At 38.9% G+C, this 70,756-nt stretch overlaps 1 protein-coding gene across 6 annotated transcripts; it reads left to right on the top strand.

Moving 5' to 3' along the window:
• The first annotated feature begins 10,440 nt into the window (after positions 1–10,440).
• On the top strand, positions 10,441–40,709 carry LOC124233487 (inositol polyphosphate 1-phosphatase). 6 transcript variants are annotated; one of them, XM_046650615.1, is made up of 7 exons: positions 10,441–10,626; positions 28,490–28,560; positions 30,642–30,909; positions 33,194–33,254; positions 35,622–35,822; positions 38,212–38,386; positions 39,964–40,709. In XM_046650615.1, exons 3-7 carry the CDS (start codon positions 30,706–30,708, stop codon positions 40,523–40,525), a joined length of 1,203 nt encoding a protein of 400 aa, XP_046506571.1. In that variant the 5' UTR covers positions 10,441–10,626; positions 28,490–28,560; positions 30,642–30,705; the 3' UTR covers positions 40,526–40,709. The 6 variants fall into 6 exon arrangements, with proteins under 6 accessions (XP_046506571.1, XP_046506573.1, XP_046506569.1 ...); XM_046650613.1 differs by lacking the exon at positions 10,441–10,626 and adding an exon at positions 16,452–17,479; XM_046650617.1 differs by lacking the exon at positions 28,490–28,560.
• The last annotated feature ends 30,047 nt before the right edge of the window (positions 40,710–70,756 follow it).

Raw genomic sequence — 70,756 nt, 5'->3', positions numbered from 1 at the left:
GGGCGGGGCGGGGCCGGGGCGGGGGCGGGGCGGGGCCGGGGCGGGGGCGGGGCGGGGCCGGGGCCGGGGCGGGGCCGGGGCTGGACAGAAGGCTCCAGCAGAGAGCAGAGTCGGGCCGGCTGGGCCTAAAGACTTGGCTCTCTAGTGGGGCCGCTGGGGAAAAGACGTAGTGGTCTAGGCTTGGCCTGCTTAATTTGACTAGCAGGGATTGACCCGAAAGACTTCTAAGGAATTTTAATTAAAAATGTAAACCTAGTATTCTTCTCTTTGGGAATCAAACAGGTGAAATATACTTGATAACGGGAGGACATCGATGTGCTTTATTCCTAACCCAACACAGCAGAACTCCTTTCACATTAAGACTGAGCTATTTCCAGTTTTTTGGAAAAGTCGTAACTTCTCCATTCTTCCTCAGTGATGGACAAGAATTGTCTCATTAAGAGGTGCTATTACGTTTCACCAACTAAACTAAAAACTACTGTTATCAGTGAAAGCATAATTACATTCAGAAAGTAGCTAATGCTTAAACAAATCAAGATTTAACCTATCCGCTAGGATACACTGTTGATTCAGAAGAATGTTCCTCTGCATCCAGATACACCCAGATGTCCAGCAGCAAACATTTCTTCACCACTAAAGTATTGACATGCTTATCTGAAAGAAGGAATTCAGTGAGGAATTTTGAAAAGAAAGAAGTTGAAGGGGTTAGTCTTAGTTCCTTGACATTTAAGAAGATATTGTCAAGTTTTTGATCAAAAGTTACTCTTCTAATCTAGGTCACATATAATCACCAAATACCCACTGAACAGGTGACAAACGAAGCGTCACAGAAGGAACTCCTGATCTGTAATGCAGTTTTGCTTTTTGGTTTTTGGATTTTTTTGTAATTTATGCTAGGAACAGTAAGGGGCTAGAAATATCAGAAGAAACAAAGAGTAAATGATTCTGCCTTTGTGAATTTTATATTCCACAATAAGATACTATCTTTATCTCTAACAAGTGACTGGGAATGCCTCCTTGGATAAGATGGCCAGGAAAGGCCTTTCTGGGCCAGTAATATACAAGTGATAACCTGAATAAAGTAAATAAGATGATTGAGCCAGTCCTAGCCTGTGGTCTGGTGGATAAGACAGCCGTGCATAACGATAAATTATTCTCTCTAGGTAATTACTGTGACAGAATGTTAAATTGAAAGTTTTCACTGAAGTGTCAAGATATGATAAATATCAGATATCAAATGAGTTGTGAGATGGATCAAAATGCAATTTTCATTTTTTTTTTTTAAAGATTGGCACCTAGGCTAACAACTGTTGCCAATCTTTTTTTCTTTTTTTTTCTGCTTTATTTCCCAACCCCCCCACCCCTTACATAGTACATAGTTATATATCTTAGTTGCAGGTCCTTCTAGTTGGGAGATGCGGGATGCCGCCTCAACGTGGCCTGACGAGCGGTGCCGTGTCCGCGCCCAGGATCTGAACCCTGGGCGCCGCAGTGGAGCGCGCGAACTTAACTACTCGGCCATGGAGCCGGCCCCCAAAATGCAATTTTCAAGGAAAATACATATTAAGTTTCCTAAGTCCTTAAACCTCTGACTCATTTCAAGGATGGGAAAATTTTGAAATGTTATAAAAATGATTTTAGGAAAAGCAGTTTCATACAATATTGTGCAGATTCTAGCTAAGAACTTTGGAGAAAGTATCACAAATTGGGCTTTGAAGGATATGTAGGTTTTTTGCAAATTCAGTTTTTAAATGGCTATGGGACATCGCTATTTGACATCACCATCTGACATTGCCAGCATGTCTCATTCAGTGTGCACAATAAATGAACAAATCATCTGACCCAGCATGTGTTATTGGAAAGAGCTTGGCCCAAGACTCAAATCTTCTCTGTCCCTCTAGCTTCATGTGCTTACAACATGTGTCACACAAGGTCTCATGCTTAGAAGTGCCCTGCATTTGCTTTAATGCTCTGCTCTTAATTTTTGAATAAGAGGCCCTGTGTTTTCATTTTGTACTAGGCCCTGCAAATTGTATAGCTGGTCCTGTCCTGCCCCTAGCACACTACTAGTTTCATGAGCTTGGGCAAATTATGTAACACAAGACCTTTTTCAAATGTGTTTATATCATTTTGGACTAAGAATTCTAGTTGCAGACAATCCAAAGAATGGGAAAAATTTTTGCAGATGATATTTTTGATAAGGGGCTTGTATCTGGAATACATAAAGAACTATTAAAACTCAATAATAAAAAAAGATGAATAGCCCAGTTAAAAAATTGGCAACTGGGGCCGGCCTGGTGGCAGTGGTTTAGTGTGCATGTTCTGCTTTGGCGGCCTGGGGTTCGCCAGTTCGGATTCCGGGTGTGGACATGGCACCACTTGGCAAACCATGCTGTGGCAGGCGTCCCACATATAAAGTGGAGGAAGATGGGCACGGATGTTAGCTCAGGGCCAGTCTTCCTCAGCAAAAAGAAGAGGATTGGCAGCAGATGTTAGCTCAGGGCTAATCTTCCTCAAAAAAAAAAAAAATTGGCAACTGATCTGAATACACAGTTCTCCAAAGATATACGAATGATGAATAATCATATGAAAAGTTGCTCAACATGATTAGCCATCAGGGAAGTGTAAATCAAATATGTAATGAGATATGACTTTACACCCACTGGGATGGCTGTAATCAGAAAGATAGATAATAACAAGTGTTGGTGAAGATATGGAGAAATTGGAATCCTCATACACTACGGGTGGGAATGTAAAATGGGTGGCCATTTCAGAAAAAAGTCTGGCAGTCCCTCAAATGGTTAAACACAGAGTTACCATAAGACCTAGCAGTTTCACTCCTAGATAGATAGCCAAGAGAAATGAAAACATATTCCACACAAATGTCTACAGCAGTATTATTCATAATAGCCAAAAAGTGGAAATAACACAAGTGTCTGTCAGCTGATGGATTTTTTTTTAAAGTGACACATCCATACAATGAAATATTATTTGGCAATAAAAAGAAATGAACTACTGATACATAATAGAACATGGGTAAACTCTGAAAACTCTACGCTAAGTGAAAGAAGGCAGTCACAAAAGACCACATATTGTATGATTCTATTAATATGAGTGTCTAGAATAAGCAAATGTGTAGAGATAGAAAGTAGACTAGGGGTGACCTATGGTTCCAGAGAGGTGGTGGGACAATTGGAGGGTGACAGCTAAAGTGTATGGGGTTTTTTTCTGGAGTAATAAAAATATTCTAAAATGTATGGTGGTGTTGGTTGTACTATACTAAAAGCCATTGAGTTGCATACTTTAAATGGGTGAATTATATCTTAATTCAAAAAATAGGAATTCTGGTTGCTCCACATCCTCATTACCGTTTTGCATTGTCAGTCTTTAACTTTAGCCTGCTGTTGTGTATGCAGTGTTATCTCATTGTGGTTTTAATTCGCATTTCCCTGGTGTCTAATGATATTGAACACTTTTTCATATACTTATTATCTTCTTTTCTAAAGTGACTGTTCAATTCTCTTGCCCATTTTTAAATTGGTTTATCTTTTTTTTTAATTGGTTGATGTAGTCATTATCTTTTGCTGTTACAAGTTACCCCAAAATGTAGCAACTTAAAACAACAAACATTTATCACTTCTCACAGATTCTGAGCCTCAGGAATCAGGGGGAGATTTAGCTGAGTAGTCCTGGTTAACAGTCTCTCCTGAGGTTGCGGTCAAGGGCTGGCTGGTACTGCAGTCATCTGAATGCAGGAGGACCCACTTCCAAACTCACTCACAGGTTGTTGGCAGGCTTCAGTTCCTCACCACTTGGGCCTCTCCCTGGGGCTGCTCACAATGTAGCAGCTGGCCTTCTCCAGACCCAGTGTTCCAAGAGGGAGAACCACCAAGAGAGAAGCCATAGTATTTTTTGTAACCCAATCTTGGAAGTGACATACCATCACTACTGCCTTATTCTACTGGTCACACAGACCACTCCTGGTACAGTGTGGGAGCAGACTACACTAGGGTGTGAGTACTAGGAGGCAAGGATCATTGAGGGCTGTTTGGAGACTGTCTACCACTCTTGAATTTTTTTTCTTCTCTCTTTGCTAATCAGTTATCAAAACATACCAAGTATTTCTTTGAAACATCTCTCAGATTTGCCCTCTGCTCTTAACACCCCACTGCTACCATTCTAGTATCCACATGTAAGCCATTCCAGATCTAACTTCTCTCTTCTCCCACAACCATCACACTCTCCATTTCACTCTGCATTTTACTGACAACAAATCTTCCTAAAATACCACTTTTGACTTATTATTCAGCTGCTAAATAATCTCACAATTGTCCATAGCTGTGTTGTCCAATATTAGACACATGTGGTTATTGAGGCCTTGAAATGCGGCTAGTGCAACTGAGGAACTGATTTTTTTTTTATTTAAATTTAACAACTGAAGCAATGTAAAATAATTTATATATTGAGCATGTGTTAAAATGATAATATTTTGGATATATTGGGTTAGGGAAAATATATTATTGCAATTAACTTCGTCTGTTTCTTTTTTTTTTTCAATGTGACTATAGAAAATTTTAAATTACATAGGTGGCATTATTATTGAACAGTAGTGGTCTATAACACTGAGTTCATCTGAGTGACTTTTGAGCCAAAAGAAACAGGATACCACCTTAGCTGCCCAACCGTATTTCTCATTATCTGCTCTCATTACTGTCACACATCTCACCTAGATGTCCCTGAGCACATAATGTTGATTTTCTGCCTCTGTGCCTTGGCTCACTGGATTCCTCATACCGGAAAAGCCGTTCTTTCACCCTCTTCTAAAATTTCTCCTTCCCGAAGGCCTACCTTAGGTCTTCTCTTCCTGCAATAGTCTCTTACTCTAACCTGTACTTGGCTCTCCTTTCCTGAATTTAAATAATACTTCTAATCAGTATCATAGTTCATCACTCACTTTTTGCTTAATTGTTTGTTGAATTCTAGTTTTCTCTCTCAAACAAGCTGTACATTCCTTGAGGCTAGGAACTGCGTCATATATGTTGTCCGAATCTTTCAGAAACCTAGGGCTGGGAACACGATAAGCCGGCATACAAATTTGATATACTAGTTAATTAATTAAGAAAGAGATTTTGCATACAAATAACCCTGTGTATTTTAATCAGTGTGAACTTGGCATTAGTATGGAAAAATAAGATTGCAAAATTTATTTCTCAAAATACAGATGCTCCCTGGATTATGCATACACAACGTGTGAAAGATTATCCAGAGGTCCACAAAGGGCTGAATGGCAGGGAAGTGACCCCCTCCTACTTTCCCTTCTTGGAAATCAATGATTTGTAATCAATGAAGGGCTCCGGAGAGTCTGCCAAAATGTCACCACTGTCAGGTTGAGGCCCCTCATTGCACCCAACTTCCCCACCCCCTTTTCCCCAGGTTCCGCGACGAATCAGGGATCTCTGCCAATGCTAGGAACAAGATGCTTACTCCGACTGTCCCAGTAGCCCACTTTTGGAAGAACTTCTGGAGTTGTGCCTTTTCTTAACTTTAACTGGCCTGGGGCTGTGCTACCTGGTCAGCTCTACCCTGCTTCCTTGCTCATGGGTTGAGTTGGAAGTCTTAAGTCTCAACCCTCCTCTCCTTTCTTTCACACATCTTGGTAGGGTGCTGAAACTGGCTCATTTCACCTTCTGTTCACACCTGAGTTGACTACAATTTTGTGAAGTGGGAAGAGCATTCTGACGTCAATGTTCTTCTTTGCCAAAGCCCCACTGCAAGATCCTGGCCTACAATGATCTCATTGGTCTCCACCTCAAGGCTGTGAATGTGGTGGTCTCAGTGTATCCCTCTGGCCAGAGCTAAATGCAGGACGCACAGAACTTAGACCACCTACACAAAGTTCCAGGCGTCTTCCCAAACAAAAGAAACTGGGTCATACAACTGGAGGCCAAGACAAAAGGCATCATTTGACTATTACTAACAAGAAGTGCAGAAAAAAGACCTTGATCCAATGACTCCAGAAGATAATGTTAATCTCAACTTATGGATTCCAAAAGGGTATCAACACCCTTTCTTATATGGAACAAGGTGGGCAGTATCAGATACTATGGGGCCTATGACTCAACAGCACTTCTCTTAAGGCATTTACCATTTTTGCCCTTGTATTATAGGCACAGACAAGTGGCCTTATGGACCCCAAGGTTTTGGAGATGCCCCAGATTGAGTAATGAAATCTGAATCCTTTCCCTTCCCTCATGCTCAATACACAAAGCAAGTTAAATAAGCCTTCCACAAGTGAGTCGCCACAGTATGGCTGTATGATTGTTAAGATATTGAAAACTCAATTAGTAAATACCCACTGTGCACTGTCAGCCAACCCAGTCACCCTTGCCCCAAGGAGCCCCAGGTGGGCGCTCTTGGGGAAATCAACCCAGTGCCTGCCAGCCAGCTGGCCACAGCTGTCTACACTAGACCTTATCCCCATGTGTTCACAGTGGGCCATGTCCTTTTTAGGAAAATAGTACCTCTGGCAATAGAGATTGCATACGAGAAGGCATCTGCCTGGTGGCTATCAGGCTGCTCCTCCCTTGGCTGGGACTGCCTGCTGCAGGCTGGCATGCCTAGAGTTGCCCTCACAGCACTGTGGTGTACCACAGCTGTTCAATATTTTGAGTTTTACCCTTACCCTTTTGTATGCTTCTGCTAATCATTGTGTGCAACTCAGCGAACAGGACTGGACCTTCTTCGTTATAGCAGAGTTACTGAAAGGATCACATAGACCAAAGTTGGATCTGAAAAATCTTAGAGGTTGAGCCACATCTGAGTGCCCTTTCTTTGCTATCTCCCTCTCTCTTTGGCTACATGGAATCTCATGCAGACTTGCGGGATGTCTGCTTTTCTCTTGGTGCTTTGTCAAGTCATTGAGGGCCTATTATGATCCAGGTGCTGTGTTAGGTGTTGGGCCCTGCAGCCTTGGAGGTTACATGATGCTACAGAAGCAAATATTAGGACCACCTGTCATAGTCTAGGAACCAGAGAAGTCTTCTCAGAGGAAGCGACTGTTTTAGATATAGAAAAACTCTGCACAGATGGAACAAAACATGGGACTCCAGCATTCTGATAGTAGCACTGGAAACATAGGGTGGAATCAGGAAACAAAGGGCCTGTGAAGCCACCTTTAAGGGTATTTAAGCAGAAATATGACATAATCAGATTTTTAAAATTCTATCAGTATCACTCTGAAGCATGGCCAGTGGATCAGAGAAAACACATCTGGCTTCCCATACCCTTTCCTGTATCTTTTTTGTGCCTTCATACTAACTTCACTTTTAAGAGATTTTGACTTGCCTTGGCTTGTCTGATCCCAAGTCTACCTCATGATATCATCTCACAATATGACTTTTAAATAGTTATTTATTTACTTATTCATTTTGCTTTTATAACACTTGCCAACAAGCCAATCTGTTTCTTATTTTCTGAACTCAGCACAGCAATCTGATTAACCTAATTTAACTTTTTCGATCTATGAATGCGTCACCTTGAATCAAGAGGCCATGGGGTTTAATCATCTGTTTGGATACTGGAGACGTTTATGGGTTCCAGGATTATGTGGGTTTGGCAGGCAATGATGGCTTATTTCTCAGATCATCAACCAGTATCCATGCCCAGGGTATTGATTCAAATAGCAGCTGATATAGATAGTAGCATTAATAAAATAGGAAATTTTAAAAATAAAGATGGTTTCTGATAGAAAAAAAAGTTTGTATATATGCACAGAAACATTCTAGAAGAATACCTACTGAAAATATTAATCGTGGTTATCCTTGGATGGTGGTGGAAATAAGGGTGATTTGCTACTTCTCTATAATTATTTATATTTTCTATTGCTTATCTTGAGAACAGATAGTTGTCTTCTAACAAAAATAAAAGTGATTTTTAAGGAAATACAAAACATTAAACAAAACCAACTGTTTTGCACAAGTTTTTTCTTTAGTACATTGAGTTGTCACCAGGTGGTGCATATATTGCATCAAAGAAGATTGAAAGGCTTATGTTTTTCCCTAAGGTAGTCTCTCCAAACCAGATTTCTTAGAAAAAAGCTTTAATACATTGCTTAATTTTGATATTGCATGCCAAATTGTATCCCTAATAATTAAAAATACATACATAACACAGACACAACATAAGAAATAACACTGATATTATAAAAACTTTGCACTCTATTTTCAAAGAACATAAACCTTGGTACATAGTAATAGTGCAATATCTATTTGTGTATTTCTAACAATTGGAATATTTCTGATATGCAATGTCAAATTATCTTCATTATTTTAAAATATGCATATTATGTAAATACAGTCTTGAGGATCTCAGTTTAGCAATAAGTATTTAAAATTGCCACTAAAACATCCCCAAATGAGTAGATTGACCTGTCCTACCAAATTTGGTGAGTTGAATTACAAATTCTGTGATGTTAGCAAGTCCCACAGGGAACTGTAATCAGGAAGATCTTTTGTAATAATTATGGCCGTTAAACTCTTCTGGGTTTCCCTACAATTGTTCTTATGTATGCACACATAGCAATGATAATATGTAATTAGATTAAAATTTGTTTTAAAGTATGCATATACTTTCCCCTGATGAACATTAGATTCCCTAGTATTTGATATTTCTTTTGGAGAAAAGAAATAAAATCAAATGAGTGTCAAGATAGTATGTGTTTTCACTCTTATGGGAAAACTTTGAGTTCTTTCCAGAGTCACTTTTATATTGTTCTGGTGTGTGGTTGGTGAGACCTTCTACTATTCATGTCATATTCACTGTCCCAATGGAAGATAAAGAAAGAACTAAGGAAAGAGAAAATTTTCATGTCATATTATTAGAGGTAAAATCAATTGAAACTTGTATAATTTCTGCCTATTTTTAGGAGCACCAGAGTCACTTAGAGCAAAAAGATAGAGGAAGGCAATGTTTGGTATATCTTTTTAAAATTCAAAGTGGATGAGGTAGGAAATAAATTGCAGCTGATGAGAGATTTATGGTAAATGGTATGTCAAAGATTTCTTTTTTTCAAGTTTTAAGTTTTGACTTCAACAGCAACAACAACAACAAATTAGAGATAGCTGCTTCTTTACACTGATCTCCTCCTAGACTCTGGAGTATGTTAAGGTCAAAACCTCCATACTCACCCAGAAAACAAGATTATCTAAAGGGATGGAGAACGGGAGACCAAAAATGGCACTGGAGAAGTGAATGGTGACTGGGAATTTCCTTTCTTTTCCTCATCTTGACATCAAGCTGTGGTCTGCACCTTTCATTTAACTCCTTGGTCCTCACAGAAGCATCTGCTGAACCGCATTTGCTGCTATTTCCAAGATAAAATTTAACTGTATACGTCAGGTAATATATTTAATTTTTCTTGTGGAAAAAGAGGGGAAAAAATGATCTGAAGAAAGAAACTATGTGAAGTAAGTACAAAAAAAAACCCAAACAAACCAGGAGACACGTGTATGTTCTAATTTTCCATTGTTTTCTTTCCATTTATAACATTTCATTTGGGGAAACTTGAGACTAATCACAATAAGCAAACATTTCAGTGTCAGAATATCCTATTAAAAAACATGTGAAAAGCATTTAGGATCAAAGATTCATTATGTGTAAAGGCATTTTGAAAGCTAAAATTATTTTTTTGTTGTAAGGTATTAGGAGTAATAGTACAGTCCCATATGCTTAAATACATTTAATATGTCTCCAAATATTACCTAAATGATGAGGCACTTTATATATCACAAAGGAAATTACTTAACAAATTAAAAACACAGTATAATCAGCACAAGCGAAATCTACTTTTTGTCTCCTCTTGCCTTCCCAGTCTCTTGTTGGCTTAAGTTTTTGCCAGAATGATTTGGTAATATGAGGTGTGGAGGCAATACAATGGGTGTGGTTTAGGAAAAGAATTTGATTCCGTGTATTGGACATTTCAAAGAAGCCTTGTAAAGTTCTATTTTTGAATGCGTAAGAAATTAAAAGATTTTTAATACACTATACCCTACGAAATTAATTTCATGTTCATATTTGCCAAATAAGATCCCAAAAGTAGAATATAGAAATTGTTAACAGTTCTAAAAATAAAACTAGGCAAACTTATTCTAAAGCCAAATACACAAAAAGAATAAACAATCATGACGTAAATATTCAAGAAAACAAAGTATACCATAAAATGTTCTTACAAACTAGAGTATCAGGGAGGATTCAACAATTAGTTGAATTTAGGGTCTTCCATGGATAGCCAAAGTAAACAAGAAAATATTCAGGAAAGTTTAAGAATTGAAGGAAATGAGTCATTGATAATATGTGTGCTCCAGAGGATAACCTTTGTACTGCACAGCAAAGAACTCGACACCTAATCAGCAGAGGCTGGGCTGGGCCGTTTACTAAGGAATGTTCAGATGAAGTGCAGGGAAAAGCAATCCAGCGTCCCCCCTCTGAACTTTTTGCTCTCCAATTTCCAGCCTTTAATTCCCTTCAGACAGAGGGGAACTCAGATCCTAAGAATCCATACACTTCAAGCCTTTGGCATTTACTATATTTTACATCTGGGAATTCAGTAAGCAACACTTCTGTGGAAAGGTAAGTGAGAAAAAGATAATTCCCATTTTATGAAGTTTAACGTATATACACTGCGTGTGTGTGTGTGTGTGTGTAGTGTGATAGAATAAAGATAAATACTCAGACCCAGTGAAACCTTCTTAGAGAAAAGCCTATATTCCCGTACATCGAGAAGTGACTATAAATATACCTGCATGACTTGTTCTAGAAACGTACCCTTTGCTTTTGATATCTCAGCTACTTGTAGTCCTCACTACTACATTCAACTCCCCTTAGTTTATATAGTTTAGTAAACTTGTACTGGTAACTTAAGAAAAACTCAGAGTTTTAAATATTTTATCATAAATGTTAAGAATTCCTTCCTCAAATCCTTTTAAGAAATCAGAGCTATGCTTAGTTTTCATGAGAGCTATTCAGTCTTTTCTAAGGCAAGTATAAATGATTTATATTAAGTTAATGATTTAAAGGAACACAAATATAAGATTGGGCAATGTGGTGCTGGGAATAAGTTATAACTAAATCAATTCAAATGTAGTCCTTGTTTGGGTAACCCACATTTTTCTGTATTTGTTAACTGTCTAATAGCCTACAGTCAAATCATTTATTATATATCCCTAACAGAAGAGATGTAGGTGGCAAATGCTGCAAAACTCATTGTAACCCAGTGAACTACAGTTAAAACCAATTTTAAGTTTCTAGCAGCTGATTTCAAGTTATGAGTTACGGCAGCAGCAGCTGTGAAATGTTGATCTATGTAACAACAATTGGTGACATCAGTGCTGGTTTTGATGCGACCGAGTAAAGGAAATGACTCAGTCTAGAAAGACTGTGAGAGCTGCCTGCTGACACTGCTACTATTGATCCTTACTCTAGAGGCCTTAGCTAATGTGTCATTAAAAATAATATTTCAAAGGAATATTTAATAGCATGGTAAAATACTCATATATGATGATTAAACGACAGTTTACAAAACAATATGTTTAGTAATATTTGTAAAAATAACACACACTTTCACACAGAGAAGATGGAAGTTATACTCCAAAACGTTAACAGTTATAGTATTGGGGTGGGTTTTGCTTCCTTCTTTATATTTTTCCCATCTTTTCAAAGTTTCCACAAACTTTTCTTCATAGAGCATTACTTTTATAACCAGGAAAAAGTCCATTAAACATAGTCAATAAATTTTATCTGAAAGCATAAATATTAAGAACATTTTGAAAAAGTGAATTTTGATGGAGAGTTACCCTATTGCTATTAAAAAGCTATGACATTGGCACAGTAATCCAAAGGAGGATAAATGAAAGAAAATAGAGGACCCAGAAATATGGCCTTAGTGCATAAACGAACTTAACGCATGATACATGGGTCATCACAGATTAGTGGGAAAAGGATGTTTGTTCAGTAATGATGTCAGAAAAATTGGCTAGATATTTGGGGAGGAAATCAAGTTAGAGCTTCTCAAAATAACTTCCAGATTATTGAAGACTTAAACCTTAAGAATCAGATAGTAAAAATATTAGGAGATATATAAGTGAATATTGATCTGACCTTTGCTTTAAAAAGAATTTTCTAGACATAGAAACAAAGATCCATAGATTTAACAACATAAAAATTTTTAAATTTTGTAGATAATAAAAACCCTTCAATAAAATTAAAAGATAAACTAAGAAAATTACCCATAATAAATGTGACAAAGTGTCGCCATACTTACTATATTGTTAATTGAATTAAATAAGATAAATAATAAGACTACAATATTGCTAGTCTGTGAGCTCCGTGAGGGCAGAGGCATAACTGTATTGTTTACCTTTTATATCCGTTAGCATAATGCCCAGATGCAATACAGGGAATTAATAGGTATTGAATGAATAGAGAAATGGTCAAACGTGAAAAGGAGGCTAAAAAGGGGGGAAGGAAGAGGGGAAAAGGAAATATAAATGACGAATAGACATGGAAAAAAATTCTCCCGTTAATAATAAAAATGCAGCTAAAACTTTGATGAGAAATTAGGAGAGGTTTTTTATTTGTGTGTATTTGATAATAGATGTGGTAATAAGATAGGCAACGTCATTCACAGTGAAGAGTGTTTTGGCAAAGTTACATTATTGACCGTGTAATTCTAGCAATCTAACCTAAAGAAATACAATAGACCCCTGATATTTATGAAGGATATATCTTCTTGACTCTTGGACTCTCCTAATCTGTGTTTTCAAACTGTGTTCCAAGGAGCCTTGGAATTCTGCAGGGTGTCCCAAAGTCTGCCTCAAAGATGAGGAAGAAGTTTCCCCTAACTCTGCATGTGATGTTTACCTCATTTATATGTCGACTTGATATAAGAATATTTTCTTAAAGATTCCACTGAAAACATCAATATTTGAACACTACCATACTGTAGTGTATGATTTCTTCAATAAAATGCAATGGAGTGTTACTTCTCAAAAACTACTGGAGAACAGTAATGAGTATTACATTCCCAAAAACTAGCCTCACAGTTATTAATTCAAATTCCCACTTCAGGAAACTTGTAAATCATTCTATAATTATCTTGCGAATAGTCAAAAGCTCCGATGTAAAATCTGAGAATACCCAGGGCCTGTTGCATAAGAAATAAAAGACTCGTGTTCTATGATGTTCACCAGCATTCTTTAATATATCAGTGTGTCCTAGCAGGAACTAACTTCCACAGATGTTTCAACAAAAGAGATTTTATTGAAGGGACTATTTACAGAAGTTTGGGGTTAGGTTTTGCATCGGGTGACGGGAAACAACATGACATGGAGATGACAAGAGACATGGAGGTACCCAGTCTCTTGCAAAAGTACGAAGTTGTTACCACCGCTAGGACTGAAAGGATACAGGGAGGAGATGAAGTTAGCAGAGCAGTGGGGGGGGGGGGGGGGAAGCTGCCTTGCAGGAGCCAAAATCAGGAGGTCTAAATCAGGAAAAGAGGTGGGAAGAAATACCCCAACCTTTTTCTTTTCCACTGTCCAACCTATTGTTGGTGTCACCCATTGGTCAATCCTACCTGGAAGCCAGATGGCAAGAGAGCCCAGAGGGAATAGTCTAGGAAAGTTTTGCCTTCTGAAACACAGAGTTTACTAGGGAAGGGTGGAAAATGGATCTGGCAGAGAGCAAGTAGAAAATAACCAGCATACTTATAATAGTGAAATACTGGGAACCCAGATGTCCAATAATAGAAAAATCCTTAACTAAATGATGGTATCAACCATTCTCCAATTAAGTAAATAATGGTACTCAAAAGACCATTATGTATTCAGGGAGCACAGAAGAGAGAGCCACCAACTCCATCAGGGGAGTGGATTCCCGGAAGATTTTCTCACATTGACAACTAAGGTGCTTTGTTGTTGCGCAGGAAGTTTCTTGTATTTTTGCTTATTACAGAAACAATACATATTCACTATCGGAAACACACACACACAACAAAAAACCAAGTATCTACAATCACACCCCCACCCCAAGATCACTATCAACATCTTAGAGTGTTATATCTTTCCAGATCTTTTTCTAAGCAGATATACACATGATTACGTTGTATTGGGGATAACATAGACATCTTTTTGTAAACTGTATTTTTCCACTTAATAAATCATGAATACTGTCTCATGCAATAAATATTCTGCAACTTTTAAAAATTTTTTACAAACTTGTTTCCTCATATTTGGTTGTAATTAATTTCTATCCTCAGACATTTAGTTTGCTTTCTCTTTTAGCTATTACCAAATGCACTGTGATGAACTTTCTCGTAGTCTACTCTTTACCCACATTACTGCCCTCAGGCCAATTTCAGGCCACAACCTGTTTTTCAACAGCCCTCAAGTTAATAGCTTTCATATTTTTTAAGGGTTAAAAAATCACACATACAAAGAAGAAAAGCAACAGAGACATGAGGCCTGCAAAGCCTAAAGTATTTACCATCTGGGCTTTTATAGAAAACATTTGTCAATCCCTGTATTATGAATTCCCAGAAATGTAACTTTTGAGTCAACGGGTGTGAACATTTTTGAGGCTTTTACTGCATTCTGCCAAACTGCCCTCCAGAAACATTGAAGCAATTTATGCCCTTCTTGGTACTGAGTCTGGTCATTCGCCATGCATCCTGTCTCAAGGGTGGCTGGCCCAAATCACTACCTCTGAGTATTCTTTTATTCTCAGTCAACTTGATGGTGCATTATTGTTTTAAGTTTTCACTTCCCTTAAAAATATGTTTGGCCATTTACATTTTTCTTTCATGACTTAGCTAATTTACATTCTTGCCCATTTTTTTTAACAGGATATTTATATTTTCTTTGTACGACCTCTTTATTAAATAAGGATTTTACTCTCATCTTTCGTATATACTGCCAACTTTTAAATAATTTTTATGTGTCTTTTAATTTTATTCTGTGGGTCTTTTTGATAAAAGAAGTTAAAAATTCTGTAGTCAACTCTGTCACTTTTTCTTTGTAATTTTGCCCTTTGTTCCAAGCTTACTTTGAGATTAAAAGCAATTCACTTATATTTTCTCCTTGCACTTTGAAGACTTAAAAAATTTAAATCTTTTAATCCTGCTCCAATTTAGTGTCTGAGAAAGGTTTTTAAAGCATGAATAGGTAATATAATACGAGTCATATTGCTGGATTCAGATTTGGCCTCACCACATAGTACATATTTGAGTAAATTACTTAACCTCTCTAAGTCACAGTTTTATTCTTTATTAAATGGAGATAACAGTAATACCTACCATAGGGCTGATGTAAGAATGAACAGCCATAAAACCCAAAAAGCACTTAGCATAGAGCCACTAGCTATTATTATAGCAGCAAGAGAGCACTCCAGGCAAAAGAAATGACCTGTATAAAGGTACAAAGGTATGAAACAAGTTTGTGCATTTAGGAAACTAGACGTGGTGTGGTAAAATGGGGTGTCAAGTGTGAAGGGCATGGTTGACAGATGGGAGGGGAGACCGGCCTTAAACGCCATGCCCAGGAGCTTGCTCTTGATCTTATCAGAGATTGGCAGCCAATGAAGGCATTTAAACAAGCAAGAAATCTACTGAGATGTGTGCTGGAGGACTACTTCTGTGGTAGCAAAGCGGGAAATGGACCAGGTTCATATCATAGTACAAACTTCACAAAAACGGCAGTCCCCTGCTCCAGACCTCCCCTCCCCAGATTCCTGCTCCCTAGAGGCAAATTCTTCCACCTTCTAACTATTTCTTCTGGTATTTGCCTCTTTACTTCTAAATATCATGTTTAAACTATTTCTTGATTTAGCCATTATAGATACAATTATGAGACTAATTAATCAACAGTAGCAATGGCATGGACCTAAGAAGCCCTAAGGGGATGGACCTAGAAATGAATCTGGGAGAGAAGCTAGCGTCAAGCAGACTTGCTAGTGAGTGAAAGCAAGGGCATGGGATGAGGTCTGGGCTAGAGCTGTCTCAAGTTAGAAACCACAGAAGCAGGCTGGGAGCAGAAAGATGAGTTCAGTTTGGGAGCTGTAAAGTTTTAAGCACCGTTTCCTAGAGTGTGACAGGTCGAGTATAGCCCCAGGCTTCTGTCTTGGCGGTTCCTCACCCTCTGAGGACTGAAGTGTTGACTACTTAGGAGGCAGGCTTGGGTGGTTTGGGAAAATGTAGATAAGAAAGCCTGCCAGCTGGAACTTTAAACAGAGCTTCCCAATTTCCTACGGTGGAATGAGTTACAGGTGTGTAGCTATTAGTCTCCTCCGCCCTCCAGGTGGAAGGGCACAGTGGAAGGGCATGAGCAGCCTCTTCTGTTTTCCCCATTTGGGGCCTTGCAGACATTATCATTTCCTAGGCGTGCCATGAAGTGAGAGGGGACTGAAGTGCTGCTTTAGAAGGCCCGATGCACTTGCAAACAACATTCAGCCTGCAGGGCCAGCTGCCAGGCCTCTCCACGCAAAACTTCATATTGCCCTTTTTTAATTTCAACCCCTCTCCTATCATCACCCATTCCTATCCCCACCCACCTTTCAAAACCACACCGAGTAGCACAGCTTAAAGGGTTGAAGAGAGGAGCTCTCTACCGGTGATGTGCTTCCTGCCAAGGCGGCCCAAACCTTGTAAGGCAAGCGCCCGGGAGACACCGCTACGGTCTGAAGAACAACCAGCCCACTTGACATTTCTATTAGAATAATGGAACCCGATTGCCACCAGCAGGAAGTCCATCTTCACAGGTGCCAACGCGTCTGTCAAACCCGTAATCCCCAAAAAAGAGTACGGAAGATCGGAGGAGGAAGGTTCTAAAATCGAATTTGTGGGCGGATACCAGAAAAGAACAAAAACAGTGGATTAGGTGACCCTGGAGCCCTTTTCTTCCTGGCAGTCCCCTCTGAATCATCACGCTCCAATTGTGACGTCGCAGACGCCCGGCTCCGGCAGGCGTGGGATGCCCTCACCCAACCCGGGAGCCTCGAGGCGTCACCGCGCGTCCGCACGCGGCCGTCCCCGGGGAAAAGAGGGGGCGGCGGCCTGGCGGATGCTGAGGTCTCGATCCAGGGCGGAGCGAGGCAGCGCGCCACCCGGCTTCGCCTTCCCCTCCGCTGACCTCCGCCGCGCTCCCCGCCCTCGCCCTCGGCTGAGCCCGCGGCCAGACGCCTGGCGCCCCTCTGCTAGCCGCCCTCGCCCCGCCACCTCCTCCTCCGCGCTTTCCTCCTCCTCCTCCCCCGCCTCTTCCGTTTCTGGAGGGAAAGGCTGCACCCTCTTTCTTGGCTCCGCATCCCTGGCTTAGGTAATACGTTTTCCTCCTTAACGCCCCTCTCGCCCCGGCGCCACTGCCCCCCTCCTCCTCGGATCTGGGTCCCCGGGCTGGGCGAACAGCCTGCACCCCATCGCCTCTGCTGACCGTAGGTGAGTAAATCTGGGCCGGAAGGGCTCGTTGCCTCTCCGCCCGGCCTGTGATGACCTCTGTCCGCTGCAGCGAGGCTGCCACCCGGCCCGGCCCGCCCCGCATCGCTGCTGCAACCAGCCAGGCGGAGGAGCTCGCGGCTCCGGCGGCTCTGGCAGCTCCCTCGGCTCTGCAGAAGTGACCCGAAAGAAATAGAGTAGGAAGAAAGATTAGCAAACAACTTTTAAAAAAAAATTCGATCATTAGCCTTTCTAGGTCGTAGAAGCTGGGATCTGACAGTTGTCGGGAGCAATGGCCCAGGTTCAACAGGTAGATGACGTAGCTGTCAAACGCCTCTTGATTTTGCTTTGAGAGATGCTTCTAAGTGTCCATAGCTGCCTGTTGCCGCTAGTGACCTACTGGATGAGCGTGAAATAAACATGACGGGACTATATTTAGAAAAGTCTAGCTCCTTACTTGTAGTTCTCTGCATTTTGAAAGGCGGTCTGGTGAGATCTGCATAGTTAGTTGGTGTGGCCAGAGTAGTAGATGGGAAAAATATTTCACCTGGATTTGGCCGAATCTTGTCTGCTGTTAGACGTAAAGAGCATGAAAGAAAATCCCTAGATTATTTAGTCCATCCATAGAGAATACATAAACGATTAAGGTGTGTATTTTGGAGTTTTCCAGTTTTAAAGCTAATTTTAAGGCGTTGGAGAAGCAGAAGTTTGCCCACTGTGTGAATGGTGTTCACTTTGAGAGAACAAGGGTTAAGGCTGTGTGGACAGACCACTCAAGTGCACCTCACGTGTTGAATAAAACATTTTTTTGGCCTTTTCCCTGTGATTCCTGGCTTTGAAACCAAAGAAATTGATAAGGACCAGCCTTGCTCAGCCTGATAATAGTCTAATGATGAAAATAATCCACTGAAACTGCTATCGACTGATGAACTAGCTAAGGACCTTATTTTTACCTTTTAAAACAGGGAATATAAGGGAAAAAATGAAGGCAATGGAAGAGTTCAGTTTTTCAACACGGATATTTGTTTGCATTCTTATTTAGAACCTACTTTATTTTTAAGCTTTTATGGATTTTTATACTACTCTTGAAGTTAGTTCTTAGTCATGAAGAGAATTATGTAAGATGCATAAAGTTACAGTTCACTTTTTGCATAGAATAAGCTACCATTTCTTTTCAAGCTTTTGGACTAAACCACCGCTTGCTTCGAAATTGCAGCTTAGACTCATGCCATTTAATGTGAAATATCTTATTACAGATTTAAGTTATAGCTATACTTGTGGTCCTGAAAAAAGTGAAAGTATGTCTTATTTGACATATAAGGCTTGTGAAACAAAAGTTATAGTTATTCAATATATATATATACTTCCCCTTTTATTTCTGTCTCTGACAACAATTTGAAAATGTCTTATTCTGTTTCATCTTGTAGATAAATTGCCTAAAAGATAATTATGTTATATAAAGTGATTAATGAAAACAAGTGTCTTCTTCATTTATTAAAGATGAGGATGGTGTATATGAGAACTTTTTCTGGATGTGTGTCCTTAATAAATGTCCTTGTTAAAATATTTTGAATCATGTAATGAAGCTAATAAAATCCTCTATGTTGATGTTTTTGTCTGGTTTGGAGTTTAGAAATAAAAGCAGAATTGACAGCACTTTGCTTCTCATCTCTCCTGATTGATGTAGAATAGTGTTTCCCAAACTGGTCTAATTTTAAAAATCACCTAGAGTGGTGGCCAAGTGTGTAGGGGGTAATAGTTATTTAAAAAGATTTCCAGGTTGCAACTTGGGACTTCATGAATCAGAATTTCTAAGGGAAAGAAGATATTTAAAATAGGTCTAAATGATAAAATTTTAAAAGGGCAAACCAAAACAAACAAAAAAGCAAGATTGGGAAACACAGGTGAGAACTGTTGCTGGAATGAATAGCTGACGTAACCCATTAGTAGTCCTGTACATAAAATGTTCTTAAATGGAAGTGATGGTTTTACTAATATGATGACGTCACCCATTTAGGAAACCATTTATTCCTTTTGTAGTCAAACCTTCTGGTGATTGAACATTTTTTCATGTTTCATCTCTTTTATGTGGTATGCAATGTTAATTCAAATCCTTTAATGTTACAAGAGCATTGTATTAATGAAGTTTTGATGCAGATTACTGTGACTAGTAATCCACAGCAAAATATTGTACCTGACTTGTTACCTCTTTTGTGTTCCTAATTAGGGAAGACAAGCATGCAAATTTTAATAACTTATTTACAGCTTTTATTAAAATGACCCAACCCATTCCTAAAAAGAAAAAAAAAACTTTACTTGGGCATAAAACATGTGAATTATGTATAAAAGCAAATTAACAAAAGAGTATTAAACATCAATGAAATAATTCATTAGGATGAATTGCTACATGGAAAGTGACAGTTTCCTTTCCTTTCCTTCTCTCTTCATTCCTTTTCCTTTTTTTTGAGGGGTGGACGGGGGTTGCTTGGTTGCTTGTTTCTATTTTTAATCAACTAAATATTTAAAATCTCCTAAATTAATGTAAATATTTGCCGACTTTATCAATAGATACTTTTTTTTTTTTTTTTGAGGAAGATTAGCCCTGAGCTAACATCTGCTGCCAATCCTCCTCTTTTTGCTGAGGAAGACTGGCCCTGAGCTAACATCCATGCCCATCTTCCTCTACTTTATATGTGGGACGCCTGCCACAGCATGGCTTGCCCAGCCGTGCATAGGTCTGCACCCAGGATCCTAACCAGCAAACCCCCGGCGGCTGAAGCAGAATGTGCAAACTTAACCGCTACACTGCTGGCCAGCCCCTCAGTGGACACTTAAATTTCTTCTTTTCTTTCCTGAGTGATCATGGTAGGTTTCCCTCAGTGCTAATGAGAGTTAGGATTAGTAGCAAAGGAGTTAAATTCAAGTGACCAAAGGAAACTGTTGTTTTAATATTGCTAAGGAAACTCTAATTGAGTTAAATCGACGCCATAATTTTTCGTTAGCAGTAGCTTTTTATCCAGGATCTGATCTTCCAAGTTCCAGAAAACCCCCCTAGTTAATTCTTGGGAATTTGCGAGAATCATGTATAATCGCAGTTTGATCTGGGAATAATGAAAGGTCTGTTTTAAAAATATGGTTGATTGTAAACTTCATGAATAGCAAAGAATGGGGGAAATAGAAATAAATAATCAGATCAAGAAGACAAGTATTAACCAGCTTAGACATTTTTCTATGGTTGCAAGATCAGTAAGAATGCAAGAGCATTTGGTATATTTACATACTGGTGTGGCTTTAAGGGCCATTTATATCTTTTTAGCACTTTGACCTTTTCAAGTAGAAGGTCCTATAAATATTCTTTTATCAGTTTGTGTTCCTTTAAAGGCAAGTGTTACTTTCAGTATTCTGTATTGCTGTATTCAACATTTGTAAATATCAGTCAAAAATAAACATTTGCCTCTACAAAGTGGAAGTAGAGTGATAAGAGATATGCTGCTAAACCCAGTCTGCCAAAATGATACATAATATGATCTATGACCTTTGCTTTCTTATTATAATATTCAGAGAATATATTTTAGATCATGTAATTTGTTATTGCAGAAATAACCACCTTCTGAAAACCTCTGTAAAGAACACATTTTCTGTTATAATCCTAAAATTTGCATAATGAATAATCCCTGACAGATTAATTTTGTTACAAGAAAATCCTTTTAAACATGTTTATCTCTAATGGAATGAAAATCAGTAAGTGAACTTACAGAACTCCCACTGTGTGTCATGAGGAGATGGAAAAAAGGTCTATCCTGCTCTCAAGGAACTTACAGCTTATTAGAGAGAGAATTGCCGTGCCCTAAGAGCTGGCTTGGGTTGGGGGTTTAGGCCCTCCTTCTAATGTTCATTAACCCCTCCCCCCACACCCAAATCTCTGTATATAAACATACAATCTGCGTATTAAAAACCAGTGGGATTTCTGTGCAGACTCACCTTTTATGAAGCTAGGGTGAGGTAGACTGATCAGCTTAGAAATGGCATGTATGTCAACACTATTTGAAGGTTAGGAAGGAGGAGGGAGAAACGTTAAGGTTAAATAGATGGATTTACATATCCCACATTTAATGTCTTTTCTTATAAAACCAAATTAAACTTACTATTTTTGGTTATTTAATCAACTAGGTTAATCTTGTCAAGATAATTCACCTCTAGATGACAGAGTATAATTTCAGATTCTGAACATTTCCCTGGTGGTCTAGTAGCTAGGATTCAGATTCTGATTTGGTGCTCAAAAGATGTAGTTCAGGTGCTGGCCCAGTGGTGCAGTGGTTAAGTTTGCATGTTCTGCTTCAGCGGCCCAGGGTTCGCCGGTTCGGATCCCGGGTGTGGACATGGCACTGCTCAGAAAGCCATGCTGTGGCAGGTGTCCCACATATAAAACAGAGGAAGATGGGCGCGGATGTTATCTCAGGGCCAGTCTTCCTCAGCAAAAAGAGGTTTGGCGACAGATGTTAGTTCAGGGCTGATCTTCCTCAAAAAAAAATGTAGTTCAGTGCTAGCCATCCAGATACCGCTCTGGTTTGTTTTTGTAAATGAATACACAGTATATGTAGATTTTTTTATGTAAATAAATATGGGCCTATGTGCCTAACGGCACCTGGGTAATGCTCATAATATCCAAGTACAATAAACAATCTGACAAGGATGAATTCTGTATTTACAAAACTAAAAGGAAATTCATCAGCCAACATTATTGAACACCTCTGAAGTATGCATACAAGTCATAAGAAACCACACACGTTTAAATCTCCTGCCAGACAGAGCATAGATAAACCAACCAATGGACAATGTGTTGGAGAGCTGGGATGGAGATTTGGCCTGCTCTGTTCTCCCACGGCCTGGGGAGGAGCCAACTGTTGAACTGACTCTCTTCTACAAAGACACACAGACACACACATACCTTTTAAAAAACTTTTTTTTTTAATTAGAAATACATACAGAAAAGTATGCAAGTCCTAAGTGTATAGCTTGATGAATTTACACAAAGTCAACCTGCCCATGTAACTACCACTCAGATGCAGAACACTGCCAGTGCCTGAAAGCCCCCTGCATACCCACCCCCCATCAAGAACCACCATTGTGACTTCTAACGCCATAAGTTAGTTTTGCCTGTTTTTTAACCTCAAATAAATTAAATTGCACAGCATTTAATTTTTGTGTCTGACTTCTTTCACTCAACAGTATGTTTTTGTGAGATGCATCCACGTTGGTGCCTACAGCAGTAATTCATTCATTCTCACTGCTGTATAGTATTTTCTTATGTGACTATGTCACAGTTTGTTCCCTTTTATTATTGATGGTCATTTGGGTTATTTCTAGTGTTAGGTTATTGCAAATTATGCTGCTCCTGAATATTCTTGTACATGTCTTTTAATGTATACATGCTTGAGTTTCTGTTGGGTATGTGTCTACAAGGAAAATTGCTGGATCATAAGTTGTGCTCATATTCAACAAATTACAAATAGTTTTCCAACATGGTTGTACCAATTTCATTCACACCAGCAGTGTATTAGTCTCATTGCTCCATATCCTCACCACACTTGAAATGTTCACTCTTTGATTTTAGCTATTCCAGTGGGTATGCAGTGGTATCCTGTTGTGATTTTTAGTTGCATTTTCCTGGTTACTAATGAGGTAGAGTCTCTTTCCATATATTTATTGGCCATTTGAAAAATCCCTTTCGTGAAGTATCTGTTCAAGTTTCTTGCCGTGGAACTAATTCTGAGAAAGTGAGTAGACACATTAGGCATGGAAAGCAGGAGGAAGGGCATGTCAACCAGATGGAACAGCATGTGCAAATTAATGGTCTACCCAGAGCACGGGAGTAAATGGACAGATAGTGGGAAATCAGCTAGTAAAATGTTAAACTTCATCAGAGCCTATGAAGTGATGACAGCAATATCACACAGATCAAAGTAAAATAACCCAAAAACGTACAGGCGGTCCCATACTGCACTACTTAATGGATTCTGAGAAATTTTTGACAGTCAAATATCTGAAAGTTGAACAAGGCTTATACACTGGAAGGACATTTTCATTTCCTGTGAGCTAAAAGATAGTATTTGTAAATCCCTGGTAATGCTTGTGGTGGTTTCCCTCCGGCTTAGGTAGCCAAGTGGGCAGGTGGGCATCTCAGACGGATATCAGGGGAGGCTACTGTTAGCAAGCTGCACCTCAGCCATCCCTGGCTGCTCCAGAAGTTGAGCAAATTGAACCCCCCGACATACTTTCTGTGGGCTCACTTAGGTTCCTCTGGCCCTTCTGCCCGGGCAGCCTCCGCTCTTTAAACTACTCCTTAAAGCACCCCTAAGTTGGGAGCAAAAAAGAAGGGGAAGGAGGTCTGAGTTTCCCCTACGAGAGCAGTGTGAGCTAAATAGAGCCTTGGCCAGCCCCTCAGCATGTGCCCACCTAGAGGGACTCCTGAACAGCTCCACTCCCTTGAGAAGTCACCACAAACACCTTCCTGTAAAACACCCAGGTATTTCATAGAAGTCTGACCTTGACCCACAACAGCAATAGCTGTGAGGCAGGGCCGCCACACAATAACAATAGCTTCAAACTGCCAATCCTTAGAGGATGAGTGAAAGATTGAATTCAGGAAATGAATGGAGGGAGTGGGGTGGAGTCATTGTGTAACGGGCAAAAATGTGCGCTCTGTGGAAGTAGTGGACTATCTGCAGGAAGGAAGGGAACCTCAACGGAAGTGCTTTGACCCAGTTGCCTATTCATTAAAGAGCAGTTCTGTTTTGCTGAAGGCCCTTATCTGTGTCGTCACACTTCTGTCACTATGAACAACAAAAGGGCATGGCCAGCTTCTGGTACAACCAGGCTCTTCACACAAGAATGGACACCCTGGGCAGTAGAATGTCCACAAAATATCCTGACAAAATACCCTCCTTGGCAGAATAGTGACCCTCCCAAGCCCATCTATAAATGGTCTACCACGAAGCCAGAGTAGTCTTCCAGCCTCCAGGAGCCAAAATTTCCACCCAGATGCCCAGAAACTGAAGCAGTCAGAACTGGCCTGCATAAAGGAACTTTATTCGGGGTCATTCAGAGAATTACAAGTAGTTCCCAGCCTCTTGGATTTAATGGACTGGTAAATTTTCAAAAAAGACTTCAGTGACCCATATAAAGTTGCCACCCTCATTTTCTCAAGTAAGAACATGTGACTGTGGTTTCTGTGAAGCTGTATTTAATGGTCATAGCTGTCATTTGTTATCTGCTATATGCAAGGCTCCATACCGGGTACTTTTCCAGAAATATCTCATTTGATCGTCACAGTGTTCCTGCAAGGTAAGTATTATCTTCATATTACACATGAGAGGGGAGGCTCAGAGAGGGTAAGTAAATTACCTGATGCCACACAGCTAGTTAATGGCAGAGCCTGGTTTTGAACTCAGGTCTATCTGATTCCAAAACCTGTGTCTTTCCCACTACACTGTTCATTACATCTGAAATACGTGTGAATTATTTGGATATGATTTTGAGACTTCTGGTGTTCATTCTGATGAGATAATAGAATGGTCAGAAATTAAAATTGACCTCTGTCTTTGTAGAGAGATTTAGGCTTCCAGGGAAAGTCTTAAGAGCGTTTTTTTTTTTTTCTGACCTACCTCAATTTATTCAGTCTTTCTTTAGCTGGATATGAATATCCCCCAAAGCTAATGAGACTATTTCTATCTGACATTGTGGTACAATCTCATGTTAAAATACAGTATCCATTTGGTCTGAGATGGTGAGCACTGTAACTTCTTCAAACCTGTTCTGCTCAAATGTAACTCGAAATAGATTGTCACAAAGCAAGGCTTATGAGAGGTTACTTCAGTGCTCACTGCATCATCAATGGTTTGGCTGTTAAAGGGACCACAGAAATGAGGAAGAGAACCCTACCCCCTTTTTGCTATTTGGTGAGAAAACAAAAGACTAAGAAATAGGTCGTGTTGGCATTTGCTAAGATTATCAAGGTCTCTCTTGCCGGAGAAGCATTGTGAGCTGAATTGTATCCCCCCAAAATTTGTACATGGAAGCCCTAACCCCCAGCCCCTCATAATGTGACTGTATTTGGAAATAGGACCTTTAAAGAAGTAATTAAGGATAACTGAGGTCACATGGGCTGGGCGGACCCAATCCAACCTGAGTGGTGTCTTAAAAAGAGGAGGGAGAGACTGGGGATGCGCAGGCAGAGGAGAGGCCGTGTGAGGACACGAGAGAAGGCAGGCGTCTGTGAGCCAAGGAGAGGGGCTTCAGGAGAAACCAAGCCTGCCGATGCCTTGGTCTTGGACTTCCAACTTCCAGAACTGTGAGAAAATAAACTTCTTTTATTCAAGCCACGCAGTCTGTGGTTTTTGTTATGGCAGCCCTAGCACACTAATAGAAGAGGAATTAGATACTTGGCATGAGCTAAGCCCCCTGCACCAGTGCTGTGAGAGCCAGTTAAGAGAGACGTCAGCAGAACATGATGGGTGAGCTTTTACCATCCAGCAGAGATGGTTTATGGTGAGACTGAGGACCAACCAGGGGAACGGTTTTTCTGAGAGTAGAAGGGAAGTCAGGTGTCAATTCAATAGTGATTTATAATAGTCAAACTAGCAACAGCTTCCAGCTAGGTATGTACTTCTCTACTTTTTGCTATATGATATACCTCATAATAATAATATGCTTATAATTATTAATCCAATAATTACTCATTTCTTCCCTTATTAACAGCTAACAACTTAGGAGACAATTTTATTGGCTAGAGTACTGGCTGACAGTGTGGGCTTCTGCCAGCATGCCTGGGCTTGAATCTTGTCCCAGCCACTTCCTAGCTGTGTGATTTGTGGCAAATTACTTAACCTCCTGTGACTCAGTTTCTTTATCTGTAAAATGGAGATAATAGTACCTTCTTCATAGGGTTCTGTGAGAATTAAATGAGTTAATAAAGTGCTTAGAAGGATATGTGGCATACAGTAAGCACCTAATAAATGTTAGCTATTACTATTTAACTTGGGCCTATCTGCACATGGATAACTGACGGCAGAACCATTGCACCTGCATGGTTCCACCAAGATAATCTGCCACCAGGTGCCAGCCCCCCCGAAATTGCCAGCATAGTGTTAAAGAAGAATAAGCAGCCTGAAGAACAGGAGCTATTAAATCTCAGTGTTTAGCATCACCAGGAAGCTGACTAAAATACAGATTCCTGGGCCCTGTCCCAGAGCTTCTGATCCACTAAGTTGGGGTGGAGCCCAGGAATCTGTCTTCTGAGTAGCCATCTTCGGTAATTCTGATACGGGTGGTTCTCGGAATGCACATTAAGAAAACTAATCAAAAGGAATTTCTTCTATATTCAAGGCTATGATAAATGCATAACTTACCAATTGGGAGTTTATAATAATTTTCATTTAAAGTATTTAAAATGTTTAAATAAAGCTGACTTAAGTCAATAATGAGTTTGCAAACTTTTTTAAATTTTAAAAATCATCTGAGAGGCCGGCCCCATGGCCGAGTGGTTAAGTCCACACGCTCCGCTTCAGTGGCCCAGGGTTTTGCTGGTTTAGATCCTGGGCGCGGATATGACACCGCTGGTCAAGCCATGCTGAGGCGGCGTCCCACATACAGAACCATAGGTAGCCACAGCTAGAATGCACAACTATGTCCTGGGGGACTTTGGGGAGAAGTGGGGGGGAAAAAATTGGCAACAGATGTTAGCTCAGGTGCCAATCTTATTAAAAAAAAAATCATCTGAAGGATAATTTCCCCAAGTGTTAAGAGCTATTGATAACACTGAAGAAATGCTGCATTGGAGGTAGCCCTCAGTTTCCCTGTAGACAATTTATCTCAAGTTGAGTCACTCAAGGTCAGGATGCATTGGCCCGTCCTCCCCTCAGGGTTGTGACCTGCTTGAGTGAACTGAGTTGAGGACAGAGAGAGAGATGGAAGCAGCTTACAGAGCAGCACAGAGAATGGTGGTTTGACTCATTTGGAGGAAATGGTCCATTCAGTCAGAAAGTAGCAGGCTAGCCATGCAAATTAATTCGAAAGTCTTACATGTAGATGAGATAGCTGTGAGAGAGATGTTTTTAGGGAGCTGGGACCCTGGAGATAGGTAAATAGCTAAAGAAGAGCTGGGTTCTATAGGATGGCTGGAGAAAGCTTAGTCCCAAACTGAAACTGGGCATTCAACCCGGAGCTTGACAAAGAACAATAGTGTTCCCTAGGGTCAGAATGAAGAATGATTAAGGTTGCACTCTGAGATCACTTTGGACCTGGAAAACCTGATTACTGTGTTACAACAAATTCCTAAAGTCTAAACACCTGTTAATTACAGGACTGTGGTTTATAGCTGGTATTTCTTTCCTAGTGGTCAAGGTGCTGTACTCAAGTGAGGTGAGAATGGTCATTATTGAGGAAGTAAGTCAGGTCCAAAGGGCAGAAACTCCAGATTCCTGGGGCAGCTGTGTGGAAACCGATCAGGGCTGGGGCGGTGAGCTTCCCCTGTGAGGGAAGAGCTGGGGCTGGTTCCGGAGCTTGGAGCCTAGGTGAGCAGCTCACCTGAGCGTTCTGATGGCATCATAGGGAGAGTTCCTTCGTTAACCAACAGGGTAGTGGTCCAGTGTTTATTTTAGGAAAAAAATTTAATTGGTTTTAACAAGGTTGAGTGAAAAATGACAACTCTGATATTGTTTACCTAGAAAGCTTTCAATTTGGACTCCTTAAAATCTTCATGCTACTTTTAAGATAAAAAGCTATTTAGCTACTATTGGTTCATTGATTCTTTTCCCTTCACTTACAACCCCAGAGCGTTTACTAAGATATCAAAATTATGGTTATTGAATTTATACTTTTGGGGCTTGTGTATTCTGCTAAGATACACATGCATCTGTGTATGTATATATTATATGTAACTTATAGCATACAGTTGCCATAAATTATTTCTAAGTCACTGTGCCTCAGTTTTATTAATATAATTGTTTTCTTTAGTGTTTAGGTTCAGGTCAACCAAAGTGAATCTTTGAACGTATTCATTCCTAAAAAAAAAAAAAGGCATTTAGGTAAGCACTTGTTTTTTAGTCTTTAACTCTGTACTCTCTACCACCTGGCGGCTTTTTGTGTTATTACCATAGTAACACTGTTTGGTCAGTTGTCTCCAGGAATTGAGGAAATTCTTGTCCTTCATGCCTAATTATCGCGAGTTAATTTGTCATTTCCCATTATAAAAGCAGTATATATTTATTGTAGAATATTTGAAAATTATAGAAAAGCATAATGAAAAAAATCTATCCACAATTTCAGTACACAGTGATAAATACTGTTAAACATCTGTTTACCGTTAAAACATGACCTACTAGTCTTTCAATCTCTCTCTCTATGTATATATAGAGTGTATATGTGCATATAAACACAAATTGGTAACATACTATCATACTATATATATATATATATGGTCATAGGTCGTTTTTTACCTTATCATTACAGCAAGAACATATTTCCGTTTTATTAAATATTCTTTGCAAACATTTTAATGACCACATAGTAGTCTATCTTATATCTTACCAGTGTTTAAAATTATTTTCAACTTTTTGCTACTGTAAATATTAATCCTTCTTGTGCAGAAATGTTTTAACTGAACTCAGCCTTGCTTAACACAAATTAAGGTAAGATTGGAGTTACTGGCTAAAAGGTAGTGACAATACTAGGTATCTTGATATATTTTTCTCAAATTGCCCTCCGGAAACACGCTTGTTTGCATGCCCACTAGCAGAGTAATTTCCCACAGCTTCATACAGAGCACTTTCATCACAGCTTCTCCAAGAATGAATGTTAACTTTAAAAACAGCTCTGTCTATCTAATAGTGAAGGAGGAGGTCTCATTGTTTTGATTCACTTTCCTTTTATTACTATTGAGGTTGGACTTTTTTTCTCACGGTGGTTGACTCATCTTAAAAAGACAGCAGTTTTTCAGTAACTTTGTTTAAGACAAACCAGCGATGACAATTCACAAGTAACTCCATTGCATTGACATCTTCACAGTTGTACTAATTCTCAGCCTCCTAGAGTCCATGAAGGTAACTTTTTAAAAAAGAAATAAACTGTTGATTATAATAACAAAGAGCATGGGCTTCTGTGTAAGACCCATTTTGAGCCCTGCCGTTTAGTCTTGTGTAACTCAAGAAGTTACCTAACCTCTAAGCTTCAGTTTCCTTGACTGTAAAACAGGACTGATAATCCTCTCAATAATTCTCAAAATAATAAGATAGAAATTATTAAACCTTTAATAAATAAATAAATTTTTATTTATTAAATTTTTATAAAAATTTAATAAATTTATAATAAATAATAAATTTATAATAAATAAAATGCAGCTACTATGAAAAAATGAGAAATCTTTCTCTCCTAATTGCAAAACAGATGCAATAGGTATACCGAGGTAGGATTGCATAACATTCTTAGAGCCAGAACGTTTCAAATCCCAACAAGTTGCATGTCTTACTTCACTTGATTGTTTACACTTGGTAGAAGAGCAGCACAGAGAGTGGGACTTTTTTCTAATAGAGGGGGAAAAAAGGTGGCTGGGAGCTTGCTTGGGCTGCTAGCCCAAGAGTGGCCTCAGAGTCTTGCGGGACACAACAGCGCTTGCTAGTGTGGTACTTAGTACTTCAGAAAGTACTAAGGACCAGGACTGAGAAGATAAATCCTCTCCCACTTCTCCCTTCTTCCCCCATAGGGTGAAAGAAAGAGCAGTACTTCAACACTGCCGCTAAGCCTTTGTGGTCATTCTAAGGCCGTTGTTAGGAATTCCGCTTTCCTTTTAACATGATGCTTGTGTGTCCTACCTGCCTGTCTAGGGATTTATAAATAAAATGTACATTCTCATTCAAAGACTTCCTTTCACTGAGAATTCAACTCTTTGCATAATGGATTTTTGAGACTATAAATTTTTTAAGATTTAAAAAGATAAGTTTCAAATTTTCGATGACACTAGTCTTCCAGCCCGAGGATGTGACTGCGATGTGTGTTAGCTGTTGAGCTGTGCTGACCAGGTTGACTGCCAGATGAGTTGTCAGCAGTGCTGCGGGCATCCTGACATCACTCTCTGAACTGCTTTCTCTTTCACATTCTTGTACTTTCCCAGGTGACGGCCCAGAGGGTGGGTGCCAATTCTCCCAGCAGCTGCAACTGAAAAGCAGGGTTCAGAAATGTCAGCTATCCTCCGGGAGCTGCTCTGTGTCTCGGAGAAAGCTGCCAACATCGCCCGGGCGTGCAGGCAGCAGGAAGCCCTCTTCCAGCTGCTGATAGAAGAAAAGAAAGAGGGAGAGAAGAACAAGAAGTTTGCAGTTGATTTCAAGACTCTGGCTGATGTGCTGGTACAGGAAGTTATAAAACAGAATATGGAGAACAAGGTAAGAAAGGTCACAGCCAAGGTAATTGCAAAATGTTCGTCCTCTGTGGTTTTTGTCCCCTGATAGAATAGCAAGCCTTTTCCTTCCTTTCTTCCTTCAGAATATGAGCACCTTGGATCCAAATAAACACCTTTGGGTTTCCCCTCCTTGTTTTGACTGCAAGCTTACTAAATGTTCATTGCAGAAAAATTTTAAAAATACAGAAAAGCAAATAAAAAATCACAGTTTTTACAGCTAGAGAGAAACTGTTTGGTATGGAATTTTTCATTTATTAGTGAGTTTCTTTTTAATAAAGAATACATGTTCTCTGGAAAATAAGCAAACATAAGAATCCTCTTAATCCCAACACTAGAGAAAAGCACAGCTATGTTTTGCTAAATATTGTTAGAACGTTTTCCTTCTATGTGTGTGTGTGTGGCACATTTAATTTATTTCAACAGAAATGAGAACATACTGTTTTATAACTTTTTTTTTTCTTTTTGACGTAGTCATTTAGCTAGTGGTTGCCTCTGTTTCGGGCTCATGCAGTCCTGGAGACTTAAAGTCCTCCTTTATTTTCTAGTAGAAAAACATTGTTTATAATAAACAATGATTGTGATTCTAGGTTTTTCTTAAGCTGACTGAGGAAAAGAAACTGTCTTCACAAGGAGTAATCACAAACACTAGCACTAGCAGGCATTTGTAAGTGCTTACTGCGTGCCAGGCACTGTTCTAAGGGTATTAAATATATTAATTTAGTTAACTTTATGATAATTCTAGGAGGTAAGAACCATTGTTCTAATGTAATGGATGAGAAAAGGGAGGCGCAGAGAGGTTAAGTAACTTGCCCAAGGTCACACAACAAGTGAGTAACAGGGCCAGTTTTTGAACATAGGCCGACTGGCTCCAGAGTCTGTGCTCTTTGCAATACGATATTGCCTTTTACAGGATCTAATAATTACATATTTTTTTAGATTTGGAAGGATAGAACTTTATGACAGAAAGCACTACAAAATATTGGAATAGTTTCCATGACATTCTCAAATATTGGGAATCATTTAAGTGAATTCTTGACCACAGGTAGGAAGAGAGAATAAATGACCCCTTGAAATCTCTACAAACTATGCTTCTTCATGCCCTATAATATCTGGCTCCAATAAACTAAATGAAACAAGTTTATTTTTGTTACTGATCAAGAAAATTGGATGCAAGGGATGGTTGAGCAACTGGATTAGAAATGTATCAACATTAATTTTTATGGGCTAATATTTGCCCCAAAGCATTATCACAAGTTCAGGCAATTGTTCATTCATGAGGTATATGCCAGACTGATGAACAAATAAGTGATATTAATTTTTGGCTATATAAAATGTCTTGGTTTCATGCCCATGATGTCCTGTAGCCTCAGTAACAGGCCTTTGAGCCGGCTTGGGAGACGTAGCTTCAGCCCCCAATGAGTAGGCTCATTGCAGCCCCTGTTGATTTGCACTGTTCTTCATAAGAGGAAAAAATAACATGTGTTTGTGGGCACTGTTTGAGCTATTGGCCATCTGCAGTTGACTAAGTTCAAAAATTTGAAACGCTTCCTTGCTTTGGTTCCCTGAGAACATCACATATATCATAATTTAGCACATATTTTGAGAAAAATTATCTTTACTACAGAGTGGATCAGAAGCAAAATGTATCTGAAAGCTTCCTGGTCATATGGAGATGAGAGAAGATTCTTAGCTCCGTTTTTTCTATCAATCAATTATCTCCCTTCTTTTTTTGCTGTATTACCTTCCTAGTCCGAAGGCTTGTGATCCCTCCAACAGGTGCAGGAAACACACCTGATGATGAAAACAAAATCTAATCTTATCCTCTAATCCTTTCTGTCCAGTCCCAAGTAATAATTTAGGTACGTGGTCAATAATAGTAACTCATATTAGCTACTAGGGTGCTATTTAAGAGCAACAGTTAAAATATCTCCTTTATAAACATTCTAGTTCTGTGGCCCTTGAGGAGGCTGAAGTTTCTAGAATTGTTTCTGCAAACTCAACAGGACATGAGGAAACTAGACTTCTACTACAATTTGGGCTTTCTAGAGGGGGCAAAGGAGCAGAAAATATTAAAAAACTAAGTAGTGAACTAAGCTGACTTCACTTTTCATACTTGGATTGATTTCTGGAATCGTGAATTTCTAAATTTCAGATCTAATTGTGCAATTTAATTTGAAATGTGAAAGGGAAATCTGTTCATAACTGAACATGTTTGTGGGTTTTTATGGTGGTGGTTTTTGTTTTTTGTCATACTCTGAATCATTCAGTTTCCAGGCTTAGGAAAAAAAATTTTTGGAGAAGAATCCAATGAGTTTACTACTGATTTGGGTAAGTATAAGAATCTTAATGTATTTTTATAAATTAATTATCATATGATATTCTAACTTTCAACTTGTACCATGAAATAAATGGATGTTTGGAAGCTTTTCATCTAAATAAAATAATGTGCTATTTGAATGTTAAGCTTCATTCAGTGCCTCATAATATCATGCCATTTAATTTAGAGAGATGTGGTATCTTAGAATTATTTAGCAAGTTCACATGTATTATTTTAGATATAAATCTTTAGCATTTAAATAATATATGACTTAACCTTTGGGAAAGTTGCATGGCTTTGTGAGAATCTAATGGAAGTTATAGATGCCCCCAGAAAGATGCACATTTCACAGTTGTGCAGACAATTTCAGGTCCAAGGTTTAAATCCATTCGTGGACGCCCTGGGGAGCCTAAGGCCTTGGCTGAGAATGCACAGGGGGCCCTGTCCCTGAAATGCTGTGTGTTCCTGAGTAAATCACCTCACCACTCCTCTGGTCTCAGAACCTCTGTAAAGGGAGTTGGACTAACTAAAAGGTTCTTTTTAGTACCAGGTTTTAAGCCTGATTTAATAAGTTTCCTGTTGGCCAGATTCTCCTTTGATGGACCTCCATGTTGCCTTGTGGTAGAGAGAAAAATGTTAAAATCTGATTCTTTTCAGAAAAATTATTTTTAGTTTGGGTTTTTTTGGTTTGTTTAATGGTAGAAGATTAAAACAGTGAACTTTAAACACTGATCAAGTGACAAATAGTTAAACATCTGGAGGTACATGTACAAAGGAAAAGACTAATTTCTGGATTAACTCGGGAAAATTTTTCATCTCCTCCATGAGCTCTGTATTAAGATGCAATTAGTTCTATGACACTGAGTAGGAAGGAGAGAAATCTCACCTGTGATTAACTCATAAGAAATCCTATCCTTAAAATCCTATGTTTGACCACTTCATGAAGTTATTTTATTTCATCTCTCTAGAATTATAGGGGCAAAAAGGCATTCCACATCCATCTTCCTGAAAACTGAAGGAGAGAGTGGGGTCAGCATGTTGGAGGGGCAGAGACACGTGGACAAGAGAAGGGGAGGGACTGGTGGATGAGGTGGGCGCAGGCAGGAACAGATCGAGGGAATGTGTGGGAAGGAGTTTGGATTTTCATCTGTGTTGGGAATTCACTGGAGAACTTGAAGCAAAGGAGTGATGGGATACGATTTGCTGCTTTGCATGATCCCATGACTTTCGCTGAGCCCAGGGTGGGTGCTTCATCGGTGGCAGTGATGAGCCTCATTATCCCCAACTTTAACAGTCTAATTTATTGGAATTTAACTAAACTTAATTGAATGTTTCTGCTGATTGAGTCCTCATTGTAATAGATTTATACTGTGCTTCCCAAACCTTAATGATGTGTGAATCACCTGGGGATCTTGTCAAAACTCGGCAGGTCTGGGAGGGGGCCTGCAGGCCTGGCTTTCTAACAAGCTCTCGGGTGGTGCAGATGCCACTGGTCCTTGCGATGCCTAGGAGCGCCAGGAGTACTTCTCTATAGACTTCAAAAGCCCCAAAGTGCCATGTTTTCTTAATTTTTAAACGTTTATATATTCTCCATTGCTGTCACTTTTTGTTGCTATTCATTTGCCTATTTTAGCCAGCCTCTTTCCTCACTTTTTTGGGGAGCAGGAAACCAGATTAGCCAAGGGTCTAAGAAGCATATTTAAAGTGATGGGAAAGCACCTGGACTTGGTAATTTGTGGTTTCATTTGGAGAAGCAGCTTTGCCTACACCCTGACTTCTAGTGGGTTCCAAAGAGGAGAGCTATTTCTATGTATGCCATTTAGAGTCAAACAGTTTCGCCACATTTAAAGATTAAGTATACTTCATCTTATGTTGCTTTACTGAGCATAAACGATTCGTAGTTAAAAGCAGATCATAGAGGGAGGTAGAAGCACTTCCTGTGCTGATAAGACCTCTCTTTTCAATAACATATTCAAACACAAACAGGGTGACCTATGTATACTAAAAGGCAAAAAAAAGGATTAATTATCAAGGACTCAGGATTCAGGGGTTCCTAACTGGTCCATGAGGCCCCTTAAACTGGATACAAAATTGTGTGCATGTGCCCATGTAGACATTTGTCTGGGGAGAAGTTCCTTTGATACCTGGACTCCATCCCTCACTATTCACATTAGGTGCCTGAGTGACCACTGGGCAGCTGTGACTTTCTGAAGCCCCCCGGGTGCTGCTGGCAGTCAGCCAGGTTAGGACCCCATGCTCTGGGTACATTGCTCTCACCTATTCTAAATGCACAGCTTCTGCTCCTCCCACCCCTCTGTGGTCCTTCTCTCCCCCGAAACTCTTGAAAAGTAATGGCTTTTAGTTTGTCTTTACTCTAGGGGAAAAGATTATCTTGAGACTGTGTCCAACAGAGAAAGAAACAGTAGAGCTTCTTAGCAAAGTCCTTAATGGTAATAAGTTGGCTTCTGAAGCATTAGCCAAGGTGGTTCACCAGGATGTCACCTTTACTGACCCAACTCTGGATTCAGTGGAGATCAACATTCCACAGGACATTTTGGGAATTTGGGTGGATCCCATAGGTAAGTAGAGGAGAGTGTTTACTTTTGTTCATTTTTTGTTATTAGTGATCCTTATTTGGGGTGGGATGGGGGTTGGAAAAATAAAAATTGAGAGTGTAGTTTAACTCTCCCAGAAGTTTCTAAAATTTTCAAGTTTTACAATGACAAATGAAGAGTTGAAGTGTATGTGTTATGATGTGTGTTACAGATTTATGTGTACACACGCACCCGTACAGGCACATATACAAAGCTGAATTAACTCATCTTTGAAAGACTTCAGGGGCCAGACTGGCAAATGTGTGAGAGGAATGAATTGATCGCAGCTATAACTAATTGAGCACGCTTGCCATTTAAAGAACACTCAGCTCCAGCAGATTGTTGCCATGTGGGAGTACAGTCCAGATCTTCAATCTTTAAAGAGAAACCCAAATCCAGGTTTTTAAGTGAGATCACCCAATTTTTAACCACTGGCCACTAATTCAATTAAACAATTAAAATCACTATACAGGTCAGAACACAGCTGAGTGTGACTCATTAGCAGTCAGTTTGTGAGCCCTTTGTAAACCTTACGCATTTTTTGGGGGGTCATGATTGTGGTAGAACCATTATCTATAGCTCATTGTTTTAAAGGGTACACCTATTTCAATGATGCTGTTAATACAATGCCCTAGATGTTAATTTTCAGAAAGCTCTTTTTTTCTTTCCCACTTGCCTGACATATTCCACCCAACACAACTGGGACCATTCATTATGCTGAGCAGGCAAACTCCTCCCAGCCTCCCCACCCTACAAGTACATTAATACAACATTATAGAAATGCCTTTAATCATCAGAGAATTATAGAACATTCAGCCAATGGATTATATATGCCAACTAAGAATCTTTCCCCAAATCTTTTATCACTTAAGGGTAAATCAGCATCAGTTAAGGTTTCTGAGGGAAAGGAACTGCCTGTTTCTTGGTCCTATCCTGAATTGATTCTGTTAGCCAGCTCTCTGGATCTTTTGTCCAGCACATCCTTAACTGGGAGTTAACTCTAGTTAATATCCAACTAGCTGTTGGCAGTCTCAGCTGCTGGCAGGTACATCTCTTAAGAAGAAACGTAGCTCCTTGACTTCTTTTTCATAAGAGCACCATCTGTTTCTTCCTTTTGTGCCACCATCATTGTCTCTTTCCTCCTTCCAATTTGAGGGACCAAAAAAAAGGTAATTCCACCTAGGACAGATTCCTGGAAGAAGGCTTTCCCATCCACGTTGGACTTGTGCTCTGATTAGTAAGATCTCGAAAGAATCCCATTACTTATCCTGAGACATTAGCTTTTAAATGCTTTTTGACATGTGATGGATATTCGAGTGTTTATTACATGTAAGGTGTTATGCTAGATGCCATAGGAACTGTAGACATGTTCTCTTCCTTCAAGAGTTCCCATAGAGTTGGGAAAATGAAACACAAGCAGCTTAACAGTGAAGTGCAAGAGGTTAAATAACAATTCAGTACAAGTGTCACGCAAAGGTAAAACTTGATTGGTCACCGTCTTTGTTCAGGATACTATAACAAAATACCACAGACTAGGTAGCTTATAGCCAGCCCTGGTGGTCTAGTGGTTAAGATTCAGTGCTCCCACTGCCTTGGCCCAGATTCATTTCCATTTCAGGCATCCACATCGCCTGTCTGTTTGTTGTCATATTGTTGTGGCTGCGTGTTGCTGTGATGCGGAAAGTTACGCCACTGGTATTTCAAATAACAGCAGTGTCACCTATGGTGGACAGGGTTCAGTGGAGCTTCCAGACTAGACAGACTAAGAAAAAGGACCTGGCCATCCACTTCCAAAAAAATTGGCCATGAAAACCCTGTCAGCAGCAGCAGAGCATTGTCTGATAGAGCACCGGAAGGTGAGAGGATGGTGCACAAAAGACTGGGCAGGGTTCCGCTCTGCTGTACACAGAGTCGCTAGGAATCGACTAGGAGTCAGAATCAACTCAACAACACTAACAGCAAAGGTAGTTTATAAACAACAGAAATTTATTTCTCATAGTGCTGGAGGCTGAGAAGTCCAAGATCAAGGTGCCAGCATGGTTAGGTGAGGGCCCTCTTCCTGGTTCATAGCTGGCACCTTCTCACCATGTCCTCACATAGTGGGAGGGACAAAGGATCTCTCTGAGCCTCTTTTATAAGGCACTAATCCCATTCATGAGGGTTCCACCCTACTGACTTGAGTACCTCCCACAGGTCCCACTTATTAATACCTTCAACTTGTGGGGGTTATGATTTTGGGGGGACACAAACATTCAGACCATAGCAGTTACCAAATTACTAGAAGACAGAAATGATATAGGGCAGAGTTTATAGATATATTCATCCTTCTAAATAATCATTTCCTGAATCTAAACAAACTTGGTTCATTTTTCAGATTCAACTTATCAGTATATAAAAGGTTCTGCTGACGTTAAATCCAACCAAGGAATCTTCCCCAGTGGACTTCAGTGTGTCACCATTTTAATTGGTGTCTATGACATACAGACGGGGGTGCCCCTGATGGGAGTCATCAACCAACCTTTTGTAGCACAAGACTTACATACCCTCAGGTAAAAGATGAGCATTTTTGGTATATTATGGTTTTTAGAATTTACAACCTCAGCTTTGCATATTGTCATGATTGTCACTCCACGTGGCATTCCCATGGCTCAGTACATTGGGGTGTTCCTACTGAAAGTCTGCATGGTTGAATTAGAGTTCTATTTTCAGTCTTGGGTTTGGCATAATTTTATTTGAGGCTACGTGCATGCTGGTAGAAACTTTTAAAAGATATACTATCTTGGAGAAGTCATAGTTTTGCATTTTGAATAGAGCAGTCCTGTTCCCCATTTTCTAGAATCCACTCAAAACCAGATTAATAGAACAGTGTAACACTGTCTCCTAATACATTTGGAACAAGATAGATGTCATCACTGTATAGCCGGTTGAACATTTATATAATTTTAGAAAAAATTCAAAACAAAATGTGAAAATTATCCAATGAAAAGATGAATAGGAATGGCCAGGGTCAGAACCCGACTATGGGGTTCTCTTCTGTAAATACTGGCAGCAGCACTTCCTTTTCTGCCTCCTCCCTCCTCCCCCCTTATGGACTTCTGTACGGAGCATAGAGGTGGTCAGGCTGCCAACTGCCTCTGATCATGGCCTGATGCTTTGGTTGACTCCAGGGCATGTCAGAGTCTGTGGAAGCAAGCAGCTTCTCTCCTGTGGCTTCAAGTTTTTATTGAAATAAGTCCTATGTTTCTATTTATATAGGACTAAATAATTTTGTTAAACTTTGAGTTGCTTCAAGCAACTAGTAATTGTTTGCTTTTTAATAGTCATAAACTACACCTCTGAAATTTTGACATTTTTCCTCTACTCTTGCCTTCCTCCAAACTGAAAATGTGTTTCTGTTATCTTTAAAGGGTCATTAAGGGACTATATGCAGAGATAATCATGGCCTAGAAATGGGTGATAAAGTAGTTAGTGGAACAGATTCTGGAGTGAGAATTCCTGGGTTTGAATGCAGATTCAGCCACTGACTTAAATTCTTACTCTTACATTCTCTAAGCCTCAGCTTCCTCCTGTGGAAATAGAGTCAATTACCCAACATATATGATAAGGTAAACATTGAGAAATGATAGATACTATTATTGTTGTTGCTAAAAATACAAGTCCATCTTTCTTGGTGTTAAAGTCAAGGTGGAACCAGTGAATAAGAGAATGAAAAAGAGTTATGAAATGAAGAAAAGCTTATAAGGATTGTAAAAGATTTGCAGATTGAAAAGAGAAATTATTTATCTGTTCACCTTTTTCCCTATTAAAGTTTAAAGACCAAAAGTGGCAATGAAATTTGCTGTGTCCCTAGAGGCCGGAAATCCCACACATATTTTCCCATCGTCCTAGATCGATGTGATAACACTGTAGAACTCAAAGTATTCCTAACGGGCAACCACACAGGCAGCTTCATGCACAGGAGTAACTTGTAGAAATGAATTAGCTAGTTGATATCCATTTCTAGGCTTAAGGACATGGAGACTCGTTACATTATATCTTTTTCATATCATTAAGTTAGAAAGCAACACGAGTAATAAAAAACAAATGTGATCACCTACCGTCACTAAGTGAAAGTTCTCTTCCCTAGGTGGAAAGGACAGTGCTACTGGGGGCTTTCTTACATGGAGACCAAAATCCATTCCCTTCAGCCTTCCATCTCTAAAAGAAACAGCAGTGACACCCGGAGCCAACTGACCACAAACACCAGCTCTGAGGCGGAATTCTCCCACCAGTTTTCAGCTGTCATCAGTACGAGTGAAAAGGAGACCATCAAAGCTGCACTGTCACGTGTGTGTGGAGAGCGCGTGTTCCCAGCAGCTGGGGCTGGTTACAAGAGCCTCTGTGTTGTCCAAGGCCTTGTTGACATTTACATCTTCTCAGAAGACACCACCTTCAAGTGGGACTCTTGTGCTCCTCATGCCATACTCAGGGCCATGGGTGGGGGAATGGTAGATTTGAAAGAATGCTTGGAAAGAAATCCAGAAACGGGGCCTGACTTACTACAGTTGGTGTACCACGTGGAAAACGCAGGTGCTACTGGAGTGGATCGGTGGGCCAACAGGGGTGGACTGATTGCATACAGATCAAGGAAGCAGCTGGAGACATTCCTGAGCCACCTCATGCAAAACCTGGCAGATACACATACATAGACGGACTTTGTCCTCATGTTCTTGTAAACCAAACTGTGAAACGATTTCCTACATCTCTATCTTTTGAAGATAGCTTTGTTCTATTGATGGTCGGCATTCAACTTCCTCTTTTGAGGAGCATTTTTCCATTATGTGTTCATAATGTTAATTTCAATAAAGGAATGACAGTCATGCAGCAGTTAAATAGGCATATGAAATTCTTAATAGTGGATATTGTGCTATAAGTGCTGCTTTTGAAACACTTCAATAAACTATTGACGAGAGGAAAAAATCCCGCTCAAGTAGTAAAATTCCTCTAAACATCAAAGTGATAAGTAAAATGTCACTGAAATATTAGGGCGAGCACAAAGGGGGTTGTGCCTGGGTTTTGTTTCCTGTCTTGAAGGAAAGATCTGCAGCTTTAGCCTTTGGCAGAACATTGAGAACTGTGAATTTGATGCATCGTCTAGCCAAGTTCCTGTACTTTCCACAGTGTTCTTATGTTTCTTAGAAGAATTAAAGCCTGGAGCACTGTGGGCTCCTTCCTCCTCTCTCTCTCATATGCTCTCAGATGCACGCACACATGCTCACACTCAGATATGCACACATTCTCACACACACATACACGCATTCTAGTACTCTCTCTCATCCTCTCTCATGCTCTCACATACACACTCCATTTCTGTAGGTAAGGCAGAAGGGGATAGAGTAAAGAGGTTTCTGCAATTTTTGTGTTTACTGCATTTCAAAAGCCAGAGGTAGAGTCAAATATATACAGTCCTTGGCTACTGGAATGCCATATTGAATATCCTCTGAGGTGGACGTCAACCACTTTTCCCTTTCTCTTCAGCAGCCCAGGTAAGGAGGTAGTGCTGCCATCTGGAGGGATCAACTCAGCTTGGACTGCTTTCTGCCTTGCGCCCTCTGGGGGCCAAAGAGTATTTCTGCAGCATCCTCTTCTACAAACAATGAAAATAAACTTTTTAATAGTATTTTGTTGCATACAGCAGATTAACGATTTGTTTAGGGATAGGGTTATAGTTTTTAAAAATATTCATTGTGCTTTATGATTCTGGGCTCTCAAGTTGTGTATCCTTACTGCTTACAGTCTAATTTTTTTTTTTTTGAGGAAGATTAGCCCTGAGCTAACATCCACTGCCAATCCTCCTTTTTTTTGCTGGAGAAGATTGGCCCTGAGCTAACATCCATGCCCATCTTCCTCTACTTTATATGTGGGATGCCTGCCACAGCATGGCTTGATAAGCGGTGTGCACCTGGGATCTGGGCTGGCCCCGGGCTGCCAAAGCAGAACGTGAACTTAACTGCTGTGCCTCCAGCCGGCCCCCAAATCTTAAAGGTGGATTTTAAGTCAAAGTGAATTCATTCTTTACAAAACACACTAAAAACGAAAATCCACACGCTAGTCTTGCTCCCCCATGTGCATCAGAATGAAGAAACAGAACATAGTTCAAGAAAAACCATTCGTTGTACACATGAACATTTATAAAGTATGTAAATTATCAATAAAATGCAGTGAAAAGTCATCTTCAATGTGATCTGAACAGGCAGTTTGTCAGTTGGGGGAAAAAGCTGGATAGGACAGGGAATCAAATCTACTCTGTGAACATCAATTATATACATTCACTGTCAATCTTTGCAGGAAAGCCAACGCCCTTCCTTAAGCAAGTGTCTGCTGATAGGTCTGCATTGTTTTTCTTGCATAAACCACACTCGTGGAGTAGGAAGTCCCCTGCTCTTACTCTCCCCCTTGCTCACTCTGTTCCAGCCACACTGCCTTCTTTCTGTGCCCTGAACTTGCCAAGCACGCTCTGTCCTCCTCAGGACTTTGCACTTGCTGTTCTCTCTAACTGGAAAGCTCTTCTCCAGATGCTGGCATGGTTCCTCACCTCCACCAAAACTTTGCTCAAATGTCACTATATCTGTATGATTTGTACTTTTCACTCTATTGCGACCCACGTTCCCCTCACCCACCCCTCACTTCCTCTCCACTTCCCTTTTTTCCTCCATAGCACCTGTTGCCTTCTAATATAAGGTAGAATTTGTTTTGTCTGTCTCCTTGCTCTTGAATGCTAGCTTCACATGGGCAGGGATGTTCATGTATCAGGTAGCCCCATTGCTTAGAAAAGTGCCTGGGCACAGAATGAGTGTAAATGAGTTGACTTAATGAATGAATTGGGCTCAGAAACTGGACAAGAATTAATATGCATTAACAACTATTTCCAAATCAATTATTTCCAAAATACTACAGAAAACTTTGCTGCAGTGCTGAGAATTAGTCCTATAGTTGGTTAAATTCTCAAACAATCACTTTAATGCTTGAAGTAACCTAGGATTCCTATGTCAGAGAATAAACATCGAAATATTTCCCAAGCTAATATTCAAGTCCTGGATATCAGCCCTGTTAAGAGTTAAGGGAGAAAGTAATGGTTAAGTCACTTTTCCTCCATTCTAATGTCCTTTTGATGGCAGGGCAGGAATGAGAGAGCTTGCAACAGCTGGAATAGGAAGGAAACTAGCCACCTCTCCCTACAGCAAATCTAAGCCCTTTCGACTGGGTTTGGGAATCAGATACAAGGCTGTGTAGATGCAGCTACCTTAGGGCGAGTATTTCTAAAAGCATGGAGCTCTTTACCGTTGGGATGGCTTACCAGCCTCATCCTTTCAAACACGTCCGTGGCGTATTAGGACAGCTTGCTGTGGGGACAAACTTATTACCAGGTTAAATTGACATATTTAGGCTTAGCGTGTAGAAGTAGGCAAAATAGTGAAAAGCCACAGAGAACTAATGTCTTCCAAACCTTAGAACATAGGAAGGAGCGCCATTAAGCGGGTCATTTGTAGCTTTCATATTATTTTTCCCCAGGACAAATATTTTTCATCAATTTATCATACTAATATATCATAAACTAGGTCATGCATGTGGCAGGTTGGTTCTATGGTTTTTTTTTAAAATAAATTCTAAGGATTATGATCTAATTATCCAGATTATTCTGAGAATCTAGACTTGCATTGCCCAAATGGTATCCGTTATCCACTAGCTATTGGGCACTTGAAATGTGGCTAGTCTGAATTTAGATGTGCTGCAAATGGAAATACATACTGAATTTTATGAAAAAAGTAAAATATTCATAATTCATTGTATACATCTCTATAACAATTTTTGCAATGGGATAGTAGTTTTAAATTTTGGAATAAAATACCTAAACTTGCAACTTTATGAATATTATAACAAAGTAATAGTTCACTAAGGCACTAAGTTCACTAGTAAAAGCAATTAGTAATATTTAATAATCATTTTATTTCCCAGGTCCCATCTGTAAGTTACTCATTTACATTTTGTTGTTTTGTTTCTCACATTTCTCATAACTACTGATTTATTCCTTCTTTCATGAAAGCACATACTACTGTATCTTCACTGATTTAAAAATCTGTTAAAAACAACATGACAATGGGAACAATTTTGTCCACCATTTTGGTTCAATAGGCCACAGTGAACCACAAATGAAACTTGACATATAGCTTGCTACCAAGGAAAGAGTAAGAACGGTGTAAGGGAAAGAGCATGGATTTTGGAATAAACAGACCTGGATTCACTGCACCTGTGATGTGATCTTAAGTTAGATGTTGAGCCACGAAACCTTTTTGAATCCCAGTTACTTCATCTGGTAAAATGATTTATGTGATCTATCAGGAATTTTGTAAGATGCAAATGAAGTAATGTGTGTAAAACATCTCTGACATGGTAGATGCTCAACAAAACATAGCTGCTAATACTTTTATTATCCATGTATAATGTAGTCAAAATAAAAATTATCAGGAAGCAAAAACATGACAAAATAAGTTAAAAGAGAGACTTCACTTTATTCAGTTAGTAATCCAGACAATTTGTTAATAGGCTTAATTCTTTTATTGTAATATGATAACGTAATACAATATTATATTAACCAGCTAACATATATTGAGTACTACACTCCAAGTGCTGTGTTAGACATTTACTTGCATTATTTTCTTTAAAATAATGAGCAAAATTTGTATATCCCCAGCTGCCATGGCATAACATTGTCTCTTCCTCCTGACTAGATATTTGGCTTGCATTTAAAAAATCTAAATTGGTTAATGAATAAAATAACTTTTCAATATCTGCTTTGTGAAACATTTACTAGAGATTCCCTTCACCTGTTGCTCTCTATGCCATCACCTCCGACTTAGCCCAACTGTTCTTAAGGATTGGCTCCCACATTGAGTAGGATCTTTAGGATCAATGCACTTTTAAAGCACTTTGTGTGCTGCCAATCTTCTGCCCTGGCTTCTGACCCCTTAGTCATAGGCTCCCTATATGAGCTTTTCAAGTGCCAATGCATGAGTATTCTATAAAGGGCTCTCTACTATGTTATAATGACAGGAGTACAAAAAACAGACTTTTGCACCTTTGTGTAAAGTCCCTAAGCTAGCCCTTCTGTCAGGAAGGAGTCCAGCCAGATAAGTCTACAGTAATACTTTATATCAGTAAGCATTAGGTTTAACCATGAGTGGCGAAATGCCAAAATAACAATGGCTTAAATAAGATAAAAGTGATTTGGTAAGTGGTCCAGAGCTGAAATGCAGCTCCACCCTATAGTCCTGAGGGACTCAGGCTCCTTCCACCTCCCTGCTGCCCCACCCCCAGACTGTGGCTCTTCTTCTCCGTGTAAGACAATAGGATCTGCATTTCAGGCAGCAAGATACAGGAAAAGACAAAGAAAAATGAACAGATAGGTGATTTCTCACCTCATTGACCAGAACCTAGTCATTCGACTACACTTATAAGGGAAGCTGGAAAATGTAGTCTCTATTTTGGGCAGCCATATACTCAGCCAGAAATCAGGCATTTTATCCCCCTGGAAGATGGGAAACAGGTATTGGAAGACAACTAGCAATCTCTATCACCCTCGGTCCAACTGAGCTGTCCAGGCTTTGGCCTGGGCCTGACCTCTGATCACACATTCCTTGCTCTTATTACTACGGTCTCATGACCTTTATAGTCAAATTACTCCAATCCCCAGCACAGGCACTTATCTACTTATGATGTACTTATCCACTCATCCTCCCAAGAATTAAAAGTGCCATAAACACAAACATTCATCAAGATGATAAAGAAAGGGAACTTCCTGACAGCAAAAACACAGACGAAAATATAAGACAAACATAAATACAGTTACTCCTCTGCTGAGACCTGTGAAAAATCTCTGGGATTTTTGATTCTGCCCGTTCACCTAGAGGCCTTACTGCCTGCTCTCATCAGACCACACCTCTGCCTTTGTCTGTTAGTGCTCAGCATGCAGACACGCTCGTGTGAAGTCTGCTTTATACACCTTGCTTGGCCCCTCCACTTAGGCATCTGCTCAGCCCAGTCCACAGCAGCTGGTCATAACTCCTTGTCCTGCATCCCTATCCCAGAGCATGTTACTGTAAGCAGCCTTAAACACAGCTACACACAAAACAGCACTGCCCACTCCATGGCAGAAAAAGTCAAACACAGATGCACACATCTGCTGCTTTCCCAAAGGGGAAAAAAAGCAAACAAAAGTTTCCTTCTTCTCCTCCAGTTTTGTTTTCATTTTTTTCCTCTAAGTGCTAAACTCAAAAAGAGAGCGGAAACCCTAAGTTGTAACCTTTCACATCTGTAGTTGACACCTCTAATTGTGTCTGGCTTGGTACTTAGGTTGAAACACATGTTCACAAAGCAAGCCTACGTAACTGCCAATGTCCCCTTAGAATGGCAGGAACTCACTTAAGCCTGGTATGTGCACAAATAGAGCTTCGAAACTGCTCCAGGGGAAGTAGCTGTTTTGAGCTCTGACATTGTTCTTAAAAAGTTTCATTTGCTTATTATTTCTATCTGATAATCAGGCTACAAATTCTGGCTCTGTAACAAAATGCCTATAATTTTAAATATGATTTTTCTTTTGTAGGCTATATTTTCAATGCTCCTGAACTCAAAGGAGCCATGATCATGCAGGATTAAGAGCGTTCTCCCTTTACCCATTAAAAAAAGAAAAGAAGGGGGCTGGCCCCGTGGCTGAGTGGTTAAGTTCGTGTGCTCCACTGCAAGTGGCCCAGTGTTTCGTGGGTTCGAATCCTGGGCGCGGACATGGCACTGCTCATCAAACCACGCTGAGGCAGCGTCCCACATGCCACAACTAGAAGGACCCACAACAAAGAATATACAACCCACAACGAAGAATATACAACTATGCACCGGGGGGATTTGGGGAGAAAAAGGAAAAAATAAAATCTTTAACAAAAAAAAAAAGAAAAGAAAAAGAACCACTCCTGGGCTGGCTTCATGGGCTTCTGACTTGTACAGTTGCAGAAGGCTCCTCATTCGTAAGGTCACTGTCCTTGTTTCTGCTTTTGCCATCTTGAAATTCTTAAAAATTTTATCTTTGAACTTCTCCGTTAAGTCGAAAGGACAGTGGAGCATGTGCATGAACAGAGGCGTGACGTACAGTGTGTGTCCGCCCCCTTTCCCTGCAGCCCCATTCACGTGGCGGTCACGGTGACCAGCGAGCGCAGAATTCCGCTGGACCCGTGATGGATGGAGTTCAACGAGATTCAAAGCCAGAACAAGTAAGTCTATTACATTTATGACGAAGTGGGGCTCTGACAGCCCGCAGGCCCAGAACTTGCTTCCAACGCAAAAAGAAAGCAAAGGCATTGTAAGACAATGGACGACCAAGGAAATTTAACGTACCCTTTCTTATTTGTGTTATTTTCCTGTATTAACAAATCATGTAGGCTGAAAACGACAGGAAGGAAAGGGAAAGATAGGGCCACTCATAGTTTCTTCTCTTTCCAGTCCTTCCTTGCCAGTAAGCTGAAGGTAGAGAGGGTTGGCAGAATGTATTCATGTCAAGAAGCGAAATAAAAACAGTTGAGTTAGTTTCACACACTGTTTCCACAATTCTGGTGAGAATAAAATATGTACTCGTGAATGAGCTATGAAAAATGAATTGTGTAATTTTGGTGATTCCACCTATAGTCCACCTTATATCTACCCTTAAAACTGGCATTGCACAATATAAAGAGGAGTGGAAAATTCATGCAAATGAGTTAAGTTTTAAATTTTTCTTCACCTAGAATGACATTAAATAGCAAATAAATAGTACCATGACAAAATGAGAGAGAAATGGTGGAAGAAAGGAAAAATCTTTTTACTTTAGTATCTTAAAGAAGCTTTTCTCCTGCTTTCTGAGCAAGGAGCCCCACATTTTCATTTTGCCTGGGTCCCACAAATTATATAGCCAGCCCTGAACTGGTCCCATTTCTACCTCTGAGCTCACTTGTTCTTTCTGAATTTCTGTGTATTTGCTGCCCAAGCCCAAACCCAACCCACTGGTGAGCCAGGTCTACCCCAACTGGGAATTGAACGGTCTAAGTTATATGAGAACTGAGATGATAAGAGAACGAAAGTGTGCTTTGTGTACATTTCTCACCTAAGAAGTAAGCTGGCTCTTTATGCTGTTACATCCTCAAGCACATTTCAGCATATTCAAGCATTTACTGTAAAATTATCAACACTCTCCACCAGGTGTCTCTAGCAGATTTGAGCAGCCATGTAAGTAACCTTAAAGGCAAACTGGCAAAGTTCTTGTCTTGGGTTTTTCCAATGGGTCACTTTTCACCTACATCATCATGTTTTAAATATGCCATTTTCCTTAAACAACTCGTTCCTTTTATTGTGTTTTATTCTTTTCATTGCATGCTTCTTAACTGGAAAATATGAAGTAAAAAGAAGGAAAATTCAACATCCAAACACAACTCCTGTTGACATTTTAGTCAATTTCCCTAGAGTTGTTTTCCTTCTATGCATAAAAGAATGAAAACGTGAGCAGCAGGTTAGGAGAAGATATGTGTAATATAAATCTAGCAAGGGCCTTGTATCCAGAAGATGTAAAGGGCCCCTAAAAATCAATAGGAAAAAGACAGAGAGCCCAATTGAAAAAGGGCCACAAGACCCTTTACCAAAAAGAGTATTTAAATGACCAATAAATGTATGAAAACGTGCTCAACATCTCTAATCATCAGGAAAATGCATTAAACCAACCACACAGAGACACCACTACACCCACCAGAATAGCTAAAACTTAATATCAAGTATTGGTGATACTTGAACTAAACTAAAAGCCTCTAACATTGCTGGTGGGAGTATAAATTTGTACAACTACTTTAGAAAAATATGTGGCAATATTTAATAAAGCTGAACATATGCTTATTCTATGACCCTTTTCTAGGTAGATAGCCAACAGAAATGCACATAAATGTACATCAAAAGACATGTATAAGAATATTCATAACAACACTGAAACTGAGCATGAAGAAGTTAAAAAATCTTCCTTAGAGGAAAAAAATTTGAGATAAGCTTTGCTAACTGCAGCCATGCATATTCAGCATAATCAACTGTTGTTTAAGCCTAACCAGGTCTTTCTGTCCCTCCTTAGTATGTGAGTGAGCTGTCTTTCCCAGGAAGTCAAGGTCCAGACATGAAGATTCAGCCTCACAAGGCCAAACGCAGGCTGAAGATGAAAACTAATCAGAAAAGTCCAGACAGTCAAGGGAAAAGAAATTCAGTCTTCAAGTCAAAATGCAGGCTGGTGGGAAGGCACCAAGCAGCATGGCCACATGCTCCCCCTCCCCTACCTAAAACCCCAGCACAGGCTCTCCCTCCTCTACCTGAAACCCCTTACCTTCTTCCCTTCAAGGAGGTGGATCTGAGTTCTAACTCCCATCTCCTTGTCTGGCTGCCTTTTGATAATAAACCTCTTTCCCTGCCACAAGCCTGGTGTTTCAGTTTTTCCTTCACTGACCCTACTGTGTGGTGGGTAAAGGAGCCTGTGTTTGGGTTTGGCAACAATCTGTTGAGTCAGTCGGGAGGCTCTTTGCCTGTGGCTCTGCAGCCCTGACTGACTGGGATTTCCTGGAAAGAAGTCCAGCAGCTGCCTAGGTGATTTGCCCTAGGGACTGTCCCCAGTACTGTCTGTCTGACCCAGCACCTCTGGCCCTAGGTGCATTTTTCTTGTGGCAAGGAAACAGGCTCTAGGTTTGTTTGTTTGTTTTGGCTTCTGGTTTGGAACAGACATCCTTTTGGTGAGTTTCCTTGTTAAAACTGACAAGTCCTGTTTTTCCTTTCTATGTTTGCCTCTGTTTCAGGGGTTTTATTCCAGGTTACTGGAGTTTGTTCAGGTGGAACCCTGATTTGTTGAAAGGACTAATTCTTGGTTCCATGTGTTTTGATACCTGTGTGGATATGTGTGAGTGTTTTTAATGTGTGTGTGTGAGCGGTGCCATAATGCGAAACTCAGATTTGGTTCTCAGTGGCAGACCTCTGGGTTACATATTGCAAAACTGGGATGTTTTCAGTTATAAACCTATGAAAAAGAAAGAGATAAAACAATCAAATTTGGGGTCTCAGCTTCCTCTCATGGTCTTACAGATGTTAATGAAAACAAGTTAACAAAAGAATAAAAAGCAGCTGAGAAAAAAATAAAGGGACTCTTCTCAACGAGGTGACAATTTTTAAAGGTTTTTTTTAAAAAAAGGTAAATAAGACAGTGGGGTAAATAAGACAAATATTAAAAGGGGGAAGAACAAAGACGAATCAGAAAAGGGAAGAGTCACAGGACTCGTCTCAGCAGGATGGAAATCTTTAGCTGGTTATTAAAAAGAAAAATAGGATAAATAAAATGGACATGAATGAAGTTAAAACAAAGGTTTTAATAAAACACTGACTAAGGTTGGGTGAGCTAAAAGGACCCCCTACTGGCCGCCCAAGATGAAGGGACCTCAGATAGGCCCGTTCTATTCACCCCAGTTTGGAAAAAAAAAATTTTTTTAAGCCAGAAGGCAGGAAATCACAATGAGAAACCTGACCATCAACTGTTTGGGGCAACAGACTGCTAAGGTTGATAATATTATAAAGATTAAAATGTTTGAGCTAATATATGAAGAGGTCATGTCAACTTTGGATTTTTTTTTTGGAAATGGATGTTATGTCTGGCTGGGAATGCTTCCCCTACACAATATTATAAGACCAAGACTTAATGGAATCCTAATGAAAGTGTCGATGCAAAGTAACCAATAACTATCCTATAGATGAGAGAAAAAAAGAGTTTACATGAGCCAGAGTGAGGATTATAACCCGGGAAGGCTTTAGAAAGCATTCTTGAGAAGCACGGTTTTCAGTATGGTCTTACATCTTTTTAGAATAAAGAACATACATTAAATACAACCAGGATACATTTTCATCAAAATTTCAAAGAGGTGTTCAGTTGCAAATTAGGAGGTCAGAATGACCTGATCAGGAAAGGGACTAATCCAGGCCTTATCAATAAGGCATTACCGATAGGGCGTAGGAGGGGAAGTATGCATTCTTATATTAAGAGAGTGCATTCTTTAATGCTTAAGCAGATGTACAATGTATGTTTGATGGGCCGTAAGTCAGGCTTTTTAGTTCAAGCTGAATCAGTTTTGAACCTGAATAGTTACCCCATATACTTCAATATGTGAAAATCTCTTGTCATTTCCCCTTTTGATCAATAATCTTTCAATAGAAAGCATTTCTGGTCAAAATATTGTCCCTCAGGGGCTGGCCCACTGGCACAGTGGTTAAGTTTGGACATTCTGCTTCAGCAGCCCAGGGTTCACTGGTTCAGATCCCAGGTGCGGACATGGCACCACTTGTCAGGACATGCTGTGGTAGGCACCCCACATAAAATAGAGGAAGATGGGCATGGATGTTAGCTCAGGGCCAGTCTTCCTCAGCAAAGAGAGGAGGATTGGTGGCAGATGTTAGCTCAGGGCTAATCTTCCTCAAAAAAAAATTGTCCCTTGGTACCAGGGTGGTTGCTGCCTGCCCTGGGTCCATCACGCCCCCTGGTGCTAGGCCTTTATTTCATTGATTTGTCCAGTATCCATGTTGAGGGTAAATAGTCAAATATAGTGGACAAGCACAGAGGTATATATTAACAGGTGAAGTGTTTCATAGGTTATGCAATTTGTCAGTTATTTTAAAATTATTGCACAAACATTGCACTTGTGCTTTTACATGACTTCCTATAGTTACATTGTTTATAACAATTATAGAACAAGTAATCCAGTACTTGAAATGATTAGCTTAAAAATGAATTCTTAGGCATAGCCTTAATAAGAAAAGGGGATTTGTCCAGGGTTGTAAGATTGATCAACCATCTCAAGTCGCTGAGCAATCATTACTCTAGCTTGTGTGCCAATCTTACAACACTGAGAAAATAGTAATTAGGCTTGAATATTAGGACTAATACAAGAATTCCAAGGAATAATAGAAATAGGAATTGCAATCCTGGTCACAAATGGAAGCCAATACCGGAAGGGAGCCAACTAAACAAATCAAGCCCAGGTATAGGATCGCTTAAGGCATTCACCTGCTTTTTTCATGTGCTTTAGCAGAGATGACACATTAGAGGAGGTGTAAGGTATAAAAACACAGCATTCAGCTTGAATGATATATATATGTATACCACATTGGGATGCTGTAAGAATATCTAACCCCATTGTATTTTGAAGGACATCCTTTCTCACTAAAGACATTTCAGTATCTAACAAGGCCATTCCTGCTTGACTACTGTTAAGGGCTTCTGTACATGATATGACATCCTCTAGCCCCAAAGAAGAAAAAAGTATAGCTAGTTGCTCTGTGGGCATACCAGTGGAACACTGAATGAGCTCATCTGGCCTGAAAGAGAAGGAGATGGCAACAGATGCTGGTTCAGTCTGAATCCTTCCCTGCATCCAAGGGAAAATCAGGGTGCAGTGTTTTAGCCATATAGGCAGTACCCAAGGCCAGAGATTTGTTCCACATGACTATTGAATTCCATTAGAAGCCACCCAACAAATACCTGGCCTTCAAGACCAGTCTGTTCCAAATCAGTTACTTTCTTTAACTATGATAGTATGTTGAAACCTCAAGTGGAACAATTATAAAATAAGTTTACAGTTTAAGCCTCACAAAGGTTTAAATGAGCAGATACAAGCTTGGAAATACAGACGTGGTCCAGAGTCTTGGGACAGCTGTGTAAAACAGATGCCATCTTCTTCTCATTCTGGTTTGGAGATATTTGTTTTGGAATATTGAAGTCGGGTATCAAATAAGAACTGAAACCAACTCAAGTGGCGAGGCCTTTTTTTAAACAAGAAATGTGAATCCAAGAGTCTATGCCTTTTGATTCTGCAGTGCATGGATTAGTTAAAAGCACCTGGTACAGTCCTTTTCAACAGAGCTGCAAAGAGTCTTTTATTTGATGCCTCTTGCATAAATAAATTCTCCAGGTTATAGCCCACAATATTTAAGGTCTGGGAGCTTCCTGTGAAAAGAATCAGCTACCAACCTTTCATTTCTGTTAAACATCTCAATGAGACCCTGACAAAAATGTAATATCTCCTGTAAGCAAAGTTGGTTCATATATTTCCTCATCTAATAACAGAGGTCATCATATTATTATTTCAAAAGGAAACAGCCAGTGTTTACCAAAAGGGTGTAGATCTGAGATTAAAGAGCACTAGTGGGAAAGCTTTTGGCCATGAGAGAGTAAATGCTTCTGAAAGCTTTGTCAATTGAGTTTTGATTGTGCTGTTAGTTCTTTCCACCAATCCTGAGGACTGGGGGTGGTAAGTGCAGTGGAAATGCTGCGTTATTGGCCAAATATTATAAAGAGATTTAATTATTTGTCTGGTGAAATGAGTTCTTTGGTCACTGTGTAACTCAGAAGGAATTCCTCAAACAGGAATTATCCTTTTCAATAATAATTTAGCTAAAGCCATCACTCTTCTGAAGGAAAGGTCTCAACCTAATGTGAGAACATACAGATCATTAAAAGATATATTTATCCTTGAGATGGTGGCATTTGGACAAAGTCCAATTGCCGTACCTCAAAGGGTCCCTTAGGGAAGGGAAAGTGCCCTTGTGATTCCTGAAATAGTTTCCCTAGATTATATTTTGGGCATATAGCACAACGAGTATAGGTTTTGTGAGCCACTGTGGGAGAAAGTTTCCAAAAGTATTGTTTTCCCCATAAAATCATCTTTTTGGGTGACCAATGGGTTAATTGGTGTATATGCTGGAAAAGCGGCAATTGTGCTCCAATAGGTACTATGGGTTTTTTATTGGGCCTGAACCACACCTGTGATGGCATGTCAAAAATTCCCCCTTTTGACTGCCTTATTGGTTTCTCTTCTTCCGTGGTGATTTCTTGAGCCTGTAGAAGGAAATCTTTCACTTGGTTAGCAGAGTTAATAGAAGGTAGTGGGCATTCTTGAGGCTGGACAGCATATCCAGCTTGATAACTTCCTTGCTTATTGTTTAAGTAAGATCCAGCTGTAAACCAATTAAATAATAGAATGCAGTCATGTCTTTTCCTCTTGTGATGTTGGGAGCAAGGTAGCAGGGTTAAAATAGTGAATAATATTTACCTACGCAATATAATCTAAGGTTTATCATCATTTACTTGACAATGTTTCCCGTGCAATTTAGCATACCAAACAAGCCTAATTCGTATTCCCACTTTTATAAGAAGAGAGAACAAATTTCTTTGAGAAGTCCCAAGGGCCCTCTGAAAATTTTCAAAGAAGGTCAAAATAAAGACTTCATTTAGGATGTGAATTTGGGGGAGCTTGTCAAAAATATCAAAAGGTTTTAAAACACTTGGTCATAGGAATGCCCCTGTGGCTGAGTGGTTAAGTTCGCGTGCTCTGCTTTGGCAGTCCAGGGTTTCTCCCATGCAGACCCTGGGCATGGACCTAGCACTGCTCATCAAGCCATGCTGAGGCAGAATCCCACATGCCACAACTAGAAGGACTCACAACTGAAAATATACAACTAGGTACCAGGGGCTTTGGGGAGAAGAAGAAAAAATAAAATCTTTAAAAACACTTGGTCAAATAAGGTCAAGTGTCTGCTGATCTTGTCACTGTGAAACCATGCTTAAGTATCTATTCAAACAAAGTGACAGCCAAAACAGTGAAGGGCAAACAGAGCATTAAAACAGTCAGGAAAAAAAAAATCTTGATAGAGAAACCGCAGTCTTTTTGAACATAGGAAATTTTAACCAAACACAAATCTTCTGTCCTTTAGGTAAACTTACTCAAAAATAAAGAAAAACCTTTTATAACCTCTTTATCAAGAGCAGACTGGATTTTAAGAAAATTATCCCTTTTAAGAGAGAAAGCCAAGTTCTAGTTCTTGTACCAGCTTACTTTTTATATTAAAACTCATTTACTTAATTAGATTCATTTCAATCTTAGCCAACTTGACCATGTACATAACTCCTCAGGGTTTTACTTGCATCAACCTTCTGTCATTTTCTTTTTTACATTCAGAATTTGTCCCATGCTTTCTTTTTTCCCTTCTAGTACTTTAGGACAAATTTATCTTTCTTAACAAAACAAACAAAAATGGTTCCATTCTTTATTCCTTCTTTACTGAAAGCATACATTTTACTTTCCTTGAATACAAAGATTTTTCTTATTAATTTTTAGTAGCTTTAACTACACATATTAATTAGAATTTTCAACCCTTACAGACATTAGCGAAAACTAAAAAGCAAGCAATTATAAAGTGTCTGTGGCTTGGCAAGTTTATAAACACTTTTAATAATTTCTAGAAGTGTGCTTCTTCATAGGACAATGTTTAATAGAACACAAGACATGTTTACCAATAGACTCAAAACGCCTTTTAGTTATTCTGTAATCAGAAGCCCAACATAGATAAACTTATATTTGGTAATTGATGTCTAATATTTTATCTTATTTAGGGATGATCTATATATTTAATGAGTTTTTATCAGGTAATAACCTAGCAAAACTTCAAAGTTTCAAGTTACCAAAGAGATTTTGGAAGCTATTTTAAGTATGTACACAATAGCACATAATTATTGTTAAAAGTTCACTCAACACTCACCTTTTTCACATCTATTTAGTTACTTGTTCCCAATAATTATTTAGATTGCCTACAGGACTTCATGAGACATTAGACAAGAGTAGCCATAATTTTAAGTTATTATTTTTGTTAACGGGTTTTGTAATAGAGATAACATCAGCTTATTTGAACAATAAAACATAGACTAAAGGCTGCATGTCTGTATCACATCCACTGCAGATAACTCTGAGGACAAGTGTATTTTAATCAAACCAAAAAACTTAAACAAGCTTTTATTTACCAAAGATTATTTCATATTACATTAACTTGAAAGACATTTGGATTAACTGCATTTAGAAAAAATTTTTATAAGTGGTTACTTTAAGTCAATTGAATGGAGCTCTTTAGAAATTATGCCATCTGGAGGTAAAAATATCACACACATGTAACATACATATAGTCACACATACATGGAGACTCCACAGTTATTGTCAGCAAATTACTGCCATGAGTCAAGTACCATAATATGAGGCTCCCTAGTTATGAATCCAAATTTTGTTTTAAGCTTTTTTTTTTTTTTTTTTTACTAATATTGTGGAGAAGACACTCAAGATGCTAGATTTAGGGTGAGGCTGTTCTTATTGCCCTTTTTCTGGCCTTTTCCACTTGTTCTTTTCTTCAGTTTTAGGAATTGGTGATGAGCTAGATAACAGTTCTCAGAGAGGCAAGGCCATAATCTTTTTTGAGATAAAGGAAGTGCATGGAATCTGAACTGCCTCTGGAACCACTTTTCCAGTCTTACAAGGGCTTGTAAATTGAAGACAGTTGTTCTACCTGTCCAACAGCATCACCCTAATTTGCTGTTTTTGCTCTGGGTGCTTAGTTTTATTTTAACTTAGGGAAGGCCTGGAAAGAAAATTCCTGTCGGGCTCTGAATATCACCTTCCAGTTTGGCCAAATTTCTGATCCTAAGTTGCTAAATCCTTTTGAATACCTTGTCAGGTTTCAGGACAAACAGTAACTCTCTGGCAGGATTGAGCAGTTCCAGTAATCTTTGAAGTAGCAGTTTCCCAGAAAATCTGAGTCTCATTAACTCAGAGAGTAGATTACAGGGGTGTCTGTAAAGTCATGGCCTAATATTTTCCTTTAATTAGTATTTATAACTTAATATTCTATCAGCTTTTTGCAACAAAACTTTCAATAAGATTTTGCTGGTGAAAGAAACCAAATCTCCACTCTTGCTGAGCTTCCCCACTTCAACTCCCCTGAAATCCCTGATCTAAAATTGAGCAAGTGGAAATAAGTAAACTTCTGAGACAATTTGGAATTGTAATAGCCATTCTGGAGAATCTCTGTTTGAAGTCCACCTTAAGAGTCACCCTTAAAAGAAAGGATTCAAAACCTCTCATAATGGGATGCAGTCTTGATTAATATGCAGAAGCTTCTAAAAGACAAAATGATTTCAAAAACAGCAATAAAAAGAATGCTTATGACAAAAAAGAATCTTTAGTAAAAATCTTTGGCAATCTGAACAGGTCCATTTGCTGGGGAGCAACTTGAATCCAACTGTTCTTCTGAGTTTTGTACCTAAGACTTGGCTAAAATTTTAAAGATTTCTGTTTGTGTCTATCCGTATGTAGGTCTCTCTCTATATATTTATCTGCCTCCAGATGATATAATTTCTAAAGTATCTCTATCAAGTTGGCTTAAAGTAAGTGCTTACATAAATTGTTTCTAAATGTAATAGAAATTAACACAAATGTCTTTCAACTTAACATGATATAAAATGATCTTTGGTAAATAAAAGCTTATTTAAATTTGTTGGTTAGATTAAAATAAGTATAAATTCACAGTGACAGCAGCATCATGGTGGAGTGAGCTCTCCCCTTAGACTCTTACCCCTAACTTACAATGAAAATGACATTCATATACCAACAGAGGACATTCACACAACACAAAAGATGTATGCCTGAACACATATGCCATATGCCTGAAGACACAGCCATATGCCTGAAGGTGGAGGTGATGGAGCCCCCTGAGGAAGTGGAAGGATGTAAGGGGAACCTTCTCTGTCTCCCCCAATGGGAGTGACCCTGAGCTCCTAAGAGTGTGGCTCTGGGTAGGTGGCATGGCCGTCCATGAGAACACCTTCACTCTCCAAATTCCCTCAAAGCCCAAGGGAAAGCCCCACACAGAGGTGACTAAGCTATTGCCAGGGTGTCTTCATCAAGCTACACCACAGGAGAGCAGATAGTGAGGGTAGAGCAAGAATACTCTTGGGATTGCACAGGTGAAGGAAAGCGCCCCTCTCTCTTCTGGCACTCCAACTCAGCTGGTCAGCCAGAGTGCCCACACTGATAGAAAAGCAGCAGCTGGAGCAAGTGAGCTGAGGACTGTGGCAGGCTCAGAATACAGAGTTCTTGACTCACAGCCAGTGGCGGCAGGTGGAAGCGGCAACCAGATACCATCACTAAGCAGAGGCACAAATCCACACCATCAAATAATGTGAAAAAATGTATTAAATCTCCAGACCAGAAGGAAAATGAGAAGCACCCAGAAATCAATCCTGAAGGCACAGAAATTTATAATCTAAATGACAGAGAATTCAAAATAGCTATCATAAAAAATCTTAAAAAGTTACAAGAAAATATAGAAGGCAATTCAATGAAATTAGGAACTTCTTCACAAAGAGATTGAAACTATAAAGAACCAATCAGAAATGTTGGAGATGAAAAACACAAGGGAGGAGACAAAGAAAAATCTGACTCCCTGAATAATGGAGTTGATATTATGGAGGAGCAAATCAGCAGTCTGGAAGACAGAAATATAGAAATGCTTCAGATGGAGGAGGAGAGAGAAATAATGTTAAAAAGAAATGAAGAAATTCTCCAAGAAATATCAGACTCAATTAGGAAACACAACATAAGGATTATAGGTACTCCAGAGGGAGAAGAGAAGGAAAATGGAGTAGAAAGCTTGTTCAATGAAACAATAGCTAAGAACTTCCTAAACCTGGGCAAGGAAGTGGAAACACAAGTGAAAGAATGTAATAGATCTACTAGCTATACAAATGTAAAAAGATCTTCTCCAAGGCATATAGTAGTAAAGTTGGCAAAACTCAATGACAAATAAAAAAGAATAAGGGCAGCAACACAGAAGAAAATAACTTACAAAGGAACACCTATCAGGCTTTCAGCAATTTCTCAGCAGAAACCTTAAAGGCTAGGATAGAGTGGAATGATATATTCAGAATTCTGAAAGACAAAAACTTTCAGCCAAGAATACTCTATTCAGCAAAAATATCCCTCAGATATGATGGAGAAGTAAAAACTTTCCCAGACGAACAAAAGCTAAGGGAGTTCATCACCACAAGACCCCCCTACAAGAAATGCTCAAGAAGGCCCTCATACCTGGAAAAAGAGAAAGGGGTTACAAAGTCTTGAGCAAGGAAATAAATAGGTAGACAAAATCAGAAAATTGCACCTCTCTATCAGAACAGGTTAGCAAATGATTAATTATAACATTAAAGATAAAGGGAAGGAAAACATCAAAAATAAATATAATCTCATCATTTTAACCACAAACTCACAACACGAGATGGAACAAGTTGTGACAACAATAACTTAGAAGGGGAAGAGGAAAGGGATGGAATTGGCTTAGTCAAAGGAAATAAGAGGCTATCCGAAAATGGACTATCTCATCTACAAGATTTTTTTATATAAACCTCATGGTAATCAATAAGCAAAAGATCAGAACAGAGACACAAATAATAAATAAAGAGAAGACTAAGAAAACCATCATAGAAAACTACCTAGCTGAATTGGTAGTCCACAATACACAGGATGAGAAATAAAGGAAATGCAGCAGAACTTGAAAACAAGTGATAAAATCACAGCATTAAGCCCTCATATATCAATAATCACCCTAAATCTAAATGGACGGAATTCTCCAATCAAAAGACACAGAATGGCAGGATGGATTAAAGAACAACACCTAACAATATGCTGCCTCCAGGAAACATATCTCACCTCCAAAGACAAACACAGGCTCAGAGTGAAGGGATGGAAGATGATACTCCAAGCTAATGGTGAATAAAAGAAAGCAGGTGTTGGAATAATTAGACAAAGTAGATGTCAAGATAAAACAGGTAATAAGAGACAAAGAGGGGCAATATATAATGATAAAAGGGACACTCCACCAAGAAGACATAACACATAAATATGTATACATCCAACACAGGAGCATCAAAGTACATAAAGCAACTATTAATAAACCTAAAAGGAGATATTAACAACAATACAATAATAGTAGGAGATGTTAACACCCCACTTACATCAATGGATAGATCAACCAGACAGAAGGTCAACAAGGAAATAGTGTATTTAAATGAAAAACCAGACCAGATGGACTTTATATAATTTATATATATATAACACTCCATCCCAAAACAGCACAATATACATTCTTCTCAAGTGCACATGGAACATTCTCAAGGATAGACCATATATTGGGAAACAAGGAAAGCCTCAATAAATTTTAAGAAGATTGAAATCATATCCAGCATCTTTTCTAACCATACTACTATGAAACAAGAAATCAACTACAAGGGAAAAACTGGGAAAGTGACAAAAATGTGGAGACTAAACAACATGCTACTGCACAACCAATGGGTCAATGGATCATTGAAGAAATTAATGGAGAAATACAAACATATTTGGAGACAAATGAAAATGAAAATACACCATACCATCTCATATGGGACGCAGCAAAAGTGATCCTAAGAGGAAAATTCATAGCAATACAGGCCCACCTTAATAAACAAGAAAAATCTCAAATAAGCAATCTTAAACTACACCTAACAGAATTAGAAAAAGAAGAACAAACAAAGCCCAAAGTCAGCAGAAGGGGAAAATAATAAAAATTAGAGCAGAAATAAATGAACTTGAAACACATGAATTTGAAACAAAAAAGGCAATAGAAAAGATCAATGAAAAAAAGAGCTGGTTCTTCAAGAAAATAAACAAAACTGACAGACTCACTAATGAAAAAAGAGAGAACTCTCAAATAATTTAAATTAGAAATGAAAGAGGAAAAATTGCAATAGGTAGCACAGAAATACAAAGGATTATAAGAGAATACTATGAAAAACTATATGCCAACAAATTGGACAATCTAGAAGAAATGGATAAACTGTTAGACTCATACAACCTCCCAAAACTGTATCAAGAAGAAAAATTGAATCTGAATAGACTAATCACAAGTAAAGAGATTGAAGCAGTAATCAAAAACCTCCTCAAAAATAAAAGTCCAAGCCCAGATGGCTTCTTTGGGGAATTGTACCAAACATTCAAAAAACATTTAATACCTATCCTTCTCAAACTATTCCAAAAAATTGAGGAAGACGGAACACTTCTTAACACAGTCCACGAGACTGACATCACCCTGATCCCAAAGCCAGACAAGGACAACACAAAGAAGGAAACTCACAGGCCAATATTGCTGATGAACACAGATGCAAAAATCCTCCACAAAATATAGGCAACAAAATACAGCAACACATTAAAAATATCATACACTGTGATCAAGTAGGATTTATATCATAGACATAGGGATGGTTCAACATCTGCAAATCAATCATTGTGATAACACCACATTAACAAAATGAGGAATAAAAACCACATGATCATCTTAATAGACACAGAGAAAGCATTTGCAAGATCCAACAGCCATTTATGATTTAAAAAACTCTCAATAAAATGGGTGTAGAAGGAAAGTACCCCAGCATAATAAAGGCCATATATGACAAACCCACAGCCAAGATCATACTCAATGGGGAAAAACTGAATGCCATCCATCTGAGAACAGGAACAAAACAAGGGTATCCACTCTCACCACTCTTATTCAACATGGTGTTTGAGGTTTTGGCCGGAGCAATTAGGCAAGAAAAAGAAATAAAAGGAATCCAAATAGGCAGTGAAGAAGTGAAACTCTTGCTGTTTGCAGACAACATGACTCTATATGTAGAAAACCCTAAAGAATACATCAGAAAACTATTAGAAATAATCAACAACTACATCAAAGTTTCAGGGTACAAAATCAACTTACAAAAATCATTTGCACTTCTGTACTCTAATAACGAACTAACAGAGAGAGAACTCAGGAATACAATAAAATTTACAATCACAACAAAAAGAATGAAATATATAGGAATAAATTTAACCAAGGAGGTGAAAGACCCATACAATGAAAGCTATAAAACATTACTAAAAGAGACCGATAACGACATAGAGAAATGGAAAGATATTCCATGCTCATGGATTGGAAGAATAAACATAGTTAAAATGTCCATACTACCCAAAGCAATCTACATATTCAATGTAATCTCAATCAGAATCCCAATGATATTCTTTATGGAAATAGAACAAAGAATCCTAAAATTCATATGGGGCAACAAAAGACCCCCAATGGCTAAAGAAATCCTGAGAAAAAAAGAACAAAACTGGAGTCATCACAATCCCAGACTTCAAAATATACTACAAAACTATAGTAATAAAGACAGCATGGTACTGTTACAAAAACAGACACAGATAAATGGAACAGAATTGAAAGCCCAGAAATAAAACCACACATCTATGGACAGCTAATCATTGAAAAAGGAGCTAAGAACATACAATGGAGAAAGGAAAGTCTCTTCAATAAATGGTGTTGGGAAAACTGGACAGCCACATGCTAAAGAATGAAAATAGGCCATTACCTTTCGCCATACACAAAAATAAACTCAAAATGGATTAAAGACTTGAAGGTAATACCTGAAACCATAAAACTTCTAGAATAAAACATAGGCAGTACAACCTTTAACATCAAGCTTGAAAGGATCTTTTTGAATACCTTCTACTTGGACAAGGGAAACAAAAGAAATAATAAGCAAGTGGGTCTTCATCAAACTGAAGAGCCTCTGCAGGACCAAAACAAAAAGACAACCCACTAACTGGGAGAAAATATTTGCAAATCATATATCCAACAAGGGATTAATCTCCATAATATATGAAGAACTCACACAACTCAATATCAAAAAAAAAAAAAAAACAACCTGATCAAAAAATGGGCAGAGGATATGATCAGACATTTTTCAAAGAAGATATACAGATGGCCAACAGGCACATGAAAAGATGATCAACATCACTAATCATCAGGGAAATGAAAATCAAAACTACACTGGGGCTGGTCCCATTGGCCAAGTGGTTAAGTTCACGTGCTCTGCTTCAGCTGCCCAGGGTTTTGCTGGTTTGGATCCTGGTGCAGACATGGCACTGCTCACAAGGCCCTGTTGAGGCAACATCCCACATGCCACAACTAGAAGGATCCACAACTGAAATATATAATAATGTACTTGGGGGATTTGGGGAGGAAAAGCAGGGAAAAAAAAGAGGATTGGCAACAGTTGTTAGCTCAGGTGCCAATCTTTAGTAATAAAAAAAATCCCCTACACTAAGATATCACCTTACACCCATTAGAATGGCTATAATCACCAAGGCAAAAAATAACAAATGTTGGACATGTTGTGGAGAAAAGGGAACTCTCATAATCTGTTGGTGGGAATGTAAACTGGTGCAGCCACTATGGAAAACAGTATGGAGATTCCTCAAAAAATTAAAAATAGAAATACCATATGACTCAGCCATCCCACTACTGAGTATTTACCCAAAGAACTTGAAATCAACAATTCAAAAAGACTTATTCACCCCTATGTTCATTGCAGCTTTATTCACAATAGCAAGACATGGAAGCAACCTAAGTGCCCATCAACCAATGACTGGATAAAAAGATGTGATGTATATATATATATATACAATGGAATACTACTCAGCTGTAAAAAAGACAAAATTGTCCCATGCACAACAACATGGATGGACTTTGAGGGTATTATGTTAAGTGAAATAAGCCAGACAGAGAAAGACAAACACCATATGATTTCACTCATATATGAAAGATAAACAAACACATGGACAAATAGAACAATTCAGTGGTAACCAGGGAGAAGAGGGTTGGGAGTGAGCATAAGTGGTGAAGGGGCACATTTATATGTTGACTGACAAACAATAATGTACAACTGTAAAGTTCACAATGTTATAAACTCTTATGACCTCAATAAAATTTTTAAATAAGTAAAAAATAAATATGTTTTCAGAGTTATCAACACTGGATATGATGCAAACATATCTCTTACAAAATTGTTCAGCAAAAACTAATAACTTAGAATAATGGCTGATTTTGTCTGATGTCTCATGAGGGTTTTCTAGGCAATCTAAATGTAATTATTGGGAACAAGTAAACTAAATAAATATGAAAAGAATACAAGTTTTGGGGGTTAACTTTTAAACAATAATATTATGCTGTATATGCTTAAAACAACTTAAGATGATCAATAACTGCTTTAATGTCACACCAAGTTTTTTGTTTGTTTCTTTTTTTGATGAGGAAAATTGCCCCTGAACTAACATCTGTTGCCAATCTTCCTCTTTTTGCTTGAGGAAGATTGTCCCTGAGATAACATCTGTGCCAGTCTTCCTCCATTTTTTGTATATGGGTTGCCACCACAGCATGGCTTGATGAGCAGTGTTTAGATCCATGCCCAGGATCTGAGCCCATGAACCCAGGGCCACTGAAGCAGAGTGCGTGAACTTAACCACTATGCCACCAGGATGGCCCCTGGCACATGAAGTTTTTGTGAGTAATCAAAACATAATTATTGGGAACAAATAATTTAGATAGATAAAAATGTGTAAGAGGTTTGGGGTGCAATAATTTTGTTTCATTGTATATACACTTGAGAAACAGCTTCCAAAATCTTTTTTGTTAACCTAAAACTTTAGAGTTTTGCTAAATTAAGTTAAATGAAAAACTTTGTTGAGTATCTAGGTCATTTCCACACAAGATAAAATATTAGAAATTGTTTGTTGAGCATAGATTTGTCTATCTTTGGTTTCTTAGAGAAACTAAAAGATGCTTCCGTTTATTAATAAACATGTTTTGTGCATAGTGAAAAAATTTTTATAAGAAAGCACATATTTCTAGAAAGTCTGTAAACAAGGAAATTAAAATGTATGTTTTCAGTAAAGAAAGTATAAAAATTAGAGACATTTTGGTTTGTTTTGTTAAGAAAGATAAATTTATCCTAAAGTACTAGAAAAGAAAAAAGAAAAGAAGACATGGGTCAAATTCTGAATGTAAAAAGTATGTGACAGAAGATTTGTGGGAGTAAAACCCTGAGGAGTTTTGTGTATGGTCAAGTTGGATGAGATTGAAATGTATTTAATTAAGTAAGTTTCAATATCAAAGGTAAGCTGGTGAAAAATTGTAATTTCGCTTTCTCTCTTAGGAAGATAATTCTCTTGAACTTTTGGTCTGCTCTTGATAAAGTGGTTATAAAAGGTTTTTCTTTATTTTTTGAGTAAGTTTACCTAAAATACAGAAAGTCTATGTTTTGTTAAAATATTTTCGTATGTTCAAAAACTGAGGTGTCTCTATTAAGGTTTTTGACTGTTTTAATTCTCCATTTTCTTTGACTGTTTCTGTTTTCACTTTGATTGAATGGACAACTAAGCATTGTTTCCTATGTGACCAAATGTTTTAAAACTTTTTAGTATTTTTGATGTACTTTCCCCAAAATTAAGGTCTTTCTTTTGAATTAAAAAGAAAACTTTGAGAATTTCCAGTCAGCCCTGAGACTTCTCAAAGAATTTGTTCTCTCTTTGTATAAAAAGGAGGATATTAAACTAACTAAACTTATTTGGTATGTCAAATTACATGGGAAGCATAATCAAATACATGATAATAACCCTTCCTAGGTTATATTGTGTGAGTAAATGTTATTAATGTCTTTCTTAATTATATAACATTCCAAAAATTATGAGCTGTCCTTGTTGTCAGTCATAATTCTAGTTGTTATCTTAAAGTGTTGTATGTTACAGAAATAGCTATGTCTTTGTCAATTGCCATTTTTAAATGGTTTATGATTTTCTGACAGTTGCTATTTTACTCTGATGTTTTTGAAAATGTTTCATCTTCAGAGAGATTCATCAAAAGAACTTTGACACATGCTCTAAAGTACAGGTTTCTGATAAACTTTCAGATGTTAAAACTGAGCTGGGTAAGAAATTACAGAACTGTAACAGAGAAAACAATGGCCTCATGAAACTGCTAACAGAAGATCAAAAGTTGATACCATGGGACTGAATAAATTGATGAGGGTGATTATAATTTTTATGACTTTTTGTTTTAAATATTGCTGATATTTTAATATTTTGTATTTCCAGATTCAAGGAAACTTTTTCTCTTTTCTCTTAAACCAACTATGAGTTATAGCAATTTGTAAGCAAAATCGAAGCATTTATCTTTTTTTCCCTGTCTGATCCATCCAGAATTTAAAAGCTCTTGATGAGTAAGTATTCTTATCTTCATGGCAATATAGTTATTACCTAAGTTCAATAAGAATCTGTTCTCCTTACAGCAGGACACAATCTGAAACTGGTTATAGTATCAAGGCTTTGACTGGAATGTCATATTTGAGGAAATATACATAAACTCAGATATGACCATACAGCTTTGAGAAGCAAAGATTATACTTTATGGAATAAAGCTACTTAAAAATATTGGCCTGGTACCTTGCTTACAGGGTTCCCAGAAACCTTACCAGTCACTTCCCTGGTATGTGCAAGAACCTTGGGATATTTTGGGGAACCTCAAGAGAAGAGAGGAATTCACCCAAATCTGTAGGTATCGCAGGCATAGTCTGCTGACAAGTTCTTGACTTGATTTTCCTGGCCTTGAGAGGTCTTTAAAATTCAATCTGAGATTCCTTCTAAAAAGTTCCAGCAAAGCAGATTTAAAAGAGCCCATATGATTAATTGCTATTCTTGCTGTACTTATGTAAATAGTTGGGCAAGTTTATTAAAGACTTACTTTGCAAACCAATAAGTCTTAATTTGGCTAACTTTGGTAAAAATGAGGGTAAGTTTAGAGAGAAAAATTATGTTTCAATAGAAACTGTAATACACATTTGTGGATGTTAGATTTTGGTCCTGTTAATTACCTTCAAGGTTTTCATTTTCCATATGTAAATTGGACTGGATCCTGAATTCTTTGAGTTTCCTCAAATAGCTGATACAGATCTCCAAATTAACATTTTCAATTTTTTCTTTCCTTTTCATTTGGAATCATTGGGAACTAAAACCACCCTTTTTCCTGAAGTCCTGCAAACCGAAGCTGGACATCTTGATATAAACCCAAGAGAGAGTACCATGATAGCCTACATTTGGATAATCTTCATGCCTGTTGCAGTGGAAGTCACTCAAAGGGTTTACCTGAATGTCTGATGACATCATCAGAGACATTTTAAACTGCAGGGGATCCTTCAACCCTGACATCTAGAGATCTTCTTGACTGACCATCCCCTGGGCTCAGAAATTGGTTTATAATTTGCTCCAACCATTAACCTTGTTTTTCTTTTTATTTCTCTAAAAATGCTTCTTATTAAATACATGATTACTTGCTTATGCAATATAGGCCTAATTTTGGAAGACCCTTTCTGTTTCAGAGATGATCCAAAAGACCTGAAGGGAACTCAAACTAAGGAACTAGACACTGTCAATTGTTTCTCTGTACCATCTTTGTCATGGAGACCGGGTTGTATTGAAATCCTGGACTTCATCCATGCTGGATGGGACCATATGAAAAATGCCACAAAGAACAAGAACCATGCCATAGAAGTACATCACAACTGGGATCTCTCAAATGTTGGCTGGCTTAGTACTCTAGACACTAACTTCTCTGAATGGTCAAATGAACCCATGACAGAGGACAAGTTGTTCAGAAGACAGTCTCCTAAAGATAAGTAATAAATGACTCCCAGGCTCTTACCTTACTTGTTGGGCTATTAGACAGCAGGCTACTTGGCTACATTGGATTTCACCTGAAGTTCTAGGTATTAACCTTGACTGGTTTACAGGCATCCTCTCCTGGATTCCTCAAGGATTGAAGTCCATTATGGAGAGGATACTAAAATTTAGGCTGTCTATTTTGCTAATCTGTATTGTCATCTATGTAATTATAAAACGTGAACTTAAGTGTTGTTCCAAAGTCATTGAATGGAATACTAAAATATTAGTCATGAAAGCATATCTTGCTCTCCACACCTGGTACCCAAAAATATTTTAAAATAAAGGTAAAACAGTTTCATTCCTCTGATCCTGATCTTCACCCTTTCACAGCAGGAAGTAGCTAGAGCAGTCTTCACCCCCATTCCCTAAGATTGAGGAATGATCATAAGAGGTGGGGATTGAAACTGAGCATGAAGAAGTTAAAAAATCTTCCCTAAAGCAAAAAACTTTGAGATAAGCTTTGCTAACTGCAGCCATGCATATTCAGCATAATCAACTGTTGTTTAGAACCAACCAGGTCTTTCTGTCCCTCCTTAGTATATGAGTGAGCTGTCTTTCCCAGGAAGTCAAGGTCCAGACATCAAAATTCAGCCTCACAAGGCCAAATGCAGGCTGAAGATGAAAACTAATCAGAAAAGTCTGGACTCAAGGGAAAGGAAATTCAGTCTTCAAGGCCCAACTCAGGCTGGAGGGAAGGCACCAACCAGCATGGCCACATGCTCCCTTCCACCCTGAAACCCCAGCACAGGCTCTCCCTCCCCTACCTGAAACCCCAGATAAAAGCCCCTACCTTTTTCCCTTTGAGAAGCTGGATCTGAGTTCTAACTCCCATTTCCATGTCTGGCTGCCTTTTGATAGTAAACCTCTTTCCTTGCCACAAGCCTGGTGTTTCCATTTTTTTTCTTTATTGGCCCCACTGTGTTTGGGCTCAGTAACAACACTATTCATAATAGCCAACACCTGAAAACTAAGCAAATTCTCAACTGCAGGAGAATGTTTAAATATATTATGGTATGCTGAAGTAGAATGAAACAATATGGATTAATCTCACATACATAATGTTGAATGAAAGAAGCTACACACAAAAGAGTATATACTATGTGATACCATTTACATGATGTTCAAAACCAGGCAAAACTAATGGAATGCACTGTCAAGATCCCCATTCAGGAATTAAGGTCTCAGAATGTTCCTCAGCTGAAGAGAGCTACCTGGCCCAAGATTTTATCCACAACACAGGGGCTGGGTATAAAGGCCCTCACCCCAGTTTGGGATAAGTGTGAAGGGCCATCCCAGCTTCATAGTTCCCTGTAGAGTTAGTTGAAGACTTTGTTGAGACTGCAATTCAGCCTAACTTCTACCTCTGCCCAATCATGCTTCTTTCCACCCCTTCCCTCCTCTTCTCTTCCCTCCCAGAAGTATTGGTCCCAGCTGCACTGTAATCTCAGAGTCTGCTTCCCTGGGAACCTAATCTTCAAAGTCAGAGTAGTAAGTATGTTTGGAAAAGTAATTACTGGAAAAGGGTAAGAGAGAGCTTTCTGGGTTGCCAGTAATGTTCTATATCTTGATGGCAGATAAGCAGGAGTGTTTATTTTGTAAAAATTCATTGAGCTATACACTTAAGACTTGTATATTTTACCATATGTATATTTCAATTAAAACACAATAAAAAAATAAGCCAATGAATACACTTGATGAATGTATATGTTTGGACACATCTTTAATTATGTCATTAAGATAAATTCCTAGAAGTGGAATTGCTAGATCAAAAATGGACATTTTAAATTTGGGTATCTATTGACAAAGATTCCTCCAGAAAAGGTGTTTACCAATTGATACCTCATCAACAGGGGATGAGATGTTTTCCTACATCCTTGAAAATGCTAGATAGCATCAATCTTTCAAATCTAATGTGTGAAAAATGTAGATCAGGTTGTTTAAGTATTCTGCTGCTTTTTTACAGATCTAATTATACACTGATGATTAGTTGGCCAATTGTAAGTAATTAGTGAGGCCTACTGTGTTCCTTGAATTGTAGCACTTTATCCTGGAAAGTAAATAAAAGTTTGAGTGTTTATATTATGGAACCATTGAGCAAAAATTATAGAGAAGCAAGTTTTAACTCAATAAAGAAGTTTTCAGAGGATTTGAGATGTCTAGCCATGGAATAAACTGCATTCTAACTACCGTTAGTCCCACAGGCATGACACAGGTTCAAGTAAAATCTAGATGACCCTTTTTCTGTGATTCTAGCTGTGACATCTAGTTTTCATGATGAGTCATGTTATCTATATCGGGTTTTTTTGTTTGGTTTGGTTTGGTGAGGAAGATTGGCCCTAAGCTAACATCTGTGCCAATACTCCTCTATTTTGTATGTGAGACACTGCCACAGCATGGCTTGATGAGTAGTGTATAGGTCTGCACCTGGGATCCAAACCTCTGAACCCTAGGCTGCCGAAGTGGAGCATGCAAACTTAACCACTATGCCACTGGGCTGGCCCCTGGGGTTTTTTTTAATTGTAAAATTCTAATATATCATGCTTTTTTTTTTTTTTAAAGATTGGCACCTGAGCTAACATCTGTTGCCAATCTTCTTTCTTCTTCTTCTTCTTCTTGTCAAAGACCCCCAATACATAGTTGTATATTCTAGTGGCAGGTCCTTCTGGCTCTGCTTTGTGGGATGCCACCTCAGCATGGCTTGATGAGATCTGCACCAGGATCTGAATTGGTGAAACCCTGGGCTGCTGAAGTGGAGTGTGTGAACTTGACCACTTGGCCATGGTGTTGGCCTCCTAATATACCAAGCTTTTAAAAATTCTTTTCTTTATGCACTTTTCCATTTAAAGATCTCATTCATTTCTGCAACTTCAACTACATATGCAATTCCCAAATTTATAAAGACAGAAAAGAGGAGGGAATAAATAAAGGCATGGAATGGAATAGGGAAAAGCCATAATCTATCTTTTCAACTCCAGACCCATATGTCTTGCCAGTCCATGAAACTCAGTAGTTCCGAAAGTTGTCACCTTTCCCATCCTGCCCCCTCCCTCCTTCATTAGACTCCTCCAGCATTCTAATTTTCTGATTCTAGGTCACCTCTTCCACATCTTTCTCTGAGAGAAGACTCTTGGGTCCTTTTCTTCATCCTTGAGCTCTTTCTCCCTGCTCTCTCCCCATTTCCTGGCCTCCAATATCCTTTCATCCTTCAAACTTGCAAGTCACCACTTTTGGCCAGACCTCTCCTTGCCTCTGAACAGCCTTGTACACATATTGCCAACAAGGCATTGAGACACCTGTGGTAGTTTAAGACAATTTAGACTAGGGGTTGTAGTCTTAGCTCTGCTGCTATGGGTGATGTGTGACTGC

Source organism: Equus quagga, unplaced genomic scaffold, assembly GCF_021613505.1.
Source record: "Equus quagga isolate Etosha38 unplaced genomic scaffold, UCLA_HA_Equagga_1.0 203_RagTag, whole genome shotgun sequence".
NCBI lineage: Eukaryota > Metazoa > Chordata > Mammalia > Perissodactyla > Equidae > Equus > Equus quagga.
This window is presented reverse-complemented; position numbering and strand designations above follow the sequence as displayed.

Excerpts from the sequence above, each read along its gene's own strand:
- LOC124233487 (XM_046650617.1), top strand. The coding sequence starts at position 30,706 with ATGTCAGCTATCCTCCGGGAGCTGCTCTGTGTCTCGGAGAAAGCTGCC. Across the intron at positions 30,910-33,193 it reads AACAGAATATGGAGAACAAG|TTTCCAGGCTTAGGAAAAAA; the intron begins GTAAGAAAGGTC and ends TGAATCATTCAG. Across the intron at positions 35,823-38,211 it reads AATTTGGGTGGATCCCATAG|ATTCAACTTATCAGTATATA; the intron begins GTAAGTAGAGGA and ends TTCATTTTTCAG.